This window comes from Pseudorca crassidens, chromosome 6 (genome assembly GCF_039906515.1).
Source record: "Pseudorca crassidens isolate mPseCra1 chromosome 6, mPseCra1.hap1, whole genome shotgun sequence".
NCBI classification, from domain to species: Eukaryota; Metazoa; Chordata; class Mammalia; order Artiodactyla; family Delphinidae; genus Pseudorca; species Pseudorca crassidens.
This window is the reverse complement of record NC_090301.1, coordinates 91,140,047-91,212,135: the sequence shown is the minus strand read 5'-3', so window position 1 is coordinate 91,212,135 and position 72,089 is coordinate 91,140,047. Positions and strand designations below refer to the sequence as shown.

Sequence of the window (72,089 nt, the reverse complement as noted above, 5' to 3'; positions counted from 1 at the left end):
CTCAGCAAAGCAAGAAGGAAAATTGGGCCAGCAAGTCCTGCTGAGAGAGAGAGCTGCTTTCAGTTCTGCATCGTCCATTTATGTGAAGAATCACAGAAGATCCGATATGCAGGAGAAATGAGCAGTGTGGTTGGTGGGAAGAATCTAACACAACGACGTATTTGCATGCAGGCTAAACACTGACTTGGAACGGCCAAGGAAGACAGAAGCTTTATTTAATGACAGGGTAACAAAAAGGAAAGAATATATACAAAATTATAAAAATCTTATTTCTTACAAATAGACACGCCCCCAAGTTGGAGAGACTTTTCAAAAGCACAAATTCACAAAGGAGACAAGTTTATTTTGAGGAAAGTTTAGAGCAGAGAAGGATGGACAGAGGCTCTTTGTGGTCAGAGTCTGCTTTGAGAGGGGACCCTTGTCTCTCAGGGTGCTGGGAAGTCATGGTGCCCCACAGATGCAGCAGCAACGATCTTGCATTTTCTCCTAGAAAATTCCAGTCACCGCCCAGAGCCTTCATAGGTAGTGAAGATGACCTCTGAAGGTTTGTGTTTATTTGTTTTGCTGCAAGGTTGCAGGCTCCTTTGTAGGCTATGAGCACCCTGGGAGCAGGGACAGCCTTTACTCATCATTGTTCTTTATTCCTTAGCTTTGTACCTGGACACACAGCAGGCATTTAATAAAGTCAGTTCTGTTGACCTAATTTTTTTCTCTCTCTCTTATTCCTCTTTTTAAATTGAAATATAGTTGGTTTACAATGTCTCTGGTGTACAGCAAAGTATTCAGTTATACATATGCATATATATCTATTCTTTTTCAGATTCTTTTTCATTATAGGTTATTACAAGATATTGAATATAGTTCTCTGTGCTATACAGTATGTCTTGTTTATCTATTTAATATATAGGAGTGTGTATCCGCTAATCCCAAATTCCTTATTCCTAATTTATGCCCCTAATTATGACTTAATTTTTATTTATTTTTTTAATTTTTAAATTTTTTTTTTTGCAGTGCGCGGGCCTCTCACTGTTGTGGCTTCTCCCGTTGCGGAGCACAGGCTCTGGACGCGCAGGCTCAGCGGCCATGACTCACGGGCCCAGCCGCTCCGCGACATGTGGGATCTTCCCGGACCGGGGCACGAACCCGTGTCCCCTGCATCGGCAGGTGGACTCTCAACCACTGCGCCACCAGGGAAGCCCTATGATCTAATTTTTAAATGTCTATATTTTTCCTCCTTAGGAAAAAGACTTATACACACACACACACACACACACACTTTTTTAAAAAATAAAAATTAATAATAATGGTAAATCAAAGGCAATAAAACATTCATTTATGCTAAAATTTAATAAATGAAAGCTCAAAGTAAAAGATTAAAAGCTACAGAAAGACATAGACCCACAAAGCATATTTCTTGTCTCCATATCGTGATTTTTTTTTCTCTTTAACATGGAGAACGAGGTAGGATTTCTATGGCCCGCATTTTCTGTTGGCTACTGAGGACCATACTTTCTTTTCTAATCAGAAACTCAGCAATTAACCATAGATGTTCTTGTCACTAAATAAACCTTGCTTATCATTAAACAAATATAAATTATAAAAAGGAAGGCAGTGTAGTAGAATAAAGTGTCCTCCCAAAATGTATGTGCACCCTGAACATCAGAATGTGACCTTATTTAAAAATAGAGTCTTTGTAGATGTAATTAGGAAGTAAAAAAGAATCTTGAGGTGAAATCGCCCTGGATTTTTTTTTTTTTTTTTTTGCGTGGTTACAAAGACTTTATCAAACTATTTCAAATGTTGGCATTTATGTATTCGCATGTATACATAAAACAATTACATAGAATCTTCAGGTCACTGGGGTGCTAATGTGGTATACACATGAGCCTGGCAGGGACTCAAGTGAGACCAGGCTTGGAGGCACGGGGCTTTGAAAAACTGGACGTGCTTCTAAGGACCTGAGAGGAGTACGGTGAAGAGGAAAGGGCATTTCAGGGGTCTGGCTTAAGTCCACTGCTCAGAGCTCCACCTCAAGCTCCTTTTCCGTCTTCAGGGGGAGGAGACTCATTTTCAGACTGTAACCCCACTACACAACAAGCCCGGTCCCTAAAGTCTTCATGTGGCAAACACACCCAAGAATCCACTGGACCTGGTCCTTACAAATATATTTATATCAGAGAAAACAAGGCACTTTGGGAGCATGACGGCTCACTCTCCTACACATACATCATTCTAAACAGAAAATAAAAATTGCTTAGTTTCTCAAGTGAGTTAAGTGAGTAAAGTTAGTACAATAACAAAATTGTTCCCTAGCCCTTCCTGAGGCACAGGATGAGACGCATCTCTGGGTGACACCTGGTCCCCCAGGTCAGGTGAACCCCGGTAGGGCTCAAAGCCCTCAAGAAGCCTGACCTCTCTCGTAAGCAAAAGCCCCTGGCCTCGGGAGCACTGGCCCCCTCCTCAAGCCCCAAGGTCAGGTGAGAGGGGTTGCAGTGGGCGACAGGCTGACAGCAGAGCTGGGACACGGTGGGAATGCTTAAGCAGCGTCACCAAAGCCACAGAGACCTCAGTCTGTCCGAGCTGGTGCTGCCGAGCCAGGGGATTGGCGCCACAGGAAGAGATTTCACATTAGCCCTGACAACACCGTCTCTGCTCTGCGGTGACACTGGCCAGGGTCGTTTCTGAGGACGCTCGAGCTTCCGTTGGAGGCGAGGTTACCTGGATTTTAATCCTAAATCCAAGACAGGTGTCCTTAAAAAGCAAGGGAAGGGCACAGAGACATAAGAGAGAAGGCCATGTAAAGACAGAGGCGATACAGGAGTTGAAAAAGTGTGACTGCTTGGTTTATCTCTACATAAATACTTCCTGCCCAAGAAATGCCCCATCACCCTCCTCTACTACCACCAATATTTCATTTTTATTCAGACTTTTCAATCCTTTAGAAGTGTTAGATGAAATTCCAGACTTTGTTCCTGGTTTGAATTGAGTTATATGCTAGGTAGTATCAGTGTCCCAGGGAGGGAAAGGACAGCTGAAGTAGATGCCCCCTTTCCAGATCTGTACCACCCAGAGAATAATGTTCTGGGTTTTTCTGACATGCTTCTCGAGGATGATGACGCTAAATGTCCCTCACAGTGTCACTTCTCATTCCTAAATTAACCCACTTTATTATGTCTCAGGAATCAAATTTTCTGATTAAGTCTTCCCTTTGCTCCTGTTGAATTGTAATGACTTTAGAATGACTGCCCTTCTTAGGTATGATTTGATTTCACTGTGGTGGTGGAGGCTTTAGGTGGGGAGGACTAGATACATGTGTTGTGTCTTACTCCTCCAGGAGATAAAATTGATGTTCAGAAAATGTGGCCTTTTGAGGGACATGGCTGTCAACTATAGTTAATCTTATGAGCTGATTCTTTTTTTTTTTTTATAATTACAAGGTGAATACAAAAAGTGTTTCTAGTTAAGTACTGTTATTTTTGAGACATAAGATCTAGGCTTTGGAAACTGGAGCCAAAATTGTCCTAAGACCTGAATTACCTGATGAGATGGGCTAGTTGTCACGAAAACAAAATATTTTATTTTCTTTGTTTTATCACATTTATACCACAACTGAGAAACCCTGACATTTGCAAATATATGTTCTTGCTCATAAGCACACATACACATATCTTACACATAATTATTTCAATATATCTTCACTTAACAGATGGGCAAACTGAAGCTCAGGTGGGTTATGCCTACACAGTTCATTAATGCCTTTAGCATTAATGAAGAGCTTAACAGAATACCTTAAGCTCTTGTTCCTCAGGCTTTTAAAACTAATACTCCCTTCGGATAAACATAAAAGTTTTGTGAAGTTGCAAGGGGTTTATTATAGACAGCTCCTCTCCCTTCCCCCACACTTCAGCTCCTTTACAGTCACTGGTATACTTAGAAGATGGCTTATTTTCTGTGTACACTAGTCAGATTGAGCTTTTATTTTTCTGTGGTTGAAAAAGAGATTTATTTTCGAATTTATATATTCTACCCTGATCCTTGCTCCATTACCCTCAAAACATGAGTTAAGAATGGTATCATTTGGGGACCTCCCTGGAAGTCCAGTGGTTAAGACTCTGTACTTCCACTGCAGCAGGTGCAGGTTCGATCCCTGGTTGGGGAACGAAGATCCCACAGTCCATGTAGCACAGCCAAAAAAAAAAAAAGAATGGTAGCATTTTAATTACAAAGTTCTTTGGTTACACTTAAAACATGCTTTTTATTTATAAATGTTGAGGTGAGTCTCCAACTTGTACAGACAACCTCTGAAGAATGTTACAAACATGTGTGAACTTTTTAAATACCTTAGCTCTACCTTTTGGTTCTTCATTTACATCTGTCCCTAATCCAGCCCTGTGCTGGAAGCCTCTTCAGAGTAAGCCAAGCTAACATTAGGCCTTTAAAACAGTTGTTCAGAAGTGTGTTGTTTAATTTCCACATATTTTTAAATTTTCCAATTTTCTTCCTGCTATTGATTTCTACTTTCATACCATTATGGTAGTAAAAGATACTTGATATGATTTCAATCATCTTAGATTTGATAAGACTTGTTTTGTGACCTATCAGATGATCTGTCCTGGAGAACGTTCCATGTGCACTTGAGAAAAATGTGTATTTCACTACCATTGAATGGAATCTCTATATATGTCTCTTAGGGCTATTTGGTATATATTGTTATTCAATACCAATATTTCCATATTGCTTTTTTGTCTGGATGACCTGCCCATTGTTGAAAGTGTGGTACCGAAGCCCTTTACCACTATATGTGCCTCCCTACAGTTCTGTTAATATTTGCTGTTTATATTTAGGTGCTCCGATGTCGAGTGCATATATATTTACTCTTTTTACATACTCTTGATGAACTGACCCCTTTATCATTAGGCAGTGACTTTCTTTGTCTCTTGACTTCCTGATTTCATATTATATTACAAAACTATAGTAGTGAAAACAGTACGAATACTGGCATAAAAACAGACACATAGACCAATGGAACAGAATAGAAAGCCCAGAAATAAACCCTCACATATATGGCCAACTCATATTTGGCAAGGGCATGAGGAATACACAGTGGAGACAGGGTAATATCTTCAACAAATGGTACTGGGACAACTGGTAGCCACATACAAAAAAAAAAAAGAAAAGAAAAGAAAAAAAAGAAAAGAAACTGGACCTTTATCTTACACAATACACACAAACACACAAAAGCTCAAAATGGATTAAAGACTTAAATGAAGAACTGGAACTGGAAAACTCCTATTAAAATAAATAGAGAAAACCTCCTTGACATTGACCTTGGCAATGATGACTTTGGATATGACACCAACAGCACAGGCAATAAAAGCAAAAATAAACAAGTGGAACTACATCGGTCAATAGCAAAGAAGCTATATCAAAGCTTATATATAGGGCTTCCCTGGTGGCGCAGTGGTTGAGAGTCCACCTGCTGATGCAGGGGACACGGGTTCGTGCCCCAGTCTGGGAAGATCCCACATGCCGCGGAGCGGCTGGGCCCGTGAGCCATGGCCGCTGAGCCTGTGCTCTGCAACAGGAGAGGCCACAACAGTGAGAGTCCCGCATATCGCAAAAAAAAAAAAAAAAAAAAAAGCTTATATATAGTAAAGGAAACAATCAACACAGTGAAACGGCAACCTATGGAATGGGAGAAAATATCTGCAAACCATGTATTTGATAAGGTGTTAATATCCAAAAATATATAAGAAACTCATACAACTCAATAGAGAAAAAAAACCCAATTAAAGATTAGGCAAAGGACTTGAATAGACCCTTTTCCAAAGAAGACTTACAAATAGCCAACAAGTATATCAAAAGGCACTCAGCATCATTAGTCGCCAGGGAAATACAAGTCAAAACCACAATATCACCATCTCACACCTGTTAGAATAGCTATTAACAAAAAAAGGAAGAGATCACAAGTACTGGCAAGGGTGTGGAGAAAAGGGAACCCTTGTGCACTGTTGGTGGGACTGTAATTGGTATAGTCATTGTGGAAAATAGTATAGAGGTTCCTCATAAAATTAAAAATAGAACTACCACATTATCTACCAATCCCATCTCTGGGTATATATCCAGAGGAAGTGAAATCAATTTCTCAAAGAAATATCTGTCCTTCCATGTTCATTGCAGCATTATTCACAATAGCTAAGATATGGAAACGACTTGAGTTTCTATCAACAACTAAATGGATAAAGAAAATGTGGTATATGTACGTACATACACACACACACACACACACACACACACACACACACAATGTTATTTAACCTTAAAAAGAAGGAAATCCTGCCATTTGTGACAAAATGGATAAAGCTGGAGGGCATTATACTAAGTGAAATAAGCCAGACATAGAAAAACAAGTACTGTATGATCTTACTTATATGTGGAATCTAAAAAAGTCAAACCCATAGAACTAGAGAGTAGAATGGTGGTTGTCAGGTGGTGGGAAAATGGGGAGATGTTGACAAAATGGTACACATTTTCATTCACAAGATGGGAGTTTCTTGGGATTTCTCCCATCACCAACACAACAACAACTAAAAAGGTAACTGTGACATAACAGATGTGTTAATTAACCTGACTGTGGTAATCGTTTCACAATGTGTATGTATATTAAATCATCATGTTGTACACTGTAAACAAAGCAAAACAAAACTAAATAAAGAGGTGTTAGCTTTTCTTTCTTTGTTTAAAAAATCATCTGTAGAGTTGACCCCAAGGAACCTTTTGCACTGAGGTAAAGTTTGCATAAATTCCAACCTATACACTATGAGAAAAGGGATATCACAAACTTGATTAGCTCTGCTTGGTCTTTGCATTAGAAAAAAAAAAAAAAAACACCAGCTGTTTTCAGAGATAAAGCCTGAAATCTCAGTGGATTAACAAAAAAAAAGAGGTTTATTTTTCATCATGTAAAATCCAATATGCAACAGGGGTGGGGATGGGAGTGGGATCTATGTTGGATTTATCAGCTCAGGCCACCATAACAAAACACCACAGACTGAGTGGCTTAAACAACAGAAATTTATTGTCTCATAGTTCTGGAGGCTGGAAGTACAAGATCAACATGTCCACAGGGTTGGTTTCTGGTGTGACCTCTCTGGCTTGCAGATGGCCGCCTTCTGGCTCTGTCCTCACATGGCCTTTTCTCTGTGTGTGCACAAAAAGAGAAAGCACGAGGTCTGCAGTCCCTCTTCATATGAGGACCAGTCCTATTGAATTAGAGCCCTACCCATATGACTTCATTTAACCTTAATTCCCTCCTTAAAGGACCTACGTCCGAATAAAGTCACACTAAGAGTTAAGCCTTCAAAATATAAAATACTTTTTTGAGGGGAGAGGCCACAATTCAGTCCATAACAGTGATGTACACAGTCTCTCAGAGATTCAGGCTGAAAGAGAATCCAACATCTTCAGTGCAGAGCTTCCAAGGTCTCCCTGAGTGTCAATATCCAACAGTAACAAGTGAAGAGAAAGGACTGAGCACAGGAGGGTAAGGGGCTAAGAGTAGTGATCACTTTTGCCTGCATCCCACTGGCCAGATGCAGTCATGTCACCTGACTGCAAGGGAGATTGAGAAATGTTGTCTAGTGTGTGCCTAGGGCAGAAGAACTCTCTACTCCAGCCCTTGGTACTCCTAGACATGGTTAAAAAGAAAAGAGAAGAAAGGGAAAAGTGTACTTTTTATTAGCTCTCTCAGAGCGTTCTCTAGCTCATGTTACTTTCAAGTTCCTTTCCCCAAATTTTCCACCTGCTTTTGTCTACAGAGCTATGTGACTCAGGAAGTACATGGGCAATGCGTTCATGTAGGAAAAAGGGAGTGTAAGACCACATACAGCTTATGTTTTAGATCTAGAGAATGACAAAAGATGTCAGTCTGAGGATGTATGTGCAATTGTAGTGAAGAGCTTCATCCACTTCCTTTTTTTTTCTTTTTTTATTGAAGTATAGTTGATTTACAATGTGTTACTTTCTGCTGTACAGCAAAGTGATTCAGTTATACATATACACACACTCTTTTTTTAATATTCTTTTCCATTATGGTTTAGCATAGGATATTGAATATAGTTCCCTGTGTTATACAGTAGGACTTTGTTGTGCTTCATCCACTTGCAATCTGAGAAGTCTTGAAGCCCTCACATTGCACACATAGAGACACCAGATTTGTGTACAGTATCTCTGTGTACACAAGAAAAGAGAAGCAAGTCCCTGTGTGCACTCCATGTTTTCTGTCATGGTGGGAAGCGGTAGGAGAGAGCTAGAATAAGACCCTAGAAAAAGAGGCAGCAGCAGAGCACAGATACCTTCTGTCATGCCTTCTACTATCTTTTCCAAGAAATCCCATGTAAACCTTAAGCACACTGCAAAGCCCTGGCTTAGACACGTTTATCTCCCCAGTATCAAAGCCCAAGCCCTTCCCCAATGCCACTGGGGCCCTTTCAGGGCACCACTCTCAGCATAAGCTATTGGTTGGATCGAGTATGTAGGGGATCTCCTAGTGCCACTGAGATGAGGTGATGATCCTGGTCTCCCAGCCGAGGAAGCAGGCTGGTCCAGCTGGCAGGGACGGCTGGGTGTGCCGTTCGTTCCTTTGTGAGAAATTCCTCAGACACACCTCCCCTTCCAGTTAATTCTCCTAGGAAACTCAGTATCTTTTGCTATTCTTTTTTTTGTTGTTTTGTTTTTTTTAGTTTTTACTTTTTTTGCTATTCTTTTTTTTTTTGCAGTTCGCGGGCCTCTCACTGCTGTGGCCTCTCCCGTTGCCGAGCACAGGCTCCGGACACGCAGGCTCAGCGGCCATGGCTCACGGGCCCAGCCGCTCCGTGGCACGTGGGATCTTCCCGGACCGGGGCACGAACCCGTGTCCCCTGCGTCAGCAGGCGGACTCCCAACCACTGCGCCACCTGGGAAGCCCTTTTTTGCTATTCTTTAAAGGGTACAAATGAAGACCCAATTTTTTCCCCCAGCAATCTGGGTATAATAGTCTAAACGTTTTAATGTTTTGTTTCCTGAAAACAGTAAAATTTCATCGCCATCCATTTTTTTTCCCCATACAATCCTCTTTACTGTACTTTCAAAGTAAGCCTTTCTCATCACCCTGAAATGCTTTTGTCCTTAGGTTGTCAGTAAGAACAAGCCGGCCTCTTTGACTCAGTTCATTGAGATATGAGTGCACTGAAATGTGTCCAAAGGGCCATTGCCAAAGTTGCTGTATTTCAAATCATGTTTGAGACAGAAGAGTCCGAGGAGAATTCCACTTGTGTAGGTTGTATAAGAGCCGACAAACAAAGCTGAACAGGATAAGAGTATAAAGAAAATAAAAGCAGCATAATATGTGATAGAGGCCACAGATACTGGGAGGAGGGAGAGCAAGATTGTGACAAGGTGAAAAGAAGCTGCACGTTTATTAAGTGGCTCAGGCCTTCCTGAGAGCTCTCTTCCATATCTCCTTTGCACAGGTGCAGATTTTGCCTTTAGTTTTACAAAGATTAGAGCAAGAAAGAAGCTGCTTTAAAAACAGAGGGAAAACATCAGTTTCAGGGCACTGGCTTGTAGTATATCCTGGAGCACCCTGTTATGGTCCCTGCATCATCTTATTCTCACATTGTGCCATGTATATAGTATGAGCTCAATAAATGTCTGTTGCACTGAATTGCCCAATTTTCTATGAATTCATAGAAATAGAAATAACCCATACTATATGTCACTTCTGTGCATAATTCCGGTATTACACTTTGAATGTATCAACCCGAAACATTTTATACATTTTATAAGCCAATCACCAGATTCATTTTGCCCACTCCACCCTCTCTAGGCAGAACTCTGTCAAACCTACCTTGATTAAAAAAAGACATTTACAGCTGACTTTATGATGGTTGTACCACAAATCTCTCTAAGTAATTAATCCCAGTATTAATTAGCAGCTAGTTTTAGGGAAGTTCTCCATGGTAACTTGGATTCCAAACACCTAATGCAAAAGAGTGTGTGCTTCTCTCTTCCTGTTTATTTGGCTTTTAGAGATTAGGAAAAGAACCAACCATACATGCAGCTTGTCGACCACAACAATGTGCCTTTTCAACTTTTGGCTGATCAAGACATGAAAAGGTAATAATTTGAATACTTTTTATACAACTATACATGCATATTTTCACAGCTTTGCTTCAAGACTTAAACTTCTCCAGCTGATTATTAATTGCCAGGAAATGTCTGCCCAGTCTATCACAGTGTCTTATTTAAGCAAATGCACAGAAATTACATGGGAGCAGAAGGCCATGGAATTCACCAGGTGTAAAGAATTCTGAAGAAGCAGTAGCTATAGATTTCCCAGGGTTTGCTAATAATACACACAAGTTAGGGGACAACAGAATTAAGAATTCTTTTTTTCCCTCCTTTCTACCAATCTCCTCCCTTTCTAACTCTTCAGTCTTTAACTCTCCATGTAGGTGCCTCTTCTCTCCAGAGAATTTCTCAGTCTTCCTTTTCTGCCCTGTATTAGGCTACATGAAGTGACCCTCCTCTGCCTTCCTACCGGTAAACAGCATTGCCATTGTTCTAACCACAGTCTGCTCTAATGACTTCGTTAGGTGTTTGTCTCCCCGCAATAAGTCTACGGTCTTGCCCATGCCTGATTCATCAAAGTATTACCAGAATTATATAAAATGCCCAGTCTACAGTTTTCTCCAAAAACTGACTGGTGAAATGAAATGCACAATATCACCATTTTGAACTACGCACAGCACTTTAGAAAACAGAGGGGCAGAAGGGGTTATTTCTTTTTAACTTTTCAATATTATGCTTGTTTTGTTGAGATGTGGATGGATCTAGAGACTGTCATACAGAGCGAAGTAAGTCAGAAAGAGAGAAACAAATATCGTATATAAACGCATGTATGTGGAACCTAGAAAAATGGTACAGACGAACCGGTTTGCAGGGCAGAAGGTGAGACACAGATGCAGAGAATAAACTTATGGACACTAAGCGGGGAAAACCACGGTGGGGTGGGGATGGTGGTGTGATGAATTGGGAGATTGGTATTGACATGTATACACTGACGTGTATAAAATTGATGACTAATAAGAACCTGCTGTATAAAAAAACAAACAAAAAAACTAATACTAAACTTTCTTTGGGTTATTTGTATGGAAATATGTTAATACAAATGTTTCCGACATTACATGAAATTTCTAAAAATCTTACATGTTCTGGTATAATGTTATAAGCCATAATTCTAGTTATTACTTTAAAATGTATATCTCAGAAATAACTAAATTTCCTTGTCAATTGCATTATTATGAACTTTCATCAAATCTTTAACCGTGGTCATTTTTAAGTCTTTTGTCATTTACAGACAGTTCTGGGTGTACTCTGATGCTTTTGCAAAAATGTTCCTATAAAAGCGTTTCATCTTCAAAGAATTCATGGAAAAGACTGACAAGTACAGGTTTCTGGTAACTGACTATACTGCTGAACTGAATGAATAAGCATTTTCAGAACTCTAATGGAAAACTGGTGAACTCATAAAAGTGCTAACAAAAGATCAAGATAAAAAAAAAATTAGTTACATGGGACTGAGTGAACTGATGAGGATGATTATAATTTTTGTGACTTTCTGTTTGAATATAAATAAATAAATAAATAAATAAATCTTATGCTTATGAACAGAGCCTGCAGTGGGCAAACCTTCAGTTAATTCCCTATCTATTTTTTGCCAAGCTGGGAACTAAAACATTTTGGATTATATTCCCCGTAGGCTGCTGTGTTTTCCATAAGTCACTCCTCAGAGGAGTTTACCAAGGGCCTGGGGGTGGAGAGGGGCCCACTGGTGAAGAGCAGATGCCCAGCAGACCTAAGGCATGTCTGACATATGCATGATGGAGAAGATGGGGAAAGGGCGCAGCAGTTCCTGCCGTGACATATTTAAGAGACTGAGGAGGTGTATTGCTTTAAAATGACTGATCCTAAGAAACAGTTGCTGCAAATGGTGTGTGGGATGTACCCTTCTGTCCACAGCAATGCAGTTGGTAAACACAGAGAAACAGAATCTTCCCTGAGTACTTGAAGCTCAGAGAAATGTCAAGAGGAAGAGGGGTGATGCAGTTAGAATCCCTGAATAGTCCGGAGCTCAAGCCTGAAGGTGAGAGAGGATGAAGGAGCTAAGAGTGAACAGGCTGGGGCATCAAGCAGCAATAATACGTGACTCGGTGCTTGTCTAAAGGAAGGGAGACAAAATGTTCACTGCTTTAGGAAAAGTCAAGTGCTCACCTTTCTGAGGACCTGGCCTTCCAAGAAGAGATATGTGAGCTGCACGAGATGAGCACTTTCTCCAAGAAGCTGCGGGTTTGGCTTCCTTAATCTTGCAAAAAGAAAAGAAAAAGCAAATGCAGCCACTGATGTTCAAAGAGGGGGAGGGAAGCCAGAAATGACCACATCAATGACTGCAGAGTTGTTCGCAGGATTTGCAGGGGTACATGGGATTTGCATCCCAAGGAAGGGCACTGGCCCTGTTCAAGGAAGATTAATTTGGGTAACACTGGTTGAATTTCCCCTCCCTTTGGCATTTGAAACAACAAAATCTATTACTCATGCATTGTTAGCAGGGTAGTAAGGGAGTACAAGCAGCGAGAGACATTCTCTGTCCTGAAGGACCGTCAGGACTTTAGAAAAGATTGTATAAATAGATGAAAGTCAGCAAACCATGGTGTATACATTTGGCATAGAATGGGCAATAGGTAAATGCTTATAGGGATTTCTGCTTAGTGATAAAGCGTGCAGTCTAGCTGCTAGATCGTACTAGGTGTTAGGTACATGGTATCACCTAAACTACGCTCAGCCTGGACGAAGAGCGAGGCCTGGACTTGGCACTGCGTCTTCCTCAGGTCTGCACACGGAGTCCCTGTGGTTCGCTGTCCTCAGGGATACCTGCCCTTTAGTTTCATGAGGCCTCTTTCAGGACGTGACTCCTTGGCCCCCACCTACACTCGTAGCCTGGCAATTGCTGCAATTCCAGTTTATCTGCCAAAGGAAACTCATCTGTGCGACTGTGAAAGTCTGTAGTACTGGGATCATGTGTGAGGGCTCCGCCTTTCGACAAGAGATCGATCAGCTCTAACGCAGACAGAAGATACTGCACTTGGAGTTGGAGTGCAAAGTACAGTCCGTCCGGGTCTGTCTTTTACAAGCGTGTGCCCTCACACAACTCACTGACTCAGAGCCCCAGTTTCCTCATCTTTGCAGAGCAGGGATCCCAAAAGTAGTATAGGCTTTGCTAGCCCAGGGGTGTGAGCCGACCAGGAGTGGACAGGCTTGAGTTCATTTTGCATGAACGACGCTTCGTTTGACTCAAAACACACATGTTCCTGGGGGTCCTTCATTGGTGAATGTTGGCAAAATCAAGTAAAACTTAGGTTACAGCCAATGATTTGACCTCACCTGTGCCCGTTTCATAGAAACTTGGGAAATGCAGCTTACGTATAATGGCAAAGTATATCATTTTCCTCAGTAAGGTTATTATGAGCATCCAATAGAACCTAATCTCAGTGCCTAAACGTTTCCCTTCTTTTCACTTTTTGCAGATTTATTGAGATATAATTGACGATAAGGTGCACATATTTAAAATATACAGTGCCCCAACTTTTCTTAAATCTATTTTACAACTAAAATTATTAAGAAAAAAATGTTGTTGATAGTAAAAATAGAAGGCTTAGGGTACAGGGAAGTAATCTGGGCTTTGTACTCTTACTCCGAGGTGGTGGCCACCCGCTCTATGTTTCTTCTGGGGGGTCAGCCCAGCTGCCAGCTTTCAGTACCTTGAGGCATCGATTCCGTCTTATTTATCTCTATATCCTCCACAACAGCTCATAAAGTGGCTTATTACATAGAAGTTCAACACTAACATGCGAAATGAAAAAGGAATAAAATTATAATTAGAAGTCCATAACATCAAGGAGTGGCGACACTAATGCAGGCAACACAGTGTTTGCTGAGGAACTGCTCGGCAACCCACGGTTTGGAAACGCTACGCTCGTGAGTGTGCCGTTAATTAACGAACGGCCAAGTGCTGAGTTCAGGAATGCGAAGACAATTAGAGCTCAGCTGTTGGTGAGGCAGCTCTTTCGTCGACATGTGAGCCCTGCATAAAGCCTTGGATATTTCCATTTTAATAAAAAACAACCTTGGAGAATCACAGGCGACAGGAGAATCTGTTCTCTCTCCCTGACACTGGTTGTCTCTCACAATGAGGTTCTGCTAGCCTGATGCGAAATCCTGGCTGCTAGCTCTGTTCACATTTGCCGGCCCCCTCTTAGTCCCCTATAAAAGAGACGGGAGAGAGGTTGTGGGTAGTCAACTCCCACCAGACCTCTTTCATGCTGACTATAATTAGATTTTAGTCTGAGGTCAGAAGGAAAAGGGTAGTTGGGGCAAAATGTTGTCAAGCCAGGCACTTGGCGTGTGACTTCGGTTCTGAACTCAAACGAGCTCGGCCTCTCTTGCGGATTTCTGCTTCTGTGGGATCTCTCCTGCCATTCCTGGTGGCTCCCCCACTACTAGTGGCCCTTTTCACTAAGCAGTCCTCTTCGGGATCTCTCAGTCATTATTTACGTTATTGATAAGGTTCACTGACTCTTATCCCCTTAGACCTCTGACTAAGGATCCCAGTTTTCAGCAGTCTTTGCAATCCTTTGCAACTCTAAAAGAAACACTCAACTTAATAATTATTTGTGGATTGCCAAGAGCTAGATCCCAGTAGGATAGTTTTTCTGACTGACATGAAGGATTCAGTCAGAGATGAGCTGGGAGTCAGAGATGAGCTGGGTAATTAAAGGCGTTTTTGCTTAAAAACCATGCATGGAGAGTTCAGTCAAGACAACTAAGACTCATCCATGTGTGGAAAGCAGTCATAGAAGTGCATTTGAGGCCTGAGAGGGGGAAAAGAAGACACAGGATGGAACCCGCTTTGTCCATGTGATGATGCCAAAGAATCCCGGGAGGGTTGTTATCCTTGTCGATGCTCTTTTCATTAGGGGCTTGGGGTGGGTGTGAGTGAGGACAGCCAGAGTCTGAGCTAACTCAGTGACACTCTGCAGTACTGGGTTTCAAAGCCAACGAGGAGTTAGGACTGGTCCCAGTGCAGTGAGTACAGGTTGCTGGGTGTTCTAGCAAAGCAGAGACCATATCCTGTGGGAAGGATGGACTTCTGGCTATCAAGGATTATAGACAGAGACAGCAGGACTGGGGTGAGTGTCCTAAAGCAACCAAGAAAGGGAATAAATAACAAATGCAATATGGTCTTTTTTTCATTTTCTATTGCTGCTGTAACAAATTACTACAAACTTAGGGGCTTAAAACAACATGGATATTTTTAATCTTCTAGCTTTGGAGGCCAGAAGTCCAAAATGCATCTCACTGGGCTAAAATCAAGGTGTTGCCCAGGCTGCCTTGCTTTCTGGAGGACTAGGGGAGAGTCCTTCTTCTTGCCTTCTCCAGCTTCTGGAGGCTGCCTGCATTCCTTGGTTCATGGCCCCCTTCCATCAAATCTTTCTCATGATGTCATTTCTCTGGTTCTACCTCTTCTGCCTCCTTCTTCTACTTCTTTTTCCCTTTTTGCTCTGTTTTTGAGGAGTTATCCTGAATTTTATCTTCTAACCTTTCTATTGCATTTATCTTGGCTATTGTATATTTAATTTCATTTTTCATAGCACTTTAGTCTTATGGATATATCAGCTTCTCTTATCTATTTGAGATTGTTAATGATAGCATTATTTTTGCTTTATAATCTTGTTTCTTCTCTCTGATGATCTCTGGTTCCTCCATGTTCTGCATATTTAACCTTAGGTTTCCTGGACATTCTCTCTTGTCTTGCTTCCAGAGCACTAACTGGCAGTCAGGAGCTATACCCCTGGGCAAAGGCACAGGGGTCCTCTCTAGAGAAATGGAAGAGCCCCAGAAACTATGTCTACATATTGTCAGGAAAAGGATCTTTGGTTTAAAAAAAAAAAAAAAAAGCCAAAATTTGGTAAACCTCCATGATAAAATCTACTTGCTGGCAAACTCTCCCTATGCATCCTGAGTGAGCCCTTAGAAAAGTATTTAGAAGCTCGGGTCCGTGGGTGCAAGCATGTAGATGTTTACATAAACTGTATTCATTCCCTAACCCTCATAGAAAGTGGTATCCAGGTCTATCACAGGCTTATCAAATTTCTCCCCAGAATGATCCTCCTAGGATGTGAGAGAGGGGTGTTATCTATTCTAGCAGCTGTCAACCAAAAGAATATGTGGAATATAGAACTGAAAGACAAAGTGTCTGATCTGAAGAAGGCCAAAGTGTGGTGACACTGATATGCATTTAAACTGATCTAATATACATTGCTTTGATAGAAGTATAATGAGGAGTTGATAAGAACATTGTAAGATGAAAACAAAATGCAATCAGTGATGTCACAGAGGCAAGAAGTGTTGTCTCTGCTTGGGGAAAGTTTTAGAAGGCTTTCCAGGATGAGGAAAGCCTTTGAACAAGAAGTTTCTGAAACAAATGTGTAGACAGTAGGGTGGAATTTCCAAGCAGCAGGAGGCATTAAGAAAGGTACCAAGAGGGGCTTCCCTGGTGGCGCAGTGGTTGAGAGTCCGCCTGCCGATGCGGGGGACACGGGTTCCTGCCCCGGTCTGGGAAGATCCCACATGCCGCGGAGCGGCTGGGGCCCGTGAGCCATGGCCGCTGAGCCTGTGCGTCCGGAGCCTGTGCTCCGCAACGGGAGAGGCCACAACAGTCAGAGGCCCGCGTACAGCGAAAAAAAAAAAAAAGAAAGAAAGGTACCAAGAAATCTTAAAATGCCCTGTTATTTTTGGAAAATCATAAGGAGTTACCGGTGATGGAATGTTGGCCCTGAGAGTAAATATTCACTCTCAGAGATCAAGATTATCAGCAGCTATGCACCTATACGGTGATATTACTTCAGTAAAATTCAATTGTTATCTTATTCCTTGAAATGTTTTGGGCTGCTCATTTTCACTGTCTTTCTCACTGTGATTTTGTCCACATATTACTCCTTTCCTAAACTACTGTGGTTCTCATGTCTTCTATTACTCAGTAATTTAAGAGAGATCTGAGGCTTATTGAAGCAAAAGGAAACAGAAGGGGGTAATTCGAACATATGTGATGGGATTTGCAGTTTTAATTCACATCACATCTACTGCTATCAGAAACCTTGTGGATTCCAGCTCTGGCTGTGAGTTTCATAAGAAATCATTAAAGTATAGATATTTATGGCTGGAGGACCTTTACAGACTAGACATGTTATAATGTTGCACAAGGTGACATGGCTCTTAATCTCAGTGCTCCGAAAACTTAGACCTCTGGTATACCAGCTCAGTGTTCTTTCTATTCTGCGTCAAGCCTGCTTAGGTCCACAGGATCAAGAATCAACAAGATTTCTTCTTTCAGTGGAAACAGGGTCACAAGCCACCAGGTGGCAGTGGTTGTTAAAGGTGGATGCAAATCAAGACTACTCTGCACTCATTGTTCTTCTTCTCATTCTGGCCATATTTAAAGACTTTTACACATTCTAAAGGTTCATCTAAAACACCGAGCCAGATATTTCTTTTCTAGGGGCGATGCCATGCTCTCAATTTCTCAAGTTAGGAAATCGGAATTATATTTCACCCTTCTAAGGCCTTAATCATTATCCAATTAATCTTTACTTCTTACTAAAACGGTGCTGTTGTCTGAATCTTCTCACATACTTCTAATGGCTTAACTACTGAGCAGAATCTAAGCACTTCAGACTAATAACCAGAGTTCTAACAACCCTTGCCTTTATATAACCTTGCCTTATTTTTTTTTGAACTTTTGAATTTTATTTTATTTATTTTTTATACAGCAGGTTTTTATTATTTGTCCATTTTATACACATCAGTGTTTACATGTCAATCCCAATTGCCCAATTCATCACACCACCACCACCCCCTGCCGCTTTCCCCCCTTGGTATCTATTCGTTTGTTCTCTACATCTGTGTCTCAGTTTCTGCCCTGCAAACTGGTTCATCTGTACCATTTTTCTCGGTTCCACATATATGCGTTGACATACGATATTTGGTTTTCTCTTTCTGACTTACTTCACTCTGTATGACAGTCTCTAGATTCATCCACGTCTCTACAAATGACCCAATTTCGTTCCTAACCTTGCCTTTATATAAACATAGAATCACACTGTGTTATACTTTGAAGGTGCTTAATAAAATTTGTTCTTTGATTGACATTTGTATATAATTATACACATTTACATAAATGAAAATATAAGGGATACTGTCTTTCAACCATTTGTATTACTGCTAGCTCTCTCTGCAAATAATATGCCAAAAGCAAATAAGTCATTCAGAGCCTATAGGCCCTTGAAGTATAAAGACCGTATACTGTAAATGTCAGTGTCACCTCAGAATTTAACCACAGAGCCACAGTAGAACACTACACATCTTTCTGTGACAAGAACCAGCTTTTTCTTCCATTTGGGTTAACTAGTTTAGTTCACTTACATCCAGGAAATAAACTCACCAACTGATTTAAGAATTCATGCTGACAGTAACGGTAATAATAATTTCATCTTGCACGCACAGAATAGTTTATAAGTGCATAAGATATCTTTACTTATTATATCATTTGAAGTTATGATATCATTTGAGCCATACAGGTCTCATATGAAGTTGACAGAAGAGTATTAGTTGTTCTATTTTACCGAAAGGGGAATGTAATTTTAGTGGAAATAAGGTATTTTTCCATGGTGACATGGCTAAGAAATATGATCTCCACTGGGTCTCCAGACCCCCAGTTAAAATATAAGCTGGACAAACTCTGAATGTTGGAAAAGGAACAGGTGGCCAGGTGGCCACTGTGGCTTACTTCACTACCAGAATATTTCACCCAAGTCTGGAAGAACAGCTCTGTCTTGGTATTCAGGGAAAGTCCAGAAAAATTAATGGAATTTGGTAGAGACTAAAGAACATCTTCTCTGCTACCCAAATGTGGGTTCCAAACTTTTTTCTTGGCAGTAGAAACCCTTTTTCATAAGAAAACATTAAATGGAACTGTTCTCGTTGAAGGGGACGGTGAACCCAGAGAAATGCAGGCTTGGCGTACTTTGTCTTCTCCACATTGCTCCTGGGGTACCCACAGAACCACAAGATTCAAAGAAATACAGTCAGAAAAAAAAAAAAAAAGCATTTGCAGTATTCAAGATCCCACTTTACAAGCAACAGAACCTGAGTCTAGCTGATCTGGGCAGAAAAGGCATTTATTTACTTGAATATTCTGAAGGGTTTTGAGTCTCTCACAGGGAGGCCTAGAGAAGCGGTTCTGAGGGCTGCTTGCCAGAAACAAGCCAGAACTGATGCACTAAGGATACTGCTGCTGCTGCAACTGATGCTGGGATGGACCTGTTTCCACTGTTGCCCAAGAAATTCATTCTTGGTGTCACAGCCACTGCCAGCAGAGAGACCTGCTGTGACCTTAGTGTCCTGGGATCTCCAATTCCCATTCCCATTCCCCAAATCCAAGGCTGGTGTGTCTGATTGAAAGGGTTTCACTCTCAGGCCCTCATGACCTTCTAGCTGCAAGGGAGGCTGGGGACCTGGGAAAAGGTGCTGCCACCACCACAACTCATGAGGTGGGGAATTCCCTGAACACAGAGCCCGGGATCAGATGCTACTGGGCAGCCAAAGCAGGTGACCAGAGTATCTCAAACCTTTGGTTCATAGGCATCATTCTCAAACCTGACTGCACGGCTGAATCACCTGGTGGGAGGGGAGGGGGGGTGGGGAGGGCTTTGAGGACAAATTAAATGACAAAATACCAAGGAGACCAAGTGAATCTGAATCCCTAAACAATGGGGCCCAGGCTTCCATACATTTATTTCTGTCTCTACTGGGGATTCTGAAACCAAGTGGGGCCCTGGGTGGCTCCCAGGCATGGAAGCACTTTTGTCCACCATTTCTTGGAGGCAAGACCCCAGCCTCCATGACCTTCCCTGAGTTCCAAAGGGCAGATTATCAAACAGTTGCTAATCAAGGGAGGGGCAGCCAAGGACCACCTGAGGCCAGATTAAAGGGACCAGAGAAGCTCATCAAGATGAGATGAAGGGAGTGTAAGCCCTCCATAGACCCTAATCTTGTCAGAGACCCTACCCTGAACCACTGTTATGAACCCATCATCGAATCCTCTGGGGTTGAGACACATAGTTTCTCGAGGCAGAAGCCCAGCGTGTCCCCGTTTGCCTGGCAAAGCAAAACTTCACCCAAAACTCTGTCTCTAGGATTTGATCTGGCACCTGTGTACAGAGAGGCCAAGCTTTCAGTAACAATTCTAACACACAGTGAGGGTTGAAAACCAACAGCCATGATGGTTTCTGAAGTAGTTCCAGCTCTATTTTTAGGATTTCAATACAGCAAGTCCAGTGCTCGTTCCACAAGGTTTTGCACATTTTACATTTTAAGAAACTGAGTTTCTCACGCCAAAATGGAGCAAACCCCAGCAATAATCATCCTAATTTTTGCCTTCTAGCCTGTCCAACCTTCACAAGAAGAGACCTTGAAGGTAGAAGAGTGGTTTTATATTCTCCCACAGTTGCATGCACCCCTGGGGGGCTGCCCATGTATCCAGAAGCATCTGACATGAGACACATTTTCCCTACCATGTAAAGGGAGGAATGACAGGGAGGGAGGAAAAGTCTTCCTCTGCCCAGCTTTTCTGGCCCATAGTTATGGGCACTCCATAGCCGTGTGCTCCATTTATTAATCTAACCTACCTCATGTGCCGAGGACTGTGAGAGGCACTAGGAATAGACAGAGATCCACCTATGGCTCAAACACACAGTTCCTGGCCCTTCTGGTATTTCAGCCTAAGGAAGATCTAAGGGACCTTTGATCTTTTTCTTTGAAGGGAAAGATCTAAGTTATATTGGAGAATAACAGTTTGGAGGAGGCCAGGAAGGGGATTGGAAAGGGGGGTGGAGGGGTCAGGGATTGTCCCTCTGATGAGATGACTTTCAGGTATGAGTTAATGTGGCCAGATCAGATGTGAAATAGAGCCACCAACTCTCTTCCAAGTTTTTAAGTCAAAGGCAAACTTCTTTTCCTCTGTTTAAAAAGAGGAGATTCGACAATCAGATAGGCATTTGCTCAACTGGTTTCCTATTTATACTGTGAAATATATTGAGAAATACCGAATCCATTACAGAGAGCAAAACATACAACATTTGGGCAAACCAAAGCCTCTTGAGGAAATGTCTCAGGAAGTGCTGGGGCCCATCTTCCTTGAACTATGTTTCCTTAACAGGACTAGATCTGGGATTTCCTAGCTAGCCTTCTCAAATCGTTTGCGGAACAAGGCACAGTATAAACAAAGATATTAATCTCTAGTTAATTACTTCCTGCCTCATGAGGGAAAACCTGCCTGACACACTCTTTGAATTGGTCAAATCCCTCTCCTATACCACATGGGAGAGGAGATCTCAGGCACTCTTTTCGGGGTTTGGATTTTCAAATTGACGCTGCCTGTTGTGCAGATGGCCTTTGACTGAGAGAACACTGTCCCCCAGCCTGAGCTACCTATTTCTATGGCTTTTCTAGACCAAATTAAAATAGTAAGAGCAAACCCATCAACACAGCGTTGGCTGCAACGTCATCACTAAAATATGTACCCAAAGTGGAGATTGCAGACTCATTCCCACCCACACCCTTTGACCACTGTCCAGAAGGATTTCACTGGGGGTGACATCCCTGTCAGTGGCTCTGGACTCATAGCATTTGGGCAGAGGCTACATGGGGTTCTAGATTGAAGCCAGTGCTTGGAACCCGATGTAAAACAAAGAACGTTGCCCGCCATCCAGTCCTACATGAATCAAGTCATTAGCCACTACAGTCACTGACCTACAGTATACCCTGAAAGGAATCCAGGGTGACGATGAGGATGAGGCAGTCTGTGCTCTGGGAAAACAGGCAAAACAAGCCCTTAGACAGTTAGAAATATTTCAGGAGAAATATTTTATGAACCTAGGTTCTTGCATCTTCCCATACTTAGAGAAGCACTGAAATCATTTAACTGAGATATGTGACTAGCAGTGATCTTCTACCAAGATGTTTGCTTGATTGTACATACACCTTCACCAAAATCGCATATATATTTTGGTCTCTCCCCCTACCTCTTCAGAGCAGTTCCCCAGAGCTACCCGAGAAACTGTCTCCTGGGACTACAGTATCCAAATAAAACTGAAACTCACAACTCTCATGTTGTATGTTTTCATTTCATTCAGCACAGGCATCCTAGCTCACATACGAGCTTTTTCACGTACTAGCTCTGTTTTCTCATCTGTAAAATGGGGGTGCAATGAACCCTACCTACACGAGCAGATAGATGGAATATTACAGGAGCTCGTTTAAGATTATTATAAACTATAACACGCTTTACAAAAAGGTAGGATTATTCTATCTTTCTCGTCATTCCTTCCCTAGTCCCCCACTTTCAGAGGTCCTGCAGAAAAAGGAACCCCTCGCCTCCCCACCAACTTTCTGTGCGAAGCTTTTCCATCAGCACATTTTCTCCCCTGATGCTCTATCCCAGGTTTGAATTCTTTTCATCATCATTAATTTGATGCCTTGGTTCTCAAAGGTTTTTGTGCACAAGAAGAGAAATCAGGAAATCATAGCAAGCTCTGAGGAAGAGGTGAAACTGAAGAGAGGTGAGAGGGAGGGGGCCTTTGAAATCGTAATTAGGGAGGCGGAGAAGTACCAGTAAGATGTCAAGTCTATTGAAGGACTTATGTAACAGAAAGCTAAACTGACACACTTTTTTAAAATGTCAAAGTTGCTAACATTTGCCTGTTTATTTATTTTTAAATTTATATATGGTAAAATGTCCTCATTTGGGGCGTACAGTTCTAGACGTCTTGACAAATGCCATGACCACGCTCAGGCTACGGAATAGTCCCATTAACTCCAAAAATACTCTCTCTTGTTGTTTCTTCATAGTCCAAACCCTCCCCCTGACCTTTAACCCCTGGCCATCACCCATCTGTTCTCTGGCTCTACCAGAATTTTAAATGTGGAAATGAAAATTTCTCATGTGGATGGTAAATGTGGTTCCCTTTTTATCTTGGCATTGCCCTTGGTCTGGATTTTTGGTTGTACTGTAGCTCACAGTAATAAAGTTCAGAGAAGAACTATTATCTTCCAAGCATTCCTATCATTGTTTTGGCAAATGCTCTCCTGTCTGGGTGCCAGAGGAAGGTCCTGGGGGTGGCAATATACTGTTTTTGAAAAAATGAACAAGATCTCATAGAAGGGCCATTTTCAGCATAGAATTGCAAGCCTGGTATAAAATTAGAATTGCTTCTCAGTGAGAAACAGCCTTTATTAAAGAAAGTACAAATTCTTTCAGGAGAATCCCAGGTTTGATACAACTTTTAATTAAGTTTCTCAAAAGCTAGAGCTCATTTATTCTTCCCTCTGTCTACCATCTAGCAGCAGTGCGCAGGGCCCCATATTCACCAAGACCTTGCTTTGAATTCTAATTCCAATGTGAGTCTTTATACATAATTTTGGTTCATTCCATGGGTTTTCTAAAATTATTTGTTTGAATATCATTAATATTTCCCTCCATTTTCACTATGAAAATCTCTCTGGATAAAGCTCTTAAGGAGTGTAAGCTATCTCTTCTCAATACTGGATTACAGCTAGTATTTTAAAACCAAATGAAACAAAATGAATTCCCTACACAAATTAAATTCCAGTATGCATTCACTTCTTATCCTGACTGGAGATAAAAAGGTGATAAAATGAAACTTAAGAAAATGATTCTAGCAGCAATATTATGAAAAACAGATGAGCTTTTCGGTGTTTCTCTGGCCAGCGAAAGACCAAATACTGTGAAAAGTTTTAATCAACTTTGGAATTCCAACCAGTGTTGGCAGACCAACTAAAGGCAGACTATAAAAAAGAGCAGGCGTTTGTGGAAGGCAAAAATCACTCTGTGATCTTTTTTGGGGGGTAGGAGGGAGTGATATGATGTTTCGGAGGCAAGGTAGCCCACACATGTATTCAGAATTCCCCAAAGCAAATTTTCAAAATTGACTGAGTTAATTCCACATACTCTCACCATCTTTGACCCAATATGCATTTCGCTGCTGCTAGAACTGTCCCAGGTGGAAGTATTTCTTTGGACTAGCAGAATAGAGAGATTTCATATGCACTTTGTACACGCGATGCCGCTTCCTTAAATCATGTGTTTATTGACTGCAAATTTCACTTGACTGCACAAAATGCATTCAGAATTGATAACTCTGAAATGTAACAGCAATTGTGTTTATGGGAGACCATCTTCTAGCTACTGAAACTGGCTAACACTCCATGTCTAATGTCTGATTACAGAACATCCTGGGAAAAGAGTTAGTTCTTCAAGTTCTGCAGGTATCAGCAACTCTTAGAGGCCTATATAAGAAATAATAAAAACAGACTTTGATATATATACATGCCTTTTGCTTTTAAGTAGTCATATTGATAAACAGATCTTAATTATTTTCTACTGCCTGAGAGCACATGGGTAATTACTATACTCTCCTTATGTTTACCAAATAATTAGTGCATTATGAAGATATCATTTATGCTTACAAATGGAAAATAGCTTTGAATTTAGTGAAGGAGGAACACCAAAGAGTCAGAGGACAACGAGGCATACGCTTCTGAGAAGTGGCATCCTGTTTTCCTACCTGAAATCCTAGCCACTGGCTCTGAATAACAGGTTTATACCCAAGTAATCTTAGAATTTTAGAACCGGAAATGGAAGATGGAATCTAGCGGTTTACATTTGAAGAAACTCAAGGCCAACTGATTTAAATACTTGCTCAAAGTCACACATGGAGATAGTAAGCAGAGTGGCAAGAAGTAGAACCAGGAGTCACAGGCTGCTCTGGTTACTAACCCCATCTGCATAGAGAAGAGGAGACTTACCCGACCCTGCTCCTGGAAGGCTCTGAAATGTTCAGAGGTTAGAGTGGCCCCCGGTGTCCACCAATGGCTCTTTGTGATGAGCTTACTGAACCCTGACAGATTCCCAAGAAACACCAACCCAATAACCACCTCCTAAAACACAGCCGATCTTCCTGCTGACCTGAGGGAATTAATGATCATACCTCAGCTCCTCATTTTTAAGATTTTATAAATGTCAGCCTTCCTCTGACCCTGCAGCTAACATCATAACTATAATAACAACATAATATATAACATATATGATAATACCATAATAGCTACAACAATAGCATCATACAATGAAAACAGCTTTTCTTTTCACTATTTTACTGTGATTATCTGGCATTCATTGAGCATTTTAAAAACTATTTTATTGAAGTATCATTGATTTTCATTGAGCATTTAATATGTTCTAGGTGTTCCGCTTTACACTTTTAAAAAAAAAATTAACTCTCACAACAAATTAATCCAGTAGGCACTTGTGCTGGTTTTTGCCTATTTTCGTCAGAGCCGCTTCTGGTTTTTCCCCTGCTCTGTGCCATACTGAAGGGGGCTGAACCCTGCAAGTTACGTCACCCGAGCTTTCTTGCCAACTGGTTTTCAGTTAGTTTTAGGAAAGAGGGAAAGTGACAAAGATGAGAAGGTAGGAAGCGGAGAGACACTGGACATTTCTGCCCATTTCCTTGGGTTTCAGGGAGCATCTCCAGGAGTGGCTGAGTCCCCTTCATTGTTCTGGCTCTTACTGCGTAGCCCAGACTCCAGGGGTTTGGTAACAGCCCTACAGGTGGTAGGAGCTTCCTGGTGGGTTGCCTTACCATCTCGGTTGGCCCCTTCAGCTCTCCCAGTACCTTTACGATTAGTTCCCGCTATGAAAAATGCCCTCCAGACCACTTGACATGGATTCTGCCATTTGGACTTGAATCTCACGATTGCCCTCATCCTATAAATGAAGGCCATGAAGGTTAGAGAGGCCTGTCTCACACCAGAGAGAGTACTATGTGTTAGACACTACGCCCAGCACTTTTACACAGTATTTCATGTAATCCTCACAAAAGTATTATGAGGTAGATGTGATTATTCCTATTTCACAGACAAGAAAATAAGGCTCAGGGAACATAAATAACCTACCTAACATCATAATAGTTAGTGGCAGACCTAGGAGCTATGCTTATAACCAAGCACGACCCTATGGGGTCTGCCTGGCACAGACCCCCTCCGTCATATCCTCTGCTGTAGCTCCTCTCTGAAGTGCCCAAATAATAGTATCTCAGGCATATTTCCTGAGGTTTTCAGATGCTGAAAATCACCACCAAATGAAAGAAGTTAACTACTTGACGATCACAAGCGTGAGCACATAGCCCCCAGACCTACTGGCGCCTAAGGATGGATAATGTTAACTGCCCTGCTACCTCACCATCAACCAATCGGAGAATTGTGCATGAGCTGCTCACAAACCCTGCAACCCTCCTCCCTCACCTGGCCTTTAAAAATGCTTTGCTGAAACCCTTCGGGGAGTTCGGAGTCTTTTGTGCCTGAGCCACCCGTCTCCTTGCATGGCCCTGTCATAAACCTTTCTCTGCTCCAAACTCCGACTTTTGGTATTGTTTGGCCTCACTGTGCATAGGGCACACAAATTTGCATTTGGTAACATTCTAGACATTCTAGATCACAGTGAGGGTACAACCAATTAATTAAGAGATGCTGGAAGATGGTACCACCTCTTCCAGAGTTTGATTGGTCAAACTCTTCAGGAAGGGCATGCTAGAGACTGGAAAAGGAGGCCTCTGCCGCATTACCACAACTCAGGCAGTTTACCAGAAGGCTCTCCACAGCTGCTTTGCAAATAATCACAGGGCTAAAAGCAGTGGGGTGCTGCTAATGGTTTAACAATCTGCCCTCCAGGAAAAAAAAGTCTAGATTCCTTTCTTTTGCCAATTTCCATGGTGTAAATATTCCCACTATGGGTGATTTTAAGCTACTAACGTGATATCAACCAGCTCATGAGATTCCTGAAACTCTAACAATCAGCTCCATCACACCAATGGCTAAAGGTATAAAAGGCACGAGGGTAGTTTTAGTTGTCTTGGTTCTATTAAACACATATATTTCCAGATTAAGTCGGGATTTAAAAAGGATAAGTTGATGAATTTCTATTCTTCAAAAAAATCATCAAAAAATGAACAGCACATCACAGACTGGGAGAAGATATTTCATACATATACATACATTTACATATATATAACAGGATATCTAGAATATAAAAATTAATCTTACATAAATCAATAAGAAAAGAGGCAAATGATACAGTTTAAAAAACGGACAAAAGATTTTAACAGGCCCTTCATAAAACATTACATAACTTTTATGGCCCACAAGTATTGGAAAAAATCATTACTCAAATGCAAACCACAAAGAGATACTGCTATATAACCCCAGAAGAGTTAAAGCAAAGGTGACTGGCAATACCAGAATTGCTGAGGATATGGAGAAATTAATATCCTTATATTTTGCTGGTGATTGTGGACATTTGCAAAACTTTTTTTTTTTTTTTTTTTTTTTTTTTGCGGTACACGGGCGTCTCACTGTTATGGCCTCTCCCATTGCGGAGCACAGGCTCCGGATGCGCAGGCTCAGCGGCCATGGCTCACAGACCCAGCTGCTCCGCGGCATGTGGGATCTTCCCAGACCAGGGCACGAACCGTGTCCCCTGCATCGGAAGGCGGACTCTCAACCACTGCGCCACCAGGGAAGCCCTGCAAAACATTTTTGCGATGCCTTCTACAGTTAAATATTTGCTTATCCTATGACATTTTACTCATGGTAACAAAAATAAGTGCCTATATCCACCGAAAGATATGTACAAAAATGTTTCTACCAGCTTTATTCATAATAGCCCCAACCTGGAAGAGCCCAAATATCCATTAAGAGAAAAGTGGTTTAAAAATTATGAAATATTTATAAAATATAATGTCTAGCAATAAAAAAGAATAAACTGCTGATGCCTCCCCCCCAAAAGAATATGGGTGAATCTCAAAAATATGATGATGAGCAAAAGTAGTCAGACACAAAAGAATGTATTGTGTGGAGCTTTCACATGAAGTTCGAGAACAGGAAAAACTAATCTATGGGGATAAAAGTCAGAACGGTGGCTCTCTGGAGTGGCGGGCAGCCAGTATTATTGACTACAGACATGAGTTAATCTTCTAGGATGTATACATGTGCAAGGTTTCCTCAATCTGTACACTTGAGATTTATGTATTTTATTGTATGTAAATTATGCTTTGATTTTTTTTTAACAAAAGTAATTTTGGGACCTCTTGGGCGTGTGTATCCTTTCATTCTCTGGATCATTCACAGGCAAGGTCCCAGGTGGAAGGATGTTTTAGCCCGGCACATTCTTGAGCACATGCCCCTGTACCAAATGCCAGAGAAGTTTATTTACCATGACCACTCTCTTTATAAAAGCTTCTCTTGGACTTCCCTGGTGGCACAGTGGTTAAGAATCTGCCTGCCAACACAGGGCACGTGGGTTCGAGCCCTGGTCTGGGAGGATCCCACATGCCGCGGAGCAACTGGGCCCATGAGCCACAACTACTGAGCCTGCGCGTCTGGAGCCTGTGCTCCGCAACAAGAGAGGCCGCGATAGTGAGAGGCCCGCGCACCGCGATGAAGAGTGGCCCCCGCTCACCGCAACTAGAGAAAGCCCTCACACAGAAACGAAGACCCAACACAGCCAAAAATAAATTAATTAATTAATTCAGAAAAAAAAAATACGGGAGTCCATGTATTTAAAAAAAAAAAAAGTTTCTCTTACATGAACGCTTAACCTTCACCAGATCCCTAATTCAACATGAGACCTACTCCTTAGGGTCACTGAGTCAGTAACCGAGATGATCTGTACCACAGACTCAGGCAAAGGTTATTTGATGAATTGTATTATTTTATGTTTTTCTTTTCTTTTCTTTCTTTCTCTCTCTCTCTCTCTCTCTCTTTCTTTCTTTTTTTGACAATTGTCCAGTTCCTGATAATTTACCAGGTTCTAAGTACTTACCAACCTCTATCTTTGCAAGGGATTCTAGACTTTTGCAGGTGACTTTTTAAATTTTTGGCTTATTAAATAGGAACTAAGTTCTTAGACTATTTCTTCCTTGTCTTGTCTCATAATCACCCTTAAACATTTCATATAAGCTTTACATCTCTAGAATATCACTGTTTTCTACAGCTTTTAACATTATTTGTCTACCCATCCACCCCTCTCCCTCTTAACTAATGATTCCCCAAATATTTCTTCTGCATTATTTTGTTTGGTTTGTTTCCTCTCTGCATATTTTGGGCCTTTTTTTTCCGGTTATAAGTTAATTAAAACAAAACCATTATAAACTGCATGTCAATAAAGTGCAATTGAAACAGCTATGCCATTAAAAACAAGACATATGGCATATCATCACCTATGTGAGCTTAAACAATTTACACTGATAAAATATGGCCAGTGACATTTCATATAGAGTCAAGGGGCTGCCTATCCAGAGACTATCTTTAGGTTATCAATTATCTACAGTCTTTGGATACAGTGGCTCTCCTAGGTATGAATCTATCTATTTTTCAGTTTCACAAGCTCACAGTAATTTATTTTTTTAAAAGATGAAGACTAATCAGAACTTCAAGGAACGTTAAAGATCATCTAGTCTACCTTCTTTTCTCATATTTACATATAACATGGATGCGGGGGAAGGAAGCATAGAGCACTTACGCTGTTTATCCAATGTTGTTTGGTTAGTAAGAGGCTAAGCTTGTATAGCACTCAGGTCTCTTGCTTCTTGGCTTGTTTCTACACTCATGAGAAACTTAGCCAATTGTCCTGTTGAAACTAAGATTCCTGATATCTATTATATTTGCCTGAAATTGCCAGTCTAATTGAGCTCTACAATCTTACGTACTATGATTTCAAACCTCCCTTCAAGACTACTGTGGTCACCTACTTGCTAAATTTCAAACAAACCAACACACCAAGTGAGCCAATCAATTTGTATAAAAACATCTTCCTTCTCTTTTCTTGTTGAGAGAAAATAAAATGAACTCTTCTAACTATTTGATTATGATAATTTAACAATATTACCATTGTCATATACATATATGCTATGCTATGGGGCATATTACTAAGGATAAAAAGCCAGTCCAATAAGAACTGTATTCAGAAGACTATATACCAGGGTGAATGAGAGAGCCAAAAAATGCTATGTACAATAAAGATGCGTCCTTAGAATTCTGCTAATGCATATTTTTCTCTTTGGTTCATTTGTTTGTTTTTTTGGAATAGCACATAAGCCTAATAAGAATAAAGGAATGGAATAAGAATATAAGAGCAATAAGAATAAACAAGGGAAACCCTTTGCTTTTTGACCTAGCACAGATAGTATTATATTACTAGGTGATTGGATCAATACAGAACTACTCCACTTTTGCTTTGTTCTAGTCTTCTCTACCATGGAAAATAATCCTTATGTTGGAAAGCTACAAAGTGGTGAGAGGTAATAGGATGTAATTTTTAAAAATCGGTCCATGGAGTTCAACAACATGAATTTGGATCCAGACTCTTCTCTCATGAGTTATATGATCTTGTACAACTTATTTGCTCTGAGTCTTGCTTGATGATATCAATAGTTTCATCCCTGGAGGGTTAGGAGTATTGAAGGAGATAATTCATGGAAGGCACTTTGACACAGTAACAGCCTAATAAGTGGTAGGTAACAGGGAACAGAAGCCCAAAGTAGGTAAGAGAATATCTAAGAATTCTAAACTTGACAATCTTTCAAGGCCTAGAAGAATCGTACCCCAATGTACTAAAATAATTTATAAAAGCAATAATGATGCTATGGCCAGTAACCTTCGAGAAGTCATGGCAAATGATAGATGTGCTGGACTGTTTGCCCCAGTTTTCAAAAAAGAGGGGAAAACTTAGTCATCCCAACCAGCCAGCTAGATGTTTTAATCGCCAGGGACATTCCAGATGCATTATGGATTACGAAATGGATATTCTAAATGCAATTTTAAAAGGTAGTTGTGATTGCTAAAACCAGCATTTAGTCAAGTGCAAGTCATGCTGAAAGTGTGACTCCTAATGCAGGAAAGTGGGTGAGAAAAAAAAAAGAGAATCTCAGTATCATGAAAGCAACAAGGATGGAGAGGAAATCCTTGATGAGTCACACATGAAGAGCAGATTGTTGGGAAAGATGTGTGAACGAGTGAGGCAGCTGAGGGCCTCAGGTGAAGATTGAGTTTTAGTTAAAGGTAGTTTTTAGTAGGAAGATAGAGGTTAAGGTTATTTCTTCTCAGCAGAATGGCACACAGTAGACCCTTACTAAATATTTGTTCAGTAGATGAATACATGAATGAATGATTTGGATTAAGTTCTAAAGAGAAGGGTGGAAAATGGTAATATAAGAATTAAAAACGTGAGAGTCAGTATGAAGAAGGCGAGGCTCTTTGCACAGAGATGGGAGTTAAATAGCACATGTATAGAGGCCTAGGGGTCGACCAACCAGGGCCACTGGGCCAAATCCAGGCCAGCACTTGATTTTGTGCAGCCCACGAGCTAAGAATACCTTTTACATTTTTAAATGATTGAAAAAAATCCAAAGAAGAGTAATGTTTTGTGACATGTGAAAATAATATAAAATTCAATTTTCAGTGTCCATACATAAAACCACTGCTTTTTTGTTGTTCTACTGTTGCAGAAGGAGCCAGTTATTAAGCGGTAATAATGTGCTAAAGCACTTTATAAATGTTATTTATATAATTCTCACTACAACCTGTGAGATATAATTCACTGTTCCCACTTTACTGATGAGCAAACTGAAACTTATGTTTCAGCCAAGTTCACAGTTTATTAGTGGCAGAGTCAGAAACTATCAATACATCCACAGTAATCTGACTTTCCAGAGTTTCCATTTCCTCCTAGGATGAAAGCACTGGCTCTAAGAGTAGTGAGACCATGAGATGTTTATTAAACAGGGGTGAGGAGTGTGCTGAATGCTTAGAGGGCCGCTTTGGACCTGAATCAGAGGAAGAGAATGGTTTAGGCAGACACATTTCTAAGAGAGGTATATGGATTTAATTCTCATAACTCCTTCATCATTTGGATACTATTATTAACATCCCATGTTGGATAAGGGGTGGATTTCTTAAAGACCATTTCCCAGGTAAAAGGCCCAACACGTGGACGCTTTGGCTCTTTTTTTTTTTCTGCTGTACGCATAGGCTCCGGACGCGCAGGCTCAGCGGCCATGGCTCACGGGCCCAGCCGCTCCGCGGCATGTGGGATCTTCCCGGACCGGGGCATGAACCCGTGTCCCCTGCATCGGCAGGCGGACTCTCAACCACTGTGCCACCAGGGAAGCCCCGCTTTGGCTCTTTTGATGGGTGACACCACTGGGCCTCCAAAGGCTCATCCAATCCTACGTTTTAGGATCCCACGTTCAGAAGCACTTAGGGAAGGTTTCCTATGGATTGAAGGATTCCAGTGTCCTGCATTCTTCCCTGAGACTTCTTTCTCCGCCCCCTCCTCCTCTCCCCCATCTTCACCTCCCAACTAGGCTTCTCAGACCTTTCAGTTAATAGCTCTGTTCCTGCATCACAACAAATCAATCAGCATATGAAGAAATGCAGCAGAGTTTAAAGTTCAAGTGTTTAGGGATGTGAAGGCATGAAACTCTCCTAACAGAAAGCCTGGAGGCAGATGACAATCTTTTGTCAAAGATTCAGCAGCTGTAGATTTCTGGAAGTGGTTTGTAACCTTGCAGCTGGCCTGTTTATTCCTGCCTTTGCTGCCTTTGGCGCTGAAAGCAGCCACGTTCCCACTGGGAACTTACTGGCTGGCCCCTGCTGCCAAAACAGGAAGTGATTTGAATGTCGTCTGTTTTTAGGACTTTCTGAACTTCAAGAGTTGTAAAACAAATTTCAGCAGTGAATTTACTGCTTTGCTTTACTACTCATTTCTTCTAAAACGCCCTTGCCGGGGTTAAACTCTCAGGGGCAAAGTCCTGTACAAATAGTCACTTAGTAACGAGCTTTGCAAACCCAGCCTCTCCAGCACATTAAATTCAAAGCAGGGCTTTTTTGTGGGTTTTTTTTTTTTTTTTTTTTTTTTTTTTTGGGATAGAAACTGGTGCAGGTGAAGAGAGAAAGAAGGAACAGGGAAGAGGGAAGTTAGACCTCCCTTCCCTCCTTGTCTTTCTCAGAAAACCAAACATGGCATCTTCCATGAAGAGCTTGTTTTCTGACCACAGCAGATATGTTGAATCTTTCCGGAGGTTTCTCAACAATTCCACGGAGCATCAGTGCATGCAGCAATTCATGGACGAGAAGCTGCCGGGCATAATAGCAAGGTAACCAAAAAAAAAAAAAGGCCGTTTTTGTCCCATGGACAAGCCTCGGTCTCGTTCTGTGCAGTGATAGATGGGTCAAGGCCATCCCGGGAGGCTGGGCGCGGGGATAAGAACGAGGTACTGACAGCCGCACCGCTCGACCCTCCGGTGCCCCTTCTCCTGCCGCGTTTCAGTTAGACGCTCGCTTGAAACGTTCAAAGGCTCTGATTTGTGCTGGATTTCCAGCTGCTCAGAGATAAGCGTTAACCATCTGAAGGCACAAATCCACGTTCCTTCGGGAAAAGATAAGATCCCAATCTTTGAGCTCAAATTTTTCAGCCCTCCTCCAAATTTTACCTTCCAAAAAAAAAAAAAAAAAAAAAAAATCCCCAACGAAGTCTAGTATTTTTGCATTAGAATCAAACAATTACCAAATACTATTCACCCCTGAGGATTGAGTGGGTACCTCTCAATTCTCTTAATACCCATTTAAATTCATTCTCCTTAGCCATTATTATAGTTACCACTCTCCAAAAAAAAAAAATAATAATAATTGTCTTTTACTTTCAACTTAATATTAGCAATGTGGCCCTAAAAAAGCATTTTCCCATTATCAGTGAAACTCACTAGTGTCTACCCTTCTCGCAGACTCCTTTTTTTTTTTTTTTTGGTGATTAATGTGTTCAATTTGTGCCAGAGCTGATAAGCATTATGAGAGTAACAAATTTCACATGGCAGTGATAATCAAATCACTTATCTGGGGGTGGATTGCGGGAACTTTGCGCTTCAGGAAGTAATGATGGAAAACTGGGGAAAATGGCTGGGGATCCAATTTGCAACTGGAAAGGAAAGTTTCCTATCAGCAAAGGAAACTGATATTTTTATCTTTTGCTGGATTTTTCTATTGTAGGCCTGTAATTCTTTCACCAGGACAGTTAACTCCACCTGACCAGAGAAAGCACTGTTGGATGTATATGGAATTTTATTGCCCTTTCTATCTTCTATTTTTCATGGTTCAGTTTTTAAATGTGTTTTTTTAAAAATTGAGTATCATATATTAAGTAATAAGTAATAGGATAACAGTGCAAAAATCAAAGCAGACAGCAAATACAATTTCTTATCTAGGAACTAATTATAGTTTACTTCTTTGAGTCTTTTGGTTCATTTCTAAAATGAAAGGTAATGAGTTAATTTCTGAGTTCTTTTGCAATGCTAAGCATCTGTGTTCATGTCTGTGGCTTATGCAGATCCTTGGTTTACTTCCGCCTTCCGTTTGGTTTGAAGACATACTATGGATGCCTAGAGTAACTACAACAAAGATAGTGGTTCCTTGCCTTACCCACTTCCATTCCTGATTCGGGCTCTCCGGAGACAACTACTTTCAACACTCTGAAAACATTTAGTTGTTGCTTATGGAATTTTCTTTCCTAATTCTAAATAACATGTTATTCTCTTTCTTAATTTTGATGTATTAAAGTAGCTAAATAAACATGCACATCCCTCTCCCCATCATGTCAATACAACATAGCTATATAGAGTGGGTATATATAATACATACGTGTATGTATATATATATGAATATATACATATATATGTCTAAATTTTGGTTAATTTGTTTATATCATATCATTTTGCCTGTGTAAATATTTTTCATAATTGAACAATGCATTTATACTATTGTTACTACTATCATTATATTTCCTTTCATGTACAGCCTTTTGTTTTTCCTAGAGTTAACTACTGTCTTGATTTTAGTTTATTTACTTAGCTTCCTATGCACCTATCACTACTTATACCCCAAGCAGAAGTATTAATCTCCTCTCAATATATTCCAACAGATCAAGTAACCTGCTGATTTTTCCTCATGGGAACATCTTTTCTGGAGTTCTCTGTTCTTTTTTTTCCAGTCTGGGTTGATTTGCTTTTGGCCTGCTATACAAGTATTGATGAGGAATTTATTTCATCTTCTAGAAATTCCCTTCTCTCTCCAGTACTGAATTCCCAGCTTCTGGATCTGATGCTGTTTCTTTCTTGGTTTCTTTAGTCTTTTTTTTTTCTTCCCTGCTAATCCTTTAAGAGCTTTCTAAGAAAGAGTGCATGGGAGGTAAATTTTTTGAGACTTTGTGTGTTTAAAAATGCTTTCACTCCTTGCTCATCATTGTTAGATAGTTAGATAGTTTGGGTATAAAACTCTACAATGAAAATGATTTTATATCAGAAATTTAAAGATATTTTTCCATGGTCTTGCAGTTACTGTTGAGAAATCTAATGCCATTCAAATTCTTCATCTTTGGTTTGTGACCTTTTTGTTGTTTTTTGTTTTTTAGGATCTTCTCTTATATCTAGTATTCTGAAATTTTAAGATGATGAGCTATGGTGTGGGTCTTTCTCACCCATTTTTGTGAGTAGTCCCTGGGCCATTTCAATTAAGATTCAGATCCTTCAGTTTAGGGAAGCTTTGGTATTATTTAATCATTCCTGCCCTCTGGTTTTTTTTTTTTTTTTTTTTTCTTTCTTTCTTTCTGGAACTTCTATTCATCAAACAGAAGACTTTCTCAGTTGATTCTCTAATTTTCTTATATTTCCAGTTTTCACAATTTTATCTTTCAGCCCTCTATTGTTTGCTATTGTATTTTTAATTTCCAAGAATGTTGCTTTTTTATAGCATCCTGTTCATCTTTCACAGATATAATACCGACTTTTATCTATTATAAAATTTTCCTCTGCTCTGTGCATGTTTCTTCTGAATTCTCCTTTTCTGTTTCTTTTGGTCTCTCTCATGTTAGGGGAACTCCCCAACTACTGATGAGTCTTGGTTGTCCATCCAATCAAATAATGAGGCAGTAAAAATTAGTTTGGGTCCTCTTTGTGTATGTACAGGAACAGTCTGTTGAGCAGTTGGCTCACTATAGTAATTCGATGTAGATTTTGCACTTGATGGGAGATTCTCAGATGCCAATATAGATAAGTTTATTTAGTGAAGTGGATTATTTTTTCACAGAGGAATTATTCAATCCGCTATCTGGAGGTGGTAAACAGGGCGAGGATGGTTATAGCATACAGCTGTAAATAGTAAAGTTTGTTGTTGTCACATATAATGCATTTAGATCCTTGCCCGGAAAATAGCAAGTTTTCAATAATTCTTAGTTATCATCGTAATATATGAAATAGGATGATAATAGTGTCTAATCATAGAGGAGTTGTAAGAATTCAAAGAGTTAATTCACTACAGATGACCAACAGGCACATAAAAAGATGCCCAACATTGCTAATTCTTAGAGAAATGCAAATCAAAACTACAATGAGGTACCACCTCACACTGGTCAGACTGACCATCATTAAGAAGTCTACAAATAACAAATGCTGGAGAGGGTGTGGAGAAAAGGGAACCCTCCTACACTGTTGGTGGGAATGTAAGTTGGTGCAGCCACTATGGAAAACAGTATGGAGGTTCCTCAGAACACTAAAAATAGAACTACCATATGATCCAGCAATCCCACTCCTGGGCATATATTCAGGCAAAAATATAATTCAAAAATATACACCCCTATGCACCCCTATGTTCCTAGCAGCACTATTCACAATAGCCAAGACATGGAAACAACCTAAATGTCCATCAACAAATGAATGGATAAAGAAGATGTAGTACATATACACAATGGAATACTACTCAGCCATGCCATTTGTGGGACTTCCCTGGTGGCGCAGTGGTTAAGAATCTGCCTGCCAATGCAGGGGACATGGGTTTGATCCCTGGTCCAGAAGATCCCACAAGCCGCGGAGCAACTACGCCTGTGCGCCACAACTACTGAGCCTGTGCTCTAGAGCCCGCAAGCCACAACTGCTGAAGCCTGCACACTCTAGGGCTCACGTGCTCCAACTACTGAGCCCACGTGCTGCAGCTACTGAAGCCTGCACTCTTAGAGCCCATGCTCAGCAACAAGAGAAGCCACTGCAGTGAGAAGCTGTGCACTGCAACAAAGAGTAATTAGAGAAAACCTGCATGCAGCAATGGAGATCCAATGCAGCCAAAAAAAAAAAAAAAAAAAAGAAATAACGCCATTTGCAGCAACATGGATGCAACTAGAGATTATCACACTAAGTGAAATAAATCAGAAAGAGAAAGACAAATGCCATATGATATCACTTATATGTGGAATCTACAATGTGACACAAATGAACCTACCTAGGAAACAGAAACAGAATCACGGACACAGAGAACAGACTGATGGTTTCCAAGGAGGAGGGGGTTGGGGGAGGGATGGAGCGGGAGTTGGGGTGAGCAGATGTGAGCTTTTTTTTTTTTCTTATAAATTTACTTATTTATCTATCTATTTATTTTTGGCTGCCGTGGGTCTTCGTTGCTGCGTGTGGGCTTTCTCTAGTTGAGGCGAGCAGGGGCTACTCTTCATTGTGGTGCACAGGCTTCTCATCACGGTGGCCTCTCCCACTGTGGAGCACAGGCTCTAGGCACGCAGGCCCAGCAGTTGTGGCACACGGGCTCAGTACTTGTGGCTTGTGGGCTCTAGAGCGCAGGCTCAGTAGTTGTGGCACACGGGACCAGCCACTCTGCGGCACGTGGGATCCTCCCGGACCAGGGATCGAACCTGTGTCCTCTGCATCAGCAGGCGGACCCCCAACCAATGCACCACCAGGGAAGTCCCAGATGTGAGCTTTTACATACAGAGTGAATAAACAACAAGGTCCTACTGTATAGCACAGAGAACTATATTCAGTATCCTATGATAACCCATAATGGAAAAGAATATAAAAAAAAATGTATATATATGTATAATTGAGTCACTTTGCTGTACAGCAGTAATTACCACAACATTGTAAATCAACTATACTTCAATAAAAATTTTTTTTAAAAAAAGAGTTAAGTCATATAAATCACTTAGCTGTGCCTGGAATAATAATAATAAGTTGAGTGCTTGTCATGTGCAGACACATTTCTAAAAGATTTACATCAGTTACATCATTTAATCCTCACAACTCCTCCATAAGGCAGATACTATAATTATAACCCTATAAGGTAGGTGGTATTATTATCCTATTTCTTAGAATCAATAATAAAGGCACAGAGAAGTTCAATAACTTGCTCAAGGTTACGTATTAGTAAGCTAGGATTTCAACCTAGGTGCTCTGCTCCGTAACCTCACTATGCCAGCTAATGATAGAAGCATTTTTAAGAATTAACCAAGGGCACAGACAGGGATGGGTGTATTAGGACTCATGATTATGAATTGGAAGATAATTAGAACTGAGGAAGGCAACTCATTCACAGGTGTCCTTGACTCTGTGTTTCCCAGTGTCCTTAAGAACTCTGCTTCAATCTGTCTTCTTCCTATTACTCTGGGCAGGCTCTTCACTTTAGCCAAAAACTAGGCTTGTTTACCATCCTGAAGCACAAACAAACAAGCACCGTTCTTTCAGTTCATGTTTCCTCTCTAGCAGTCTCCCTTTTTCGTTCTCACTCTTTCATCCTTTTTCAAAAATCTCTAGATCTTCTTCTTCTTTATCGAGTTCACTTTCAATCCCACTGCCATCTGACTCCTGCCCTTAACCACCTTTTAAAGCTGCTATTATCAAAGATATTCATATTGCCAAATTCAATGGAGAGTTGCCCTCTTTTTATGTTTTAGTAGTACAGTCTGCCATGTACAATGGCCTTTTCCTTCTCTAATTCTCTTATCATCTCTCTGAGCTTTACTGCTTTCCTCTCTGTCTTCTTTGTGTGTTCCCCCATTATCCCATGACTTTTTAAAAGTTGGTATCTTGTCATAATCCCACTGCTCTTCTCTTTGCAATACGCTTGGGTGATAGAATCTATTCTCCTAGTTTCGACCATTATTATAGGATAATTCTCCAGAATACATCATCAGTCCTGATCTCTCTCCTACCCAGCTTCAATCTTGCATATCCAAATGTCTGTTGAATTCAGATCAAAAAAAAAAAAAAAAAACACTGAAAAAACATAAACTTGCCATAAAATCATACTGTCCAGCTTCCTTTTCGATACCACCCTTCACTCAGTCATCCAAATTCACGTGGCAGTCATCGTGCACCTCGTCCTTTTTCTGACCCCTTATTCTTTTTTTTTTTTTACATCAGTTTAAAGAAAGTCCTACTGTTGCATCCCAGTCCAACAATTCCACTCTATTTCTGTATAGAGCCATAATACTGGGCTTTATTGTCTCACATTTCAACTTGAGAGCAAAGTGGTCTCTTCATTTTTATGTATCAGTGCTTAGGATAGGCACATAATAAATGTTTAATAAACATTTGTTTATTGAAAGGAAATTAGCAAGAAGAAGGAAACAAGGCAAATATCAGAGAGAGTATGAATCACCTTAGCCTTTCTCCCATCTACAATGAATGGCTTATTATATTACCAGACTCAAAGGCCCACTTTTTCTGTTTTTGTTCTCCAAACAATCTTCAAACAAATGCTATTTCCCATGTCTGAGATGTTTATAGTGCTGTTTCTAAAAGTCTCCCAGTTCAAGGTTGGTAATAAGTGGAACCTGTACTTCTAAAGATTTCTGAAGACAGCAATATAGCCACTGAAATGATCGAGGCCTTTCTTGTTGGCCTAGTTTTTGTTCACTGTAATTTTAGTCTGTTCTCTTCAACTAGACTTGGTAATCAGATTTTACAAACCACCTGGCACATTTTTCTTAAACTACATAACTTTTTTTTTTCAGGATTGGAGACACAAAATCTGAAATTAAGATTCTAAGCATTGGTGGAGGTGCAGGTATGAATAACACATTTTAAAATTTGTATTTCACTCCAAACATCATGCTGTCTGACAGCAATATTGTTCATTCTTTAGGAAAGCCATTTTCCTTTGCTTTTGGCAGAGATTAGTTTATTAAAACTAGTAAGAGACATACCACTTCAACTAAGATTAATGTCCGCATAGATTTATAGCCTTTAGGACATTGGCCTTCATTATTATCTGTGATATGGATACGTGTGGCTTTCTTATTTTTTTTATATAAATGGAAAAAATATAGGATAACTTTGAGGATACCTTTGATCCAAAATGATTTAACTGTTCACAGAAAAGGGAAATTTCATAAGACATTCCTTAAGCTTGTGCCACTTAAAGCAAAGTCCATAGACTGGTCAATGGTTTGCAAACTATTACTGGTGCATGAGAAGATAAGTGTGCACTGGAACGTAAATCAATGCACAGCTCCTTTCATTGAGAAAGCATTGCTATGGGGAAAAATATGCTTAATGACATAGCTAATTTACACTCTTGTGACCCCACTCTTTTTGAGTTGCACTGGCCTAAACCATTCCCTTCCTCTGGCTCAGTTCTAAAGCTGCCCGCTAAGAATTCAGCACACTCCCCAACTCCCTTTCGTAAGCAGTTCATGTTCTCATTACTTAGAGCCAGTGCTTTTATCTTAGGGGAAATGGGAAGTCTGGAAAGACAGGTTAATGTGGGTGTAGTTTCTGACTCTGCCACTAATGAACTGTGTGAACTTGGCTGAAACATAAGCTTCAGTTTGCTCATCAGTAAAATGGAAACAGTGAATTGTCTCATAGGTTTGTAGTGAGATTTATATAGATTAGTTTCTAAAGTGCTTCTATAAGGTGGAGGTAGGTCCTTTCTGCAAAAATAAAACAAGAAAATTCATCTCCAGACTGTGCCTCATATCAAACTCCTGAGTAGTGTTTGCTTTACTTTTAAGTTGCTAGTCATCTGGAGGTCCGAGTTAACATAATAATATATATATATTATATAATATATATGATATATTAATACTATAATAATATAATATAGTCATATATTATTTATAATATATCCATATATAATAATATATAGTCATATATAATATTTAAACATATTATTCATATGTTTATATCCTTATTATTGTTTTCATTTGAAATAACCACAGAGTGATGGTTAGTATAGGTTACAACTTGGTAACAAGTGGACACTACATTACCACTTGTCACATAGCGCCAAATGGTAATCTCTTGAGTCTTCTAAGTGTAATGTTCTAATCCTACATGAATGAGTTGAATTGTGCCCATCTTAACACAAAGATAACCAAGAGCCCTCTAATGGAATAGGATAGCTAGTTTTTGATGTCATCATTTGCTCATTTTTCATAAAATACACTGTAATATAATGTAATAAGGACTGACTCTTAAAATAATTTTACGTTATTATCATCTTTCACCAAGAAAACAGAAACCAACAAGGACAGGTAATGAAAGATACTGTCATGAATGATCTAATACAGTGTGTTTAAGCTAAAATACTCTATTATTGCTTGTGATATTTTATGTCCTAAGGTTTATAAGAGTGATGAATTGCCCAAAGAGTGTCCTATTAATTCATTTAACCAAGACAGTCATTTCCAGTGTGTTTTGCAAATGAATTTCAGGCAACCACAGGCAATGAGACTATCATTTGATAGTGTCACTTGTTCTTGGACAAGAAAAGAAGCCCTACAAGGAAAAGTAATTAAAAACAATCTCTACCGTGGCCAAGTTAATTGACCTTTTAATATAAAGTTAATTGAATTTCTAATGTAAATGTATCAAGCAAGATGCTTATAAGCTATCTAGAGAAAGGAACATTTGCCCCACACAGTGATTCCTTACATAAAGGTGCACATAGGGGCTAATATAGAGAACTTTTCCAAACAGAGGGAGCAGTACTTGGTGTTCTTCTGACTGAGCCCTAACATTGTATTAATAACAAGCTCTGCCTTGGAGAGAATATGGGTGCCCTTTAAGCTCATTCTTCATAAGAAACTGATCAGAAACATAAGAACTGCAAGAGAAATTCAAACGGTACTTAGTCTTCACTGCTCAAGTAAGTTACATGAAATCAAAAGCAAAACCCCTAGGTCTAGAGGTCCTTGGCATGAAAGAGTAGTGTTTTGGGGGAAAGGACACCTCACTCAGTTAGTCTGAGTGCTTATATACCAACTGGGAGATGCTTATCTAATAATCTGTCATTGCCTAACTGCAAGGACTGCATGCGCAGAAGAAAAATATATAGTGAGGAACTTCCTGTACTTGCCTTAGAGAAATGGGTTCGCCGCATGTTTCACAATCTACAGTGTGCCTGAGACTTTTGCATTATCCTGCGGCTTAGGTATCCTTCCAAATCAGTGTCTGAACTCCAGTCCCTGGCAAATGAGGCCATTGGCCCCGTGTGACACCTTGGGCTCAGCTCCCATAATGCATCTTACAGGGTTCTACTCTGGCCTTAGCTTATGGGCCTCTCTGGTTTCACTTCCTAGATGTTTTCTTTTGGATGTCCATATACCTACAGATCCTATTCTGCATATCTTTGGTGCAAATACTCTCTCTGTATTTGTAATGGTGATACCATTCTCACCATCATGATGAAAAAACACTCCAAAAGCAAACAAACTAAAAACTTCCCTAAATCAAATTGCTGCATTTATATCACTTAATGTTCATATTCTCTGGGGGCCTGTTTGATTTTCTTCTCAGAAGCATGAGCAGGGACTGCTATGTACCCTATCTGTCTTCTGTCTCTTCTATAGAGGTTGGTATTTGGGAGCAGAGGGATTTCATAATTTAAGAGAGAATGTAAGGTTTTAGAAAAAGGTGTTTGGCAATTCAGTTCAGAAGCCAAGCAATTATTAGGGCTCTGAGCAGTTCAAAAGAAAGGAAACTGATGGAAAACTTTTCCATGTCTTCTGTAAGTGATCTACTACATCAGTGAAATACAATTGATAAGCAGCATTGTTATTCATAGATTATATATTCGATGTTAGGAGAATGTTTGAAATAAATATTATGTGTATCCACAAAAGAAAGAGAGGAAATCAGGAGAAAAACAAATCATGTACAGAAATATAGACCATATAGTTTTTACAAAGGCCAAATAGAGAAGTGTAACGCTGTATGTGTAGGTGCATAAGTTTGTATACTTTCATGAAACAAAGTGAGCAATGGGAATGCTTCATTCGAGGTCTCAGAGTATTCATATCATGCTTATTTCAACAATTTTTTTTTTTTTTTTTTTTTTTTGGCTGCGTGGCTTGCGGGATCTTAGTTCCCTGACCAGGGATCGAACCCGTGCCCTCGGCAGTAAAAGCACTGGACCGCCGGGGAATTCCCAATTGTTTTTAGCTATTGAGAGCAACTGCATTGTATTCCAAGTCTCATAGAACATGGTTTTTTGGTCCATCTTCAACACTGATGCTTCCTAAAATTAAACCACCCAATGGAACTTCTTCATTACTCAACTTTAAATGAGTGTTGTCGTTATGTTTGATGGTACATGAAGAAAAAGAAACCCATACTCTTTTTGGTAAGGGAGAATGCTGTTAATTTACAGTGCACATTTATACATGGAAAAAGGTTCCAGGAGGCAGTAATGGGCAATGTTTTCTCCTTGCTCTGGGCTTTGCTTCAAGGAGAATCACTTTATCTGCTGCGTTGTTCAGTTCTTATGTTCAAATGCCAGAAAATTTTATAAGGTTTAGACAGGACTCAAATAATCTCATTTTATCCAGCTCTCTACTTTTATTTTTATTAACCTATTATGTACTAACTCAGGTGTCATAACTTATATAATAGTGTATATATAGATAAATTTTTAATCCACTGAAGCAATTCACATATGAAACACAGGTGGTATAAACCCTTTTATAACATTTTTTGGAAAATAATTATGCCGACATATGTTGAGTTAGGTTGTTTTCTTATTCTGTAACATATAGACACCAACATTACTACAGAGATTAAACAATAGAAGAGAATTTAGAGACCATCAATACCCTCATTCTACAAACAAGAAGCCTGAGAACCATCAAGGCAGAATAAAACCCAGGTCTCTTGATTGTAGTCTAGTCCAACAAGCTGTACTAAACAGATATAAAAGTTAACTATCAACTTGGCAAAAGAGAGATTCGGTATTTAGTAATGACCAGCTATTTGAAAATCTAATTTTATCAGATTATTAATCTTGTTTCCTTTCATAAATGGCATGTTAAGGTGACCCTGAAGTTTAAGCTAGGTGGATAGAAGTAGAAAAATGTAATTAAGGCAAGAACTGGAAGAGCCAGTGTACCCAGTTTAGAAGCAGGAGCTGGTAGCAAGCAAAGGTTAATGTTTCCAATGGTCTAGAGTAAGCCAACAGTCTGTATCAGCAACTAAGGAATGACTGGGGAAATATAGGGAATTGGGGGATTTTTTTTGCCTAGAAAAAAAGAATTTGAATGTGCTTATTGCCATCTGCAGATATTTCCTATTGAGCAAACCACAGAATATTTGCCCCTAAAGGGCCAGTGGTTAAAAGAGAGAGATTTCTTTGTTCGGTATTAGAATTTACTAATGATCAAACCTGTTCAGAAATGAAAGCACACATCTTGGGATATAAAGAGCAGTCACTCTAGGAGTCCTAGCTTAGGCTGGAAAAACACTTTGCACATATGCTATGGAAAGGAATCAGGCACTGATTTCTTGGGTGTTTGGGCCATTGAAGGTGCTTTCAGTCCAGAAAACCTATGATCTTATGAGTAACCTTCTAGAAAGAGGTAGGCATTTCTTCAGAGCGGTGTGGCTAACACCATGTTTTGTTATATTGAAGAAGTAGAGTTTAAATAGGACTTCTAGACATGCAGACGATTTTTGTCTGGATTCTAATTGCTTTATAACTTGACATGAGTAAGAACTGTTTTACTTATGTGCAGCATGCTAGCACTTATTCCATAACTGGAAGGATATGGACTCTAGTCAATTATTAATCTGTAGGATTTAGGACTGTCTACTTCAGATAATTTGGGGCATCAGATACAAAGTATTGTTAAAGGCATTCATAATTATGTTATTTTGAAAAAACTATTCTACATATATAAATTTACCGAAATAGTTTACCTCATTGTATTGTATTTAAAACTTTCAGTGAACGTGAAAGTACTCTTAAAGACAGACACAGTACAGAATGGAGAGACGTGAACATAATGCTACAATACTGGAGCCACTGTCATTAAAACCGAAATAAACAAGATTGTTTTGGCTAATTCAATAAGGCCTGAAACAGGAAAATGGGGATAATGAGCAGAGTGAAGACAAAACTATCATTATCTGCAGATGAAATGACTGTATACTTAGAAAAGCAAATAAACTCAGTTGTATAGCCTTAGAATTAATAGGAATGCAGTAATGGCCTGATAAAGGTAAAATAGGAAGAAAGCAATATGGTAGATCCACCTTTCTCTTTTTGTCAACATCTGAGTGTTTTTCATTTACAGTTTTGATTATTTTACAATGTACTAGAAAGTCTGTGGCATGTGGTTATGTGTAATTTTGCTGAAGGACAAGTTTGTATCTTCCCAGTTCTTGTGCCAGTTTGGGACACAGTCTCTTAGTCGATGAATATGCTTCTACTTGACATACACTATTGAATACAACTTTGCGATTTAAGACACACAGTCACAGAACCCTGGTGTAGGGTGTCTGCTGTCATCTTCATTTTATACATGGTGAACCTAATCATATATGCCACAGGGGGATTGGGGGTCCTAGAGATTGGGGTCAATGCCCAAGGTCTTCTGAGGCTTTGTCTCTATTGACAATAACAAACTGATAGGAGTGGTTAAAAAAAATACTGGATTGCTGAGCTACTAATATATTCAGTACAAAATGTAAGAAACCTATTTGAAGAAAAGTTCAAATTTTTACTGAGAACAATTTGAGAAGATTTAAAAAGCAAATATGCAATAGTGATGAGGTTACAGTGACATGAAAGCTTTCATGTACAAAAGGAAAGAGTTTGAAATGAAACGAAGTTTTCCTGAAAGTAGCGTGGTGTCATATATCAAGAACAGTTCTGATATTCATCTATCACACAAGGACCTTGTGATGCTCGTTGTTAAAATACTGACATACTTGGTAAATAGCCAATCCCTGATGTCCCAACACAGACCCCGCTGCTGCTTCAGCCTCTCCTCATAGATTCTGTACATCCTCCACCCACCCTGTACCTCAGCCCCCCACCTCCAAGCGTTCCAACAATTGGACTGGTCTTGCCTACCCAGAGGGCCTCTGAAAATGTTCTTTAGTTCTTTAGCCTGCATCCTTTCTCAGCAGCTAGCGTCTGACACCTGTTTTTTTGTTTGTTTTGTTTTGTTTTATATCACCAAAGATCAAGGATCTCATTCTAATCATTAATTCTGGTTCTTGGAATTAATCTGCAGAAAAGATTTTTGCACAAAAATTCACGGTTCATTGTCAGATGCCTCAGAATAGCAAAAAAACTTAAAACTAAGTATAACTATACATATAAAACTGTATATAAAAATGTATTTCTATGTATAAATACATATTCATATATATTTCCACATATAAATGCACACATTTATATTTTTTTAGATACTTTTATTTATATTATATATGAAAGGTTAATAATGAAATTGATTATCCCACATATCCGTCTTTGAGAATACGAATAGCACTTTCAAATAAATTTTGATATATTCATGGTTTAACTCTCAAGTGGGAAAGTCAAAATAATTCATACACATAATAATCATAATGGGTAAACTAAAGAAAATTATCTGCTCAACGGGGACAAAAACAACTTAGGAGAAAATAAACCAAAACATTAACCTTTGCTTTCTCCCGTAGTGAGATATTTATTTTATTTTTACTTTACACTTCTATGTCTTGAGTTTTCTATAGTATTAATTTTACAGCCAGGGACAGGAAAAATAAACCCAATTTAAATTATAATTTTATAGTTGATGAGAGATGATGGTAAAGAATAGACTCACTGACTTCTGACAGTTCCTTCAGCTAGTTGGCTGACGCCCAAAGCACTGTTCTGACACACGTTTTCATGACAATTTTCCTTTGGTTATTTCTGACTCACCGGTAATAATATTGCACCCATACGAATACTTTAAGAACAATCTCGCTTGTGTTGTAGCTTAGCAGATCTTTTCTTCAGAGCCCATCTGTTCTCCCGTGGCTGCTGCGAGGACATGGTGGCCATGGTGATGAGAGTGAGGGTGATGTGGATCAAGAGGATGGTGGTTGTCAGCTCTCTGGTCCTTCAGGTCCTTGATGTTTTCTGTTGATTATTTCTTGCTTTTTTTCTACAAGGGCAACAGCCTCTCAGACTGTACGCACGCTAGGGCTGAAAATTTTCCTCGGCAACATTTGTGTTTTAACCACTATTAATGTAGCGGGCCAATGGTGTAAGGGTCAAATGAGAGATCGTGAAGGTTAAGAGCATGTAAGAACATGGATGCACGCTGATATTGATGAAATCACACCAACTACGTGATAATCTTGGACTACCTTTGTCAGCTCAGGTAGTTTCATCTTATAAATCCCGTCTTTGGGCATGAAGAAGGTAGAAGAAAGTTGGTACTTTATTAAGGGTAATTCAATATAACTTATAAACATCATAATACGGTAGGTATAGAATTTACCTCTCTATGTATGTGATGCAGTAGCAAATATCTTTATGTTTCAAATGTATAAATTGAAAGGTAAGGCAAAACGCAGTCTTTTTGAGTTGTTTATGAAATATCTCTACACGTCAGTGTTCATCACCCTTTGGGACATTTTCTCTATGTTTGTGTCTCATAGAACATTTTGGTAGCATGGCTTTTCTTCTGAAGTTGCAAAGCAATCAGGCAGTATTGTTCCTGGGCCAACAGCCGGAAGACACACGAAAGTAAATGGCAATGCCCTTTTGGCTCAGAATTTATATTTATAATCCCTTTCCTGAGACTCTCCAGCTATTTTAATATTCTACTCTTGTCTTTCCATACTGACAGAACTGCCTCCATACTGAGGCTCCCATGGGACAAAAGAGAGAGAGAGAGAGAGAGAGAGAAAGAGAGAGACAGAGACAGAGACAGAGACAGAGAAAGAAAAGAGAAGGGATCTCGTCAAGAATCTTTTATCTTTTACACTGCAGCTCAGAATCAGATTGTTCTTGTTCTGGTTGCAAACCCATAGCTGAAATTATTTTTCATCACTAAGCAGAGAGTTATCTGGGCAATTTTTCTCCCTAGAAACAATTTTTTTGTGCCTGATACTCTAGTAGAGGGAAAAAGGAAGATTGTAATCTTAATGCAACTGTAATAGAATAAAATTTTTCCTGCTGATACTCTAAAGAATTCACTTTTTTTTTTTTTTTGCGGTACGCGGGCCTCTCACTCTTGTGGCCTCTCCCGTTGCGGAGCACAGGCTCCGGATGCGCAGGCTCAGCGGCCATGGCTCACGGACCCAGCTGCTCCGTGGCATGTGGGATCTTCCCAAACACGAACCCGCGTCCCCTGCATTGGCAGGCAGACTTTCAACCACTGCGCCACCAGGGAAGCCCTTCACATATATTTTGATATTAGAAATGAAGCAAGAATAGACGGAAATCAAATGGCTGGAGATAACTTGACCAATCTTTAATCCTCCATTTTCTTGGCATGGAGGATGTTCTTATTTGGGGCAGCCCCAGGGTTCTCAAGCTGGGCTTTGTGTTTCATTGAATGTAGCTCAGTCAGAAAGACAAGCCATCACGAATACATGATGAGTGCTCTTTCACAGTGTCATTTTATTACGGAGCTGCCCATTTAGAAAGGCAAATCTTCATTTCCTTCTTTCCCAGTCTCCTTCAGCCTTCTCTTAAATGTCACCTTTTCCTGGAGGCTTACATGACCACCCAACTGAAAATCACAGAGCTTCCCCTCATGGCTTCCCCTGGCTATTTTTTGCCTTGGTTTTCTCCACGGGACTTATCATCATACATAACGGTTGGATGTTTTGTCTATTTTATTCATTGCTGTATCTCCAGTGATTAGAACCTAGCATTTAGTAGGTGCTTAAAAATATTTGTTGAGTTAATGTATAATAACTTCAATTTATTGAATTATTACTATATATCATGAACTGTGGTAAATTATCTCCATATAATGTCTTTAACATTCAGAGTGACCCTGCAGAGTAGACCATATTATCCCTAATTTACAGATATGCAATTTAAAGGGCAGAGATATTAACAAATTTGTATAAGATATTTCTAGTGAATACTAAATTTGAGTTCAATTTTCTCTATAGCCTCTAACTTTTCCTTTTCATATTTTTGTTTTCCTTTTTAATCAAATGACCTTGGATTTCAAGCAAAAAGGCAACATTCCTCTGCTATCTCATGAAATATATCCTTGAAGTTCAGGGAGTGGAGAAAAGTTGTCTGGAAGATAATATCCCCACCTTTTCCCTATTTTTGAACTTTTTTAAGTTCCACTGTCAGGTTTCAATTATATGTTGTTCTTCAAATATAGGTATGATGCATTTAAAATATGGCCCATATGAAAGCAAGATATTATAACCACAAAAATATCTGACTGTGAAATTAAGTAAAACACTCAACTTAGGTCAGAAAGGAGACATGGGAAGTCATACTACAGGTGTAGCTGATTTGAGGGACGGAGTAGTACAAAGGAAAGAGATTTGCAAGGAAGGAGATTTTAAAAATTTAGTTTTCATTTAACTTCCCAAATCAAAAAGTCAGGACAGAAAATAATACAGGAGTGAACAGAACAGAAAAAACAAAACAAAACACCCACAACCCAGCCTAATAGAAAAGAACCACAAAAAAACAAAACGAAAAAAAAACAACCCACAACTCAGCCTAATAGAAAATAACTTTTGATTCATGCTGACACATGTTTGGATTTTCCTAACTTTGCTCAAGCTCCACGTATTGATCAACTGAGAAAATCAGTTACATCATCATAAAATGCCCAGACTCCAAAATCATTAATTTGCTTTGCTAGTCACAAAAGGGGGTGTGGGAGGGAAGGAAAGAAAAGAAAAGAAAAAAAAAGAAGGATGGTATATTGGAAAGAGTTTGCTTAATCCCTATAATTTTTCCATTTGTCACAGGAAACTTTGCAGATTTTGTTCCAAAGCTTTAGGGGAAAACATGCAATAATAAGGCTTTAGTTAACTCAAACAGCTGCTGGCCTAAAGGCTTAGGATGTCATCAATAAGTAGTCTACAATTGCCAGAACTATGACCAAGCAGTGCCTAACCAGAGATCATATATGAAAGGAGACTGACTATAAAATGAATAAGTACTCCCTTACTCCTCTTAAATATTGTTTTCTGGACCTGAAAGTTAAGATTTCCAGAAGGCTCTGCGATGCACAATAAAAGCAGCAGACTGCTGGCTTCCACGTTTCTTTTGTTTACCCCTGAATTTGTGGAGAATTTCCGAATTATTTGACTGATTCATTTCTAGTTTACTTTCCCCCATTCGTTGGGCATATTAGTTTGGCTTGGGAGCTCTTTAAAAGCCTTTACAGGGCATTTAACATCTGACACTGGAACACATTCATAATGTTATGGCTCCTATTCAGAAGGATCCAGCCGGGAAAGAACAAATGATCTTCTTTCTTTCTTTCTTTTTTTTTTTTCATTGTTTGAATCTCTTTACTGCTGGCTCGTGGTACTATAGGGTCTGATAACCCCTCACATGCTTTTCAGTGATTAATGATCAACCTGCTCAGTTGCTTAATCTAGCATTTTAGAGTCCTTGATACTTTTTAACAAACTCATTGGAATCAAGCCTTTGCTAGTGAATAAAATAAGTGCATTAAAGCAATAATTCAGATCAGGGAACACAAGGTTTTATCTGTGTTGCCAACTCCAAACAAATAACTGGCAGTTTCTTTTTTTTTTTTTTTTTTGTTGGTACGCGGGCCTCTCACCGCTGCAGCCTCTCCCGTTGCGGAGCACAGGCTCCGGCCGCGTAGGCTCAGCGGCCACGGCTCACGGACCCAGCCGCTCCGCGGCATGTGGGATCCTCCCGGACAGGGGCACGAACCCGCGTCTCCTACATCGGCAGGCGGACTCTCATCCACTGTGCCACCAGGGAAGCCCAGCTGGCAGCTTCTGTCTGAAGGATTCTGATGCTGCTGCTAGGCTCTGTGAGAAAGCCTGTAGTTAGTGATGTGTGGAAGAGTTCATGCCTAAGAGTCAGTCGGATGAAGTGAGGCAGTGAGGGGAGAGTCTTCCTGGCAGAGGAGAGAGCACAGACAAAATGTAGGGAAGAGTCATGATGTCGATGGCGGGGGCGTGGGGGAGAGCGAAGCGTAGAAATACAAGAAATTCAGGGTTCCTAGAGACACGAGTTTCAAAACATGAAGTTGTGAGAGATGAGAATAAGAAAGCAGGCAAGGTGGTCTGTGCTCAGTTAAGGAGTTTGGACTTAATCCAGTTTAGTTCTAATGATTAGTCATTAGAAGGTTTTAACCTCAGAAATATTGGGCTTGCTTATTAGCTCAGGGTTTTAAATGGTTGTTGTAGTGATGGCTTTGAGGGAGACAAAGTTCAGCAGAGACAGGCTGAACTTTTAGGTTATTATTTTAGTATTCCAAGAGATAGGTAATTTGGGCCTAAACAAGGACATTGCTAGTATGGATGGAAAAGAGAAAGTAAAGAAACATTTAGCAGGAAAACTTACAGGTGGCCAGGGAGGGAAGATGAAGAAAAGAGCAAAGCTTTGATGTCTGGATGGAAAGTAAACAGGATAGGTGATGTATCAAGAAAATATTTGTAACTAAATTTATTGAGAACTGAATGCTACATGTTTAGACTGTAATACTACAGAACATCTGAACTACCTCTCTACTGACTCTCTTTTATGGGGGAAAGAGGTTCATATAATTTTTTTTAATGCATTTCTCTTATTTCTGATACAAGAATGCAAACTACATATGGTATGAGATCGAGGAATATATTGTCTTATGGGAGATCTCTCTCTCTCTCTCTCTCTCTCTCTCTATATATATATATATATATATATAAAATCTCACAATAAGAAATAATAGAGTCTGTTATAAATAACAAACATAACACAGAAAATAAGTGCCTTACGAGCGTGGTGACATTGTTTATTGTCAAACCCAGGATACTTTTAAGAATGAGAGTGGGAGGGAGTAAAAGGAGTAAAATTATTACAGTTTTTTGAAATATTTATTTATTGAACAAATTGTTTTTATTATATCGGTCAATTTATAAAATAGTTCTTTTATGTCATCAAAAAGTTTATGAATAACAAATGTTGGCAAGGATGTGGAGAAAAGGGAACCCTAGTACACTGTTGGTAGGAATGTAAATTGGTGCAGCCGCTATGGAAAACAGTATGGAGATTCCTCAAAAAACTAAAACTAGAAAGATCAAATGATTCAGAAATTCCACTCCTGGGTATATAGCCAAAGAAAACAAAAACACTAATTCGAAAAGATACATGCACCCCAATGTTCACAGCAGTATTACTTACAATAGCCAAGATACGAAAGCAACCTAAGTGTTCATCAACAGTTGAATGGATAAATAAGATGTGATACATATGTCACCATGGAATATTACTCAGCCATAAAAAAGAATGAACTTCTGCCATTTGCAACAACATGGATGGACCTAGAAGGTATTTGTGCTAAGTAAAATAAGTCAGACAGAGAGAGACAAATACTTGGTTATCACCTATACGTGCAATCTAAAAAATAAAATGAAAGAATGAATATAACAAAACAGAAACAGACTCCAAGAGAACAAACTAGTGGTTACCAGTGAGGAGAGAAAAGGGGGCAGGAGCAAGATAGACGTAGGGGATTAAGAAGTACAAACTACTATGTATGAAGTAAATAAGCTATACAACAGCACAGGGAATAAAGCCAATATTTTATAATAACTACATATGAAGTATTATCTATAAAAATTTTTAATCATTCTGTTGTACACCTGAAAACTAGTATAATATTGTAAATCAACTATATCTCAATACAAAAAACTTTAAAATATAGTTCTTTTTTAAAAAGTATTTTCAAAAATAAAATTGCAGTGATAATATTTTGTTAGAAATTAAAGAAACTTGGGAAACAAAACCAGATGGGACATTAGCACCAGGAGCAAGTACAACTGTCCCTGGCAAACAAGAAGTGTGGTCACCTGACTTATGAAGTCAGAACTGCATTTTACGTGCTACCCGCTGAGGAAATAATTTCATTATCTCCTCTTGTTGTTCATTCATTTCTTCTAGGGACCCAGCAGTGAACGCACAGAAGGTTCGTGTCCACACGTGGGCTCACGCTCTATAGAGGTTGTTACATGAACCTACGGGTTCCGAGTCTCCATTGCAATTCTGGCAATGTGTCCTCTGTCATTGCCATAGGAGGCGGGACTGGGTGGCTCTATGGTAGAACATTCTGCAGGTTGGGAAAGGGACAAGATTGGAACGAGCCCTGGGGATGTGCTAGATACATTCTTCCATTTGGGTAGATCCCACCATCTTAATTTTAAAATGTTGGGTTTAGGAGTCTCAGTATTAATGATTTTTTTAATCTAAAATATATGGCTAGGCACATAGCACAGGGAGATCAGCTCGGTGCTTTGTGACCACCTAGAGGGGTGGGATAGGGAGGGTGGGAGGGAGGGAGATGCAAGAGGGAAGAGATATGAGGACATATGTATATGTATAACTGATTCACTTTGATATAAAGCAGAAACTAACACACCATTGTAAAGCAGTTATACTCCAATAAAGATGTTAAAAAATAACAATAATAAAATCATTGCATGCTAATAGAAAAAATAAAATAAAATATATGGCTAGGCTGATAGAGGCAAGAACAGAACTTTTGGCCTCTGGGCCTTTGGGGCAAGCTGGAATCTCTCTATTTCTCATTAGCCCACAGATTTTCCTATCAGCCTTTTGCCTTAGTTATCTTTTGTACCCTCCAAAAATAATTACTGTAGAGAAAAACTTCCTATGTCCTTTTAGTATTTGGTGTTTTCCTATTTCTTAGTATGAAGTTGTTAGAAAAACAAACACTTCGGAGTCAGACAAGTATGCCGTAAACTTTAGGCACATTAATGTCCCCTCGGTGTCAAATTACTCAAATCACCTTATCTAGTTGGGAACAATACTGTGGCGTTTGTGATAGCATTGTGGTCAGGATTAAGTGAGATGTTTCAAGACAAGTGCCTAGCACAGTGTTTGACAAATAATAGGTGGCCAATAAATGACGGCTAGAATAACGATTAAGGAAGGACTAAAAGGTGTCAGGTCCAGCTATGGAGAAAACTGTCACATAGGCTTCTTCATCCTCTGTTTCAACTTCCTTCCCATATCTTCTCCCCCCAATCCCCACTGTCTCCCATTACCAGTACTTGGGACTCTCATTATACCATTAGACGGCCCTCTTTTCCAAGTCTAGCATCTTTTGTTACTGATTTATCTTCCTCATCTCCTTCTTTTCAGACCTCTCAGTCTTATGACCTATGCTTTTTCCGCCCGCCATATCTAACCTTGTAAAGGTTCTGTTAATGCCATTTATGCCAAAATGTTAAAGACTAATGTCATTTTCATATGCTAGTCTTGCCAGCACATAAGTCTGTTTTAGTGAAAGTCAACATGATAACTAAGAGAATAAAAGTGCAAACTTAATTTGGAGGCATCAGTAATAGGGAAAGAAGAGAGATTTTTAAAGAGAAGGACTCAATGATAACGATAAAAATAACGAACAGCTAACATTTATTAGGTGCCAACTCTATTTTGCACCGTGCTTTATAAGCATTGCCTCATTTAATCCCCTCACCCAATAAACTATGTACTATTAATATTGCTGTTTTTCTCATGAGGAAAATGCACCTTGGAGAGATAAAGCAAATTTCCAAAGGTCATAATACCAAGTAAGCGGGTCAGACAGGTTTGGAACTCAAGTCTATCAAACTTACCGTCATCTATCTCTCTTACATAGTCACCTACAGGCTAAATTTTCATCAGGGCAGGTATCTATTTGCTCCTCTTATCATCATTTGCTAAAGCCTGGTGTAGCGCCTGGCACATAGTAAATAATCAATCATTGGTGCATGAATTAATGCATAAATATCAATTCTGCCATAACTTCCTCTCCATTTACCTCTCTGGGATCACCTCTTGCATGGAGACACTGCCTTGCCTAACATTCCAAAACTCTGAATTGCCAGTAGTCCCACATATACGATTCTGTTTCCTGACTTCCTGTCCTCTCTACCTGCAATTCCCATTTCCCCAGAAGTCCCTGGGCTAACTTCCACTTACCCTGTAACAGGGAACTCAGGAGTGATCTGCCATGAAGCTTTCCCTCTCTCTGGCCTCTCCTCCTATCCTCTCCCTCACTGTCTCCTTTCTCCTTCCCACCTTGGTCAAACCCAGCCAGAGTTCTTTCCATGTCTGTCTATACCACTAGACCATGGTGTTTTTGAGGGCACATGTCTGATATACTTTTTTATCCTTTTTTATACCTGACATATTTTGTATGTGACATATATTTTGTATGCATCTGGCCTAGCCTAATTGATCAATTCCATGGCATGTTTTTTTCATACTTAACATCTCTGAAATTGATATACATCTTCCAGTTGATGAAATCTTAAAATTATAATTGACAGTGTTTTTTCTGATTTAGTGATATAAAAAGAAGAGCTGTTTGCATCCTATAATGAAGGGCGTCTTAGACTTACTGTAATATAATAATTCATATTAAATAAAGGCTATATGAATGAATGAATGAATGAATAACAATCACAGCCCTCCTCAAATCACATTATTCTTCCTACTTACAACTTAGCTGTTCTGCATCATAGACATTGTGGCAGGGCAACAGCTGAGTATTCTTCTTTATTTATGCTGGGCTTTCCTAGAGATAATAAACTCGTTCAAATTATTCTGACTCATTTCTTTCTGGACTGAGGTGATCTGTTCCCTATGCTTTTCTTCCAGGTGAAATTGATCTTCATATCCTCTCCAAAGTGCAGGCTCAATACCCAGGAGTTAGTATCAACACTGAAGTGGTTGAACCAAGTGCTGAACAAATCTCCAAGTACAAAGGTACTTGTAATCCATGGTGCTGTAGATCAAATTCTGTTCTGAAAGGCCTGTCATCCCAAATGTGTCCCTTCAATCATTAACAACACAGCTGCTGTGGTATGTTCTTTGTAAACTTATTGAGAGAAGAACCTGATTAATTTGTTTTCTTGGCAGGAATGACGAAACATCTCAGAATATAAATAGTGATGAGAATCCCCCCCCTTTTTTTTTTCACTGACTCTCCATCCCTCCCCTGGTCATCAACTATTATTTTTGATATTTATTCTTAGAGACAGAGTCATTAATTCATTCAGAGGTATTTAAACAGAATCCTTGCCCTTAAAGAGCTTACATTTCATTGCTTACAGCAGGAATCAGGAAACTTTTCTTTAAAAAGGGCCATAGAGTAAGTACTTTAGACTTAGATGGTCTCTGTCACAACTAATCAGCTCTGCCACTGGAGCCCCAAAGCAGCCATAGACAATACATACACTAATGAGTGTGAGTATGTTGCAATAAAACTTTATAAACACTAAAATCTGCATTTTATATCATTTTTACCTATCATGAAGTATTATTCTTCTTTTGATTTTGTTCAGCCATTTAAAAGTGTAATGGCACAAGATATGAAAGAAGCATGAAATCAGAAAGTAGTGTATATTTTTAGCTTGCAGTCTATTTAAAAATAGGTGGTGGGAAGATATGGCCCATGCCATGGTTTGCTGATTCCTGACTTACAGAATCATATCACCTGTCTTACATCAATTTTCCATTGATAAAATTCACCAGTTGATTTCCCATTAACACCAAGATAATAGTACCTATGTCTGATCAGGATTCTCATAATTATTTCTCATTGACTCCATTCTCTAATTTCATTTAACACTAGAGGGAAAACGAGGATGAACTCTTTGGTCTTCTGGAGATTTATAAAAAGGAAAAATGTGCTTTATATCTGCTATGTATATAACACTGATTGCATTAAAATTCTAAATGGAAATGTGTTCCGAATTTGCAGTTAAAATTGATGGTGTGCCACCTCTTCTCCGTATTTTAGAGCTTGTAGCCAAGACATCAAACCTCGAGAACATAAAGTTTACTTGGCATAAGGAGACATCATCTGAATATCAAAATAGAATGATGGAGAAAAAAGAACTTCAGAAGTGGGACTTTATTCATATGATTCAGGTAAGAAATATTTATTGTTATACACTCTCAGAAGAAAGATTTTTCAGAAATATTTCAGAGTACCTAATATTTTAACTTTAAAAAGAAAAATGAAAATCTGATTTCTGATTTTACAAGTGACCATTATCTGTCCAAATTGAAGTTAAAGATGTTGACAATACTAAGAGATTCTCTGTAACATTTAAAAACCCAGTTTTCTCTATGCAAAATACCCCCATAGTTACTGATTTTTTTTTCAATGCTGGCTTAACTTTTGTGGGATTGAAAGTTCATAGATAGTAGAGTGTAAAACATCCTAACACAATTCTCCAGTAACTCTAATGGTCTGGATGGACCAACATCCCAGAGTTTTTCTGAATCCTCTTGTTTTTGCCTTCTTTTGATGACCTGGCTCATGTGCACATGACAGAAGGGCAGGCTAGATGATTTCTCAGGTCAACAAAGTGTTACTGACATTAGTCAGTCATTACATAGGAATTTATTTCCATGGTCCAGCACTTATAGTGTATTTCTTAGAAATATGATAGTGTATTTCTTAGAAATACGATAGTGTATTTCTTGGAAAGGGGGAGACAATTCAGTAGGTGGTATGGGGACATACTTCCAGAGGTCACTGACATATCTGGATAGCATATAGGTGTATAGGCTTTGGGTGTTGGCTACCATTAAAAGATGTGTATATTTTAGAAATACCACGATGAACAACAAGATGCTTTTTGCTTTCTATAGTCCACAAGCACAGTCATCCCAAAGGAATAAAGTTTTTAAAATCATAGGAAGAAATGACTCCAAGATCAGCATATCCAGGCAATCCTACATCTTTGCTTTCTTAGCGGACAAAATCTTTTACCTATAAGGGAGTCCTAACATTGCTCAGCAAACCTATGTTTCTCTACTAGACTTACTTTCCCACCTTCTCAAACAGCTGGCCCTTGAACAACACAGGTTCGAACTGCGTGGGTCCACTTATATGTGGATTTTTTCAATAATAAATGCTACATGACTGGACGCAGAACCCCAGAAACAGAGAAACTGCATACAGGGAGGGCCAACTCTGTGTTATGTGTGAACATTTGTGCACAGAGCGTTGGTGTTCCTAACCCCTGCCTTGTTCAAGGGTCACCTGTATAACTATCTCATACCTCCCTTTCTCTCCTTATACCTCCTGTAATCCCTCCTCCACCACTCATTTCCAACTGATGACCTCACGTCCTATTCTGTAGCAAAAAGAGAAACCATCAGGTAGAAAATCATCTTTCACTCTCCAAATTTACAAACATAGCTGCACCTGTACGCACCATGTCTTTCTTTCCCCTTATTACAAAAGCCTCCCTTTATCAAAAGCCAGTCCCTCCACGTATGCTCTGGATCCCATTCTTATAAAATTCTTCTTCTTTTTTTTTTTTTAGCATTTAAAAAGATCTGTATTCTACAAACATACCAGTGAATGCTATAAATAAGGGAATATGACATAAAACAAAATGAAAAATATATGTGAGACTGTTCTCTTTAGTGTACAGAATTCATGGCAGTTGCTGCACTATCTAGCTACTTAAATAGATCTATATCTATAACTATATTTATATCTATATCTATATTTATATATATATATATAATTCTTATATAATGTTGCAGCTTCAGAGATCATTCACCAGTTTCTCTCAAAAGCTCCACGTCTGTTCTTTCTTTCTTACAGCAACTCTGCTTCCTCTACATTACTCCTCTGTCCCTCTCCATCTACTCTGCATTTTTCTGTGCTATTTCTCTGTCTCTCTATTGCTCCTTGCGGTCCTAGCATTCTCATGACATCCTTCAACTTGATATTCATAATCAACTGCAGAGATTCTGTGTCTATTAGATCAAATTTCAGAGCATCTGCTATGACCCGCCTCCTCTTTTCAGCCAGGTCATGTCAGGGATGGTTAGCCATCTTGTGGCTGCATCTGGGTGCCTGTCTATGTATGGTCCCTGTGATGAACAGCATGGAGTGACATGATACTAAATACGGCCTGTGACGCTGCACAAGCTGTGTGCAGCTCCACTGTATTTCATTCATTTGTGTGAGAGGGGCATAGCTTAGGTTGTTTATGCTTTACGCAATAAATTCTATCATGGCATCTACATAAAACATTGAATTCTTGTTTAAGAGAGCTGAAGATGAGATGTAAGAAGTGTCTATGGGGGTAGATTCCAGGGATGTAAGTCCTTAGGGAAAATTTTCTACTGCCAATCTTTAATTCCAAGCTCTATCGTGTTGGGTGGAAAGACCTCTCTCTCCCTGCACTTCACCTTCACCAGAGATGGTTCAGTTATTAAAAATGGGTGGGCTTACTTCACTCTGGGTCAGAAAGAGAAAAACAAATACCGTATGCTAACACATATATATGGAATATATAAAAAAAAAAAAGCTACTGGTGAACCTAGTTGCAGGGTAGGAATAAAGAGGTAGACATAGAGAATGGACTTGAGGACACAGGGTGGGAGGGCAAAGCTGGGGCAAAGTGAGAGTAGCATCAACATATATACACTACCGAATGTAAAATAGTTGGCTGGTGGGAAGCAGCCGCATAGCACGGGGAGATCAGCTGGGTGCTTTGTGACCATCTAGAGGGGTGGGATAGGGAGGATGGGAGGGAGGGGATATGGGGACATAGGTAGGCTTATGGCTGATTCGCTTTGTTGTGCAACAGAAACTAACACGGTATTGTGAAGCAATTACACTCCAATAAAGATCTATTAAAAAAAAAAAAAGGGTGGGCTGACTCCTAGCACCCTGGAACCATGCATGTAACTTTAGGCTTTATCCAGTCCGTTTCCCTAGAGAATCTGTCAACATCAAAACCTGTCACATTTTCCATGATTTTAAAAAAATCATCTGTGAGCCTACGGTGAAGCTAGTGCAAAGGGCTTAATTTTAAAGCAACGCTCCATGAAATGGAATGTTTCTACGGTGCCAGCACCATTTTTGCCCAGAACTACTAAAACTCACAAAATATAAAGTGAGCATTAGAATTCAGTGCCCCCATGTGGAATGCAGACTGTCTCGAGCTATAAATGTCTGTGTTAATGAAGCCAGAAAGAGTAAAGTTTAAGCTGTTTGACTCTAGTTGAGTAAATACCATAGTTTCCCCTCTCCCCAAATATTTTCTCACACTATTATTCTATGTCTATATATAACATCTTTAATTTTTAAATTTCTTAAGTGTTTTGTTGAATAAAAATCCACTCAACTTGAACATCAAACCTTCTAGTGAGTATTTAGTCCAAGCGACAAAGACATTGACATAGAAAAGCATCTCGTTTCTCTCTTCCTTCACTTCTAGATGCTGTATTATGTAAAAGACATCCCAGGCACCCTGAAATTCTTCCATAGTCTCTTAGCTACCGGTGCTAAGATTCTCATTACTCTTGTGTCCGGTAAGTTATTTTCCTTCAGCCTGAATTTTGAAACAATGATAGCGCATGGATACATGTGTTTGCAGGCAGCTGGTATATTTCATCTTCATTATGAAATTCCTCATTTGGCTTCTGATCAGAGTCAATTAATTAACACAGTATTAGGAAAATCCTTCTCAACAGCTTTCCATTTAGGAGTTCCAGTGGAATTGAATGTCTGTTTACTTCTTTCTCTCGAGCAAATATATCCTTGTTGTCTCTATATAAAAAATATTTATTTAACATACAGCAAATACAACGGATAGGAATGTTTTTAATGAGACTAAAAATAGTAAATATTTCTATTTACCTCCTTTTTGTCTCTTGAATGTCTTTCTCTTCTGTGATGTTTATTAATAAATATCAATAAAATAAAGGTTTAAATATTTGGGACACTATCCTATTTGATTAATTTGCATTTCTAGAGCCATTATCAATGTTCATTTAGGTTTTCTCAAATAAGTATCAAAAATGGTCCCCTTGTTTTGTTTTGTGTTGTCGTGTTATTTTCCAAAGAAGGCATTTGATCATGTCATGTTGTTTCCAATGATACAATAAGCACCACACAGAGAACATAAGTAAACAGATTAGCAAATGAAACACTGACATTGTTGCATGCATTAATTCATTACTTCTTTCATTCAGCAGTCTTTGTGGATTGTCCACACAGTGCTAGGCAGGTTCACTGCACGTACACAGCAGCCTCTATCTCCCTAAGCTTATACCAGACCCTGTACTCAGAAACCATAGGTCGCAAAATGCATTTATTCTTTTCTTTATAAATTTATTTATTTTTGGCTGCATTGGGTCTTCGTTGCTGGCCGTGGGCTTTCTCTAATTGCTACGAGCGGGGGTTACTCTTCGCTGTGGTGCGCGGGCTTCAGTACTTGTGGCGCCAGAGCTCAGTAGTTGTGGCTCACGGGCTCTAGAGTACAGGCTCAGTAGTTGTGGTGCATGGGCTTAGTTGCTCCCCAGCATGTGGGATCTTCCCGGACCAGGGCTCGAACCTGTGTCCCCTGCACTGGCAGGTGGATTCTCAACCACTGCGCCACCAGGGAAGTTCCCATGTATTCTTAAATATGAGGAATGGCTTTAAGGATGGCAAACATAGCTGTTGCCTATAATCCTGGGTTTGAACTCATGTGGGAGTTTGGCAAATGAGAGTTCCTGTACACAACCTCTTCTCTAAGGGAACATTTGATATACTATTTTTATCTCAGGTTAGTTAAAAATACTCATTTGTGTGGGAGAGTTCTATCTTACCATTTAGAAGGGCTTCTGTAAACTGGATGTTTCCCACCAACCTCTCTCTAAATTAGGACACTTGGGTAAAGCACTTTGTACTGCATTTAGGAATACAGAAGTCAATTTAGTTATCAACACTGAGGGCAGTCTATTCTTGATAATCTGTGTCAATAATAAAGAAACGGTGTTGCAGACAGAAATAGCAATTCATCCAGTAGTCATATATGTTTGATTTTAGGATATATTTCATATCAAATGAAGATCTACTGTTATATATATTTGGTTTATGCTTAAATATTTTCAGAAGTCAAGTATTGGAGTGTCAGAAGGCAGCTCTCTATGAGTCTATGCCTACCAATAAGAAAAAGCCAGCCTAAGGTTTAGGAAGTGGAATGAGCAGTCTACAAGCAACTGAGAATGGACTAAGTGCCCTTACGGATACAGTATTCTGCTGGCTACATCATGAATACGTTAATAGAATCCGTGGTTAATTGGCATCAGGATACGTGCAAACCAAAACAGGTCCAGTGAAATGCAGGATGAGACATAAAATCAAGAATGCTGAGGCGCTTCCTAGCTGTGTGAACTTGGTCTGTGAGTCTTAGTTCGTGCAAGGCCTATTTCCAGATAATCATACCTACATAATACGGCATCTATGCATACATTTAGTTCACAGGTACTATGTCTATATACACTCATGGGGAAAAACAAATCAAAGAAAGGGAGTAAAAGTGCAAAAACCAGTTAGCTTTCATAAAAAAAGGTATTTTGAGTCAAAACTTACTCATTCTGTACTTTGACGGTGGAGATGTTTTACTAACTTTTTCAGCACACAGCTTACAATTTTTCATTACTGCACACAGCAGTGGGAGGCAGGTATCCCAAAGAGGAAAACACTGGTAACACACAACCCTCTTAACTCCGTGCTCTTCCTAAGATACCAGCTCCTTACTTCCCCCTTCTACCCCTCTTATGTGTTACCTAGAGCAGTTTAACTCCCTTTTGCTCTGCCTCTCTGACCTGGATAAACCTGTGCACCTATAAACCCATCTTAACAACAGTATATTTCTCTGAGATAAATTCTGTTGGCCCCTCGGTGTGTGGAAGTGCCTATGGTCTTCTTTTTTAAAAATAGCAAGAACTGCTTTGTCGTATTAATAAAGCTGATATAAACATATGGGTCAACTTTCAGGAAAATAGAGCATAGTCAATTTCCAACAGTGAAAACAAAGTTAATCGCAAGAACTTTCCAATCAGATTTGTTTTATATCGTTGTCAATTAACATGTATAGAACTGATCCACATTTTTATTAGTCACTTTTTCATTTGATGATATCACTGCAAATCCCTATCTGCCAGACCAGTCTGCGGACAGCAGACAGGTTTGGGAAAGCTCCCCAGGTCTGCTGAGGTGCCTGATCAACTTCCTACCTTACCGCTGTAGAAAAACCATTACCCTAAACTACCTTCTCAGCCCCAACTTGAACCCCCATTCTTCATACTTGCCCAATGAAAACATTCCTTAAACTTGAATATTACCCTAAAACTTGAAACACCTACACCAAAATGGTTCACACTAGGCTCTGTTTATATCACATTTGTTGCAGTCACTTTCTAAATGGAATTTGCTTCATAATTACCCAGAAGTGAAGAAGCCTGTTTGTGTATTTCCTTTCTTTTGGGGCAATATTCTCATCCACAGCCTCACTGCAATACAGCAAACTGAGTACTCGACGCCAACAGAGTCAGACAAGCCTAGAACTAGTCACTAAATTAAATTTCTAAGAACGCTCATCAAGCCAGTATCTCACCTAAGCACATAATGGTATGTCCGGATTAACATCTTGCTCTAAAAGGTCATCTTCAATATGCCCCACAGCTAAGGCTTCTGCCTGTCCATCCGAGTCAGACACTGACCTGTTACCGAACTGATGCGTTCTCTCTGTGAATAAACTGAAGTACTCAGTTACTTGAGCACCATATGGACACCCATTGTTTGCAGTTTATTAGATTCTAAGATAATGAAATACGGGGTCAGTTTCTAGATTTAATTATGCAGGGCACCTAGCTTGGTTAAGGTGACAGGTGTATTCAGCATATTCAAACACAGCCTACACTCTTGGTCCCAAGTTGACTGCATAGGATAGTCGTGTAGATTTGGTTCATTCAGCTTTTATTGAGCTCCTCTAGTTGGTCACTGCTAGGCTCCGGGGTTTGCAAAGATGACTGTTACTCCTCTGCCTTTGAAAGGCTCCTAATCTAATGGAGGATTCAGACGTGTACATACTTTCAAAAAGGTGCTAATTTCCGATCAGAGGCAGATAGGGAATTTAAGGAGAGTTCCCGGAGAGCAAGAGGCTCTGCCTCTTATCTCTAGTCCCAGATCTTTGCAAAACCCTTGGCAACTAGAAGAAGACACCCAGTGAATGTGTTTGAATTGAACTGAATAATTGTTTATTATTTCTGCCTTATACTATCCCAACAACAGCTAGTTCTGAATGTCCATTCAAAAAAAGATACCATGTTTTAGCTAACATGATAGACATGGAATCAGAGAATACAGAAAGTTCTGGAGATTTGAAGATGGATTTAATAAACAGGAATAAAAGACTCAATAAAGAAGATACACATATTCACACGCACACAGTGCACACCGAAATAGGCAGAACAGAGGCTTTTCTCCAGTTCCTAAGTGTCCATTAAAGAGTTAGCCCAGCTCAGTAAATATTTATTTATTTATAACAAACAGAAGTTCCTGATTATAATGATAAAAGATTTGATTTGGGGATGAAAAAGAAGAGAAATAAGAAGAGGTGGATTTTTAAAATGAGGAGTATCCCACACTAAAATAATGTTAGTGGCATGTTTTTCTGCAAATGTAGTAGCCAGGCACTCCTTGAGAGAGTTGCTAATTAAAATGCAACTTATCTGGTTACAGGAGACTAGCCAGGAGATCAGTGACATTTTCTGTCTTGCCCTCTCCTTATCTAAGGAAGGAGGCAAATCATGGTGTGTTATTTTTAATAAGGGGGGTGGGGGTGAGGGACCTGGTTTATATCATGTTGAAAACAAAAGTAACACCATATGTTGTGCCCACCGAGAGCCATTATGATAATGTATCAGTCAGAAAGTTTCCAATTGCTCAGCTCAGAAATGGCACTGAGTCACAGAACACTGACACCAGCAAATTCTCTGCAATTAGTGTTTGGTTCTTTTTTCTCTGCCAGGGTGAAAAAAAAAAAAATGATAACAGAGCCTTTCCTCAACCACCGAAATATTTATTTTCTTGTAGTCTTGTTTGCAGGCAAATTCTTATTTAGGCAGTCACTGTCTTTGGAATGAAAGATTTTTGTAGTACATGCTCATGACCCTCATTTTTTTTTCCACTGAACTGAGGTTTTATTTTTTTTCTGCTTCATTCCAATTCCACCTTCTTCTAGAGCTTATCCTGTAGTTATCGTTCCCTCTTCTGAAATGTTAGTGGAACATCAATTATCTAGGCTACTTATTATTTACCATTTTCTGCCTTGGTTATTCTCTTTTGTTGAGTTAAATCAGGAGACTTTAGCCAAGTCCATGGATGAGGCCAACCTCCTATAATTATATGCAGAATTGTGTGGCTATATAGTGTTTGTATACTTTTCTGGAGAGCCTGATTACTTTGATTACATCATAAAGGAGCTTTCGGAACCAAAAAAGTTCACGCCTTTGAAATCTTAATTTTTAATCCTGGAAACTCATAGAGTTGTAAGTTCTCTCTTATATTGCTTTGGCCAAGGCCAACTTAATTTCCTAACACTTCAGCAGTGTTTACTACGTGCCAGTCATGGTTCTAAGTGCCTTACTTTATCAACTTGGTGATCCTTGGAACAATCCTATGAAGATATTCTATTATTATCCCTGATTTATAGATGACAAAACTGAGGCACAGGTTCATAAAGCTAGGAAGAGGAGAAGCCAGACTTCACACTCAGAAAGTCAGGCTTTAGAGACCACTCTTCAATGCTGCACATATCCACTATCTCTGTAACAGCCCACTATTAGATGCGTATATTAGAAAGTCCATAAAGAGCTGTTCTTTTGTTTTGATTTATTAGTATTATTACAGATTTCTGAAAAGCAAATTTGTCTTTTTACATTCTCAAGATTACAACCAGCAGAAATACATTATCAAAGTAATTCCATATAATATTCATTTATTTTGTAAGCACTTATTACACATCTGCCATGTGCTTACCATTGAGCAATGATTCACTTCAATTATCTCATTTAATACTTGCAGTTGCATTTGGGGTAAGTATGGTTATCTCTATCTTATAGATGAGAAAACTGAGGTTCTGGGAGACTAAATACCAAACCTCATCTCATTCATGAAGTGTCAGAACAGTCCAACCTATCTCTCCCACAGATGCTGTATCTCTTAGCTTCTATACTGGGCCAGGTTTTCAACTAAATACAACATACACTGCTAATATATCTTCTAAAGCTGGGGACAACATTTTTAGGACTCAACCTAGTTGTTACTGTCCAAGGCAGCATCCTGTAATTGTATAGACATAAGAGGCTACCCCATCTTTGGTCTGGGTAAACTACCATTGTATTTGCTGTGCTCTTTCTTTCTATTTCAATTTTTACTCTTAGACCCTTTCCTCTGAACCAGACTAACATAAACAACTGCCTTCCTCCTATCACCACCTGAATGTCCAACGGGGACCTCAACCTTATGTCTCCAAAACCAGATGCCTGATAACACATTTAAACATGTTCCTCCCTCATTCTTCCCATTTCCAATAATGGCAATTTTCTCTTTTCAGATGCTTGGGCCAAAATGACTGGGATCATCACTGATTCTTTTCTTTCTTTCACTATCCAAATTATTATTGTTAACAATATCCAAATCATTAGCAAATGGCATTGGATCTAGGAGTGTAATATATAAAAAATTCAACCACTTCTCATCACCTCCAATCTTGCTGGTGCAACGTAACATCATCTAACACCCAGATTATTGCAGTAGCTTTCTTACTGTTCTTCCTGATCTGTCCTTACGCCCCTATAGTCTATTCTCAATACAGAATAGTCCATCTGTGTGGCCAGAGTGACCTTATGAAAATGCAAATCAGGTTAAGTCACTCTAATATTGTGTTGTCCAATATGGAAGCCACAGTTGGCTACTGAAAGTGAAATGAATTAAGATGAAGTAACACTTAAAATTCACTCCCTTAGTCACACTAGCCACAGTTTACATGTTCCATAACCATAAAGTGGTTACTGGCTACGATACTGGACAACGCAAATATGGAACATGTCCAAGAGTCCAGAAAGTTCTATTAGACCACACTACAATGGCTTCTCATCTTTTTCCATATGATTTAGCACCCAGTCTACTCCTCACCATCACCCATACAACCTCCTCTCCTTCCACGCTCCCCTGTGTTCACTCAATTCCAATCTCACTGGCTTCCTGGCTAGTTCTTAACATGCCAAGCCTGTTCCTGCTTCAGGTCCCTTGCAGTTGCTCTTCTCTCTACCTGGAGTAATCTTCTCTCTGATATCTGTGTGGATTGCTGTCATGTCTCTGCTCAAAAGTCACATTATTAGAGAGACTATCTGCGACCACCTGATATAAAACAGCAACCCATCCAACTCTTTGATCCCCCTTATTCCTTGCTCTGAATTGTTTTTCATTAGCACTCTGCACCATCTGATATATGATTTATTTACTTATTTAACTTTCTCTCCTCCCACCCCCTTCACTCCTTGAACTGAGCTACACAAAGGCAAGAATTTCTTTCTTTTAAATTGACTGCTCTATTCCAAGCATCTAGTGTACTGGTTGGCAGAGTAGGTAAAGGAAAAGAAGAATAGCTGAAAGCATGAATTTTGTTCTGTTGCACAGGAACCAGTGGCTGGGACAAGCTATGGAAAAAGTACAGATCTCACTTACCCCGGGATGACCTCTGCCAGTGTGTCACGTCATCTGACCTCATGCAGATGCTGGACAAGTTGGGGATTAAGTATGAGTGTTATGACCTTCTGTCTACCATGGACATATCTGACTGTTTTATTGATGGCAATGAAAATGGAGACCTGCTTTGGGATTTTTTGACAGAAACCTGGAACTTTACTACAACAGCACCACCTGATCTCAAAGCAGAAATTATGAAAGATCTACAAGAGCCTGAATTCAGTGTAAAGAAAGAGGGAAAGGTTCTTTTCAATAACAGTCTGAGTTTCATAGTGGTTGAGGCATAAATGTCCACCATGAGAATGTATTCAAAAACTATAGTTTGAACAATTTTGATCATTCACTTATTTGTGCAGTAAAATTATAAATATATCTCACAATATAAACAGAGCATTTTCTCTGATATGTAAAATCTAGAAAATCCCAAGATATTCTTGGACTTCCATGTGGAATCATATATGACACTGCTGGTCTTATCCCATCCCTTCTATCGGTAAAGAGACTACATGCTGTCTACACACCACATAATCTGGAAAAATGAGACAACTAAGTTTCACGGGCTTATTGACAATAAAACCCTTTCCATTTGTTGATTATAATGGAATTTCCTGGAATACTAATAAAATATGTGCTATGGATTTTTAAAATACTAATAAAGTATATGCTTATTGATACCTTGGACATTAAGAAAGCATATGTTTATTGATTTTTCCTCTTCTGTGAAGAAGTATTTCTCTATGTGCATTTCTTTATTGTAGTTTCTTATTTTTATAGATTACTCTAATTAACTTTGTTATGTGCTGTCATTTCCTCCCACTTTGTTTTCTCTTTTAACTTTGTCTATGATTTTGTAGTGTTTTGTTTGTTTTCTGCTATACTGAAGTTTTTCTACTTTATTCAGTCAAATTTAGTTTTTTTTCCTTTTTTAATTTCTGGACTTCTGACACATTTTAAAAGACTTCCTAAAACCAAGGTTTTCAAATATTAACATATTTAATCATAATAATTTTATAATTTCACTGTAAAAAAATCTTTGATATGTTTGAAGTTTACATAACTGTCAAGAGTGAGTTGAGAACAAGCTGATTTTCCTCAAAAAAAAACCAACCCATCTATATCAACACAACTGACAAAAAAAAAAACCACTGACTTAAAATACACCTTTTATCATTCACTAAATTTCTTGAAAACACTTGAGTCTATTTCAATACTCCATCATCCCTATGCCCCTCTGTCTTAAGATCTCCTCTAAGATCAAGGATCATCTTTAGGGCTTCCCTGGTGGCACAGTGGTTAAGAATCCACCTGCCAATGCAGGGGACATGTGTTTGAGCTTTGGTCTGGGAGGATCCCACATGCTACGGAGCAGCTGGGCCCGTGTGGTACAGCTGCTGAGCCTGCGCTCTGGAGCCTGCGAGCCACAACTACTGAAGCCCACGCGCCTGGAGCCTGTGCTCCGCAGCAGGAGAAGCCACCACAACGAAGCGTAGCCCCCGCTCGCCACAACTAGAGAAAGCACGCTCACAGCAATGAAGACCCAACACAGCCAAAAATAAAATAAAATAAATAAATATATTTTTTTAAAAATCATCTTTAACAGTAGTATTTCAGAGGATTTTTGAAAAGTTTTTGATAATCTTTATATTATCTTTAATAATAAGCATCTATCATTCTTAAAAAAAGCACACCTCTTAATTAAGTAATTTTATAATTAATAAATATATATATTTTAAAAATATAAGTAAATAATTACTACTCCCTGTTAGAAACAGAACAAAAGTAAGGTTTTACTAAAGAGGTCATGGACCCTGATTTACCAGTGATGAAACATTCAACATAGTATGATATTCACTCTTTCACATCACAGAGCTACCACTTAATGCTGTGGTATAGTCACTTAAAAAGGGTTAATGCCTTCCCTCAGGCCCAGGAAATACACTGGAGTATAGAACCTATTTCTACCCACAAATTACCAAGCTTTATCGTTCATAGTAAGTAAAACTGACTTGCATTACTCTCTTTTCATGGACAACTTTATCAATATTTTTTTGAATTGTCAGTTGCAACAAATGAAATGACAGCTATCTAATCAGATTCCTGAATATGAACCCTGAACCGTTCATCATACTGATACGTGCTACTGACAAAGGAAATCTGTGAAGCAGGCACGATTGATGGATATGGGCCATGACGACCTTGAACAACTTCACCAAAAAAAATGGAAATCAAGACTACAGAGCAAATTACGGTCTTTTCTAAAAAGCACATGTGCAAAACAAAACAAGAATAGAACTACCATGCTGCTTAAAGATGAAGAAGACTAGCCGTCTAGAGACAGATGTTTGTAAATATGGCCTTTTCCTCATACAGCCCTTACTATAAAATACGAGGATAAATAAATTCTCACCTGCTTCAATTTAATGTAATGTGAACAGTCAAGCCTTTTTTAAGAGAAAATCCTTAGGAGTTACCTACCAGTCAGTGGTGGAAAGATACAAGGGTACAACAGGTGCGAGGGATGGGACTATTGGCTTCTGCCTGCACTGCATGATATTACAAAGGACTTGAGGCAGTCACATATTGAATACTCAAGTCTGTTTTTGTGGTTCAGAAAAAAAGCCCACAACATGAATTTAGAATGTTGTTTTATACATCATCGTACATCTCCCAGTGCTTAACATGGGGCCATGCATAGAGAAGATGCTAAGTAATGGATTACTTTCTTTCTCAAGCACCTATCTTATACCTATGTGTTTATATTCTTGTTGTAACCACAGCTCAAGAAACCCAACAAAATTGTTTGTTGCCCTTAGTATAAACCTTAACTTATTTAAAGTGTTTCTGACACTTTTCTGCATTTGTTAGAGAGTCCTGCCAAATCCAAAGTATTAAGTGGAGCAAAGTATTTTAGGGCCTTGATTCTTGCTTATTGTAAAAATTGGCAACTTTCTTAATTGAAAACTCTGCCAAGGATATAAAATGGAGAAAAGACAGTCTCTTCAGGGAGTGGTATCGGGAAAGCTGGACTGTCTCATGTAAATCAATGAAGTTAGAACACTCCCTCATGCCATATACAAAAACAGACTCAAAATGGCTTAAAGACAAATATAAGACATGACATATAAAACTCCTAGAAGAGAACATAGACAAAACATTCTCTGACATAATTCATAGATAGCAATGTTTTCTTAGGTCAGTCTCCCAAGGCAATAGAAATAAAAGCAAAAATAAACAAATGAGACCTAATCGAACTTACAAGCTTTTGCACAGCAAAGGAAACCATAAACAGAATGAAAAGACAACCTATGGAATGGGAGCAAGTATTTGCAAACAAAGCGACCGACAATGGCTTAATTTCCAAAATATACAAACAGCTCATACAACTCAATAACAACAACAACCAAAAACCCAATCAAGAAATGGGCAGTAGACCTAAATAGACATTTCTCCAAAGATAACACAAAGATTGCCAACAGGCACATGAAAAGATGCTCAACGTCGCTAATTATTAGAGAAATGCAAATCAAAACTACAATGAGGTACCAACCTCACAACAGTCAGAATGGTCACCATTAAAAGTCTACAAATAACAAATGCTAGGGAGGGTGTGGAGAAAAGGGAACCCTCCTACACTGTTGGTGGGACTATAAGTTGGTGCAGCCACTACGGAAGACAATACGGAGATTCCTCAGAAAAATAAAAACAGAACTACCATATGATCCAGCAATCCCACTCCTGGACATATATCTGGACACAACTATTATTCAAAAAGATAAATGCACCCCTATGTTCATAGCAGCAATATTTACAATAGTCAAGACAGGGAAGCAACCAAAACGTCCATTGACAGATAAATGGATAAAGAAGATGTGGTACATATATACAATGGAATACTATGCAGCCATAAAAAAGAATGAAATAATGCCATTTGCAGCTACACGGATGGACCTAGAGA

At 39.4% G+C, this 72,089-nt stretch overlaps 1 protein-coding gene across 1 annotated transcript; it reads left to right on the top strand.

The window, feature by feature from the left end:
* Positions 1-32,894: 32,894 nt before the first annotated feature.
* On the top strand, positions 32,895-68,825 carry HNMT (histamine N-methyltransferase). The gene is made up of 6 exons (XM_067742058.1): positions 32,895-33,440; positions 40,127-40,179; positions 56,212-56,319; positions 57,356-57,486; positions 60,810-60,903; positions 68,066-68,825. Exons 1-6 carry the CDS (start codon positions 33,304-33,306, stop codon positions 68,419-68,421), a joined length of 879 nt encoding a protein of 292 aa, XP_067598159.1. The 5' UTR covers positions 32,895-33,303; the 3' UTR covers positions 68,422-68,825.
* Positions 68,826-72,089: the final 3,264 nt, after the last annotated feature.

Coding starts and splice junctions, on each gene's coding strand:
- HNMT (XM_067742058.1), top strand. CDS start 33,304: ATGGCATCTTCCATGAAGAGCTTGTTTTCTGACCACAGCAGATATGTT. Junction 40,180..56,211: donor AAGCATTGGTGGAGGTGCAG/GTATGAATAACA, acceptor CTTTTCTTCCAG/GTGAAATTGATCTTCATATC. Junction 57,487..60,809: donor ACTTTATTCATATGATTCAG/GTAAGAAATATT, acceptor CTTCACTTCTAG/ATGCTGTATTATGTAAAAGA.